This window comes from Lactuca serriola, chromosome 1 (assembly GCF_051521515.1).
Source record: "Lactuca serriola cultivar US96UC23 chromosome 1, Lser_US96UC23_V15, whole genome shotgun sequence".
Classification (NCBI taxonomy): Eukaryota; Viridiplantae; Streptophyta; class Magnoliopsida; order Asterales; family Asteraceae; genus Lactuca; species Lactuca serriola.
The window spans coordinates 21,436,860-21,508,948 of record NC_136408.1 but is presented as its reverse complement, the minus strand read 5'-3'; the positions used below and the strand labels follow the sequence as shown (position 1 = coordinate 21,508,948).

The window sequence follows — 72,089 nt, the reverse complement described above, 5'->3', positions numbered from 1 at the left end:
TTTGACAAGTTCGTTACCTAGCTGTGTGCAAAAAAAAAATAGTTACCCAATATGAACAAAACGAAAAGTAAGAGTAAATTACATAATGGTCCTTGTGGTTTGGAGGAATTTGTTTTATTGGTCTCTAACTTATTGTTTTAACTCGGATGGTCCCTACTATTTATTTTTGTTGCGCGTTTGGTCCATGTATTACCTAAAAAGACTATTGTGCCCTTATTATTTTATTTTTTAATTAATTTTCATATTTATGTATTTATTTTTTATATTTAAAAAAAATAATAGACCCTATATATCTGATCTCCTCGGATGATCTCTACTGTTTATTTTTTAATTAATTTATTTTTTTAACTCGGATGATTCCTACTATTTATTTTTATTATGCGTTTGGTCTCCGTCTTACCTAAAAAGACTATTGTGCCCTTATTAATTAATTTTTTTAATTAATTTTCTTATTTATTTATTTATTCTTCATATATTTAAAAAAAATTAATAGACCTTACATATCTATTTATTTTCCTTCTTTTTTCGATCCTTCAACTCCGTCGAATTAACACCACAACCCAATGAATCCACTAAAGATGAAGAGACCACGGTTATGGTGTTGGTTCGCCAGAGTTGAAGGACCAAAGAAAGAAGGATGGTGAAGATGTCGATGTCACTGAAGATGGAAAATAAATAGAAGTTGAGGAGGATGAGAGATACGATGGTGATCGGTGAGACCTAAATTAAATTTCTCAAATGTGGTTTCAAGTTTACGGTGAGGAGATACAAATATGTGGGGTCTATTAATTTTTTTTAAATATATAAAAAATAAATACATACATAAGAAAATTAATTAAAAAATAAATTAATAAGGGCACAATAGTCTTTTTAGTTAAGACAGGGACCAAACGTGCAACAAAAATAAACAGTAGGGACCATCCGAGTTAAAAAAATAAGTCAGGGACCAAAAACACAAATTCCCCCAAACCACAAGGACCATTTGTGTAATTTACTCTTACTTTTCGTCTTGTTCATATTTGGGTAACTACTTTTTTGTACACATCTAGGTAACGAACTTATTGAAAGTGTTCACATCTAGGATGTAACCTGCTACAGTAGGTCATAATGGTCATATGTGAATACTTCCAACAAGTTTGTTACCTAGATGTGTACAAAAAAAGATAGTTACCAAAATAAAACAATTATTAGAGTTAAAATCCCAAAATCACATATTACGGAAAACATGGGTGTATGTGCTGCGATCAAGCGGGGCCCTTCTCTTTTTGAACCAGAGATACCTGAAACCATAAACAAAATTGTAAGCACAAAGCTTAGCGAGTCCCCCAAATACCACATATCATACATTAAAATAATCATATAGTGGGCCACGCCGAGCTTCGGACCCTATCCGACATCGGACCCCACCCGGTTATCGGGCCTCGCCTGGTCAATAAGCTGAGCTTGGAAAGCATATAAATGCATACACATGCAATATACATACATAGCATACAGATAGTTATCAGGCCCTGCTCAACATCAGACTTTAGCCCGGAAATCATATAAACACATATGCATGGAAGAGTCACGAAGACAGCTAGCATACTAACATAGCATGGATATGGGCCGACATTGGTGCCTTCGACTCGCTAACCCAGTAAGGAAACTCACCTCGAATGCTGAAGCACACTGAAAGAAATCCCTAGCTACTGCCCTGACGACACCTCCGAACTGTCAGATCAAAACAACACCCAATTAACTATTGGGTTCCAATCCATAACCACAACTTCATAACTAGGGTAAAAAGACCACTTTACCCCTAACCTAGCCTTGTCCAAATCCATGACATAAACTACAATCTGAAAAGCCCAAAGGCCCACAAATCTACCAATGGCCCAATTTTCCAAATTGGGGCCAAACCGCATACATGGTCTTCCTTAATGTCCAACCATATTTTCTAGTCCAAACACTTTGTATCCCGATGGCCATTAATAAGTCAAGCCCAAAATACCAGAACCTACTAGATCCATAAAAGCCCACTAATGGCCCAATTTTCCAAATTGGTTCCAACCCCATATGGGCCTTATCCTAAGCCCATAATTCCCTTAACTATAATTCAGATTACCTCAAGTACCCTTTTCGGAAAAACTTGTTCAAAGACATAAATCGAAAGTCAAAGTCAACGGTCCAAGTTAACCCAACTCACCGAGTTGTCCTTCAACTCGTTGAGTTTCTCCATCAACCACACAGATCAGGAAAAACCAAGTCAGCTCGCCGAGTTGACCAACAAACTCGCTGAGTTCTCCCAAGAACCAACAACTTAATGCATTAAGCTACCTTCATTGAATCCAAGAGCTCCAAAGCTTAGATCTCGACCAAAATGAGATCAAGAAGGGTAAAACTTCCAACTTTATCCCTAGGAACCACCTAAATGGATCTAAACCCAAACCCTAGACTTAAAAGAGTGGGGGCTTAATCATTAAGCATTTAATCATCAAAGACAAAACCCCAAATTGCAGATCTAACCCCATAAGGCTAGATGACCACGTAAAGTTTCCAACTTTACGCTTAAGCATGACCAGGAGGAGCTCAAAAGCTCAAAAAGGGCTAAATGAAAGACTTAATGAATGCATGAAGCCCTTAAATCCATAAAGTTGGCACCTTTATGCCAAAAGAGTTCATATAGAACTTAGATTTGAAAGAATAATCATTTAGGACATCCTAATCCCCAACATCCACCCAACCATGGCCTAAAAAAATAAACTCTAACCTAAGAAGATATCTAAGCAACTAATAAGCAAGGTGAGAACTTGATACCTCAAAAACTTGGCAAATGAGATAGAGATTCTGGATCTAAGACTTCTTCTTCAAGCCAAGCAACTCCTAATTCCTTTGCTCCTTCAACAAGCACAAAAAATGAACTATCAAGGCTCTCCCCAAGCTCTCACACTCGACAATCGAAGATAAGGCTTGATTTTAGGGTTTTTGGAGAGAGGAGGCTGCTAAGGAGGCCAACCAAAGAACTTAAGGCCTTTAATTAGGGTGCAAAACCCTAAAAATTAGGGTTTCTCAATCAGTGTCCAACTCGCCGAGTTCCCTTCACCAACTCGCCGAGTTGGTTCATAAAAACGTGCGTCCCAAAAGCCTCTAACACGTCGAGTTTCCCACCATCAACTCACCATGTTGGTCCCTAAGAAAAGGAGTCTATTTCCACAATTAATCTTCTAGATTCTAGGTGTTACAACTCTCCCTCACTTAAATTTGATTTCGTCCTCGAAGTCATTCCCTACAATCTCGTCTACCGAACTGACAATCTTGACTGAACTTTCTGAACCCCAAAAGACTAGGGAAATCATCCCGCTTGGATAACCGCCCACCCATACCGATGACAAATCCAAAATAAAAGATACCCAATCGCTATACTTGAACCTGAAAAACCCTGCACATTGTCGGACTCCATGACATATAGCACCAAACAACACTGTCCCCATAAGGACTCATCTTCACAACCCGAGAATACTATCACATTCCCAAAGCAACTGAAACCAACCCTAGCAGAAAGAACCTTAAACCCTTGCAGAAAAACCACCTTTACCTTTCCTGATACCCGAAATCTCAAATTGATCTAACTTCCTGGATGATCACCCCCCCCCCCTTTTGAACCACTATCAAACCAATATCAAAACAAGACCGGACTAGACAAAATATTGTTGGATTAAGTGTCTAAGCCTATAAATATATTTGGTATGTACTTGATTTGATTTGTAGCATGGCCCTTTTGGGTTGCCTTCACTCATGCAACTTGATAGGATGACTAGTGAAGAGAGAGAGAGAGAGAGAGAGAGAGAGAGAGAGTATGATATAATATATGAATAATAAATTGGTACTCAGACTGATTTTATTAGTATATTATAATAGGGATGAAAGTGGGTCCAAACCTGGACCGGATGGATCCGTACCCGAAAAACTCGGAACCGGTTAACGGGATTTTATAGAACCGGAAACTAGACCAGTATGTAGGAACCGATTTCGGGTATGGTTCCGGGTAAAGTGGGTCTAGAACCGGAAAACCCGGAAAATTCAAAGTGGGTAGGTTTGAACCGGATAAAGTGGGTTTAGAACCGGAAAACCCGGAAAAACCGAAATTTTTTGGTAATTACTTACTACTTAGTGGGTTGAACTTTGAAAAATTTCATATTGATATCCCGAATTTTGGGGGACTGTAACTCATTGAATACGAAACCAAAATTAACAAAATTATAGTCTAAAATCATGTACAAACTCTAAAATACACTATAGAAAAACTCGCATGTCAATCCGACTTTAAATGAATAAGATATGTTTGTGTTAATATTTTCACATAATACAAAGTACAAAAACAAATAGCTGAAAAGTTGAAAATTTTCAGTTTTGATATTCTGACTTCGGAGGACTGTAAATCATTGAATGTTAAACCAAAAATGACAAAATTATAGTCTAAACTCATGTAAAAATTGTAAATTAGAAGTTGGAAAAAACCACATGTCAATCCGACTTCAAACGAATTAGATATGCATGTTTTAAAACTTTCACCGAATACAAAAAAACTGAAAAACTAAAAACTTCCAGCTTTGATATATCGACTTTGGAGGACTGTAAGTCAACGAATATATAACTACAAATGACAAATTTATATTCTAAAATCATGTACAAACTCTAAACTACATGTTGGAAAAAACCGTATGTCAATTGGAATTGAAACGAACCAGATATGCATCTTTTAATCGTTTCACAAAAACCGGTTCCGGCCCTAAAAGTGGTTCCAGTTCCAAAAACCGGTTCTGGTTTTTAGACCTGGTTTACCCGGACCCGATGGACCCAAAATCGGATTATCCGGAACCCGGATAAAGCCAATTTTTAAACCCGGAACCAGACCCGGTTCTACATATTCCGGTTCTAACGGTTTCGGTTCCGGTCCGATTCTGGTTCCGGTCCGGTTTTCCGATTCAAAATCTCATCCCTATATTATAAGATTGATATATTATTTGGAAATCATATTCTTAATTAGTAATTAATCTGAAATTAATTTGATATTAATTTTGGGGTTAAATGAACTGATTAATAATGGAGGAGCTATTTTGCAAATCATCGATAGTTGCAAAACTGGGTTGATGGACTCTAGAGAGTGGAGTGGACGAAATTTATGGGTAAGACCATAAGATTTCGTCCAAGGGCTCTAAACAGGAAGTTCATGGGCTGCTTAAGCCTTAAGCAGGAATTAGGGTGTAACACCCGTGTTTCTAGGCTAGGCATTAATATTGATGTAATAGTCTAGGTTAACCTTTGTAACTCATTTTGAAATAATAGAAATGTATTATTTGAGTATTATGTGTTTTATGCTTAGTTGTGTGGGTTAAATGAATTAAGAATAAAAATAAGCGTAATAATAAAATATTAGATAAGCCCAATATCTATGAAGGAAGTTGTAGTGGTCGTGACAAGGGTTCCAGATATATAAAGAATGCCGAAATCCAAGTTATAAAGAAGAAGTTATCACCTGTCGAAGTTTCATGACAGAACCGGTATGACACTACATGATATAAAAAGTGAGTTTACGATAGAGCGATATTTAGCCTTAGAGATCTAAATAAAGTCATAGAATACGTTAAACCGAGAGCGTGCATAAGAAGAACGTATAAATCTGACTTCGTATGAGGAAGTTATGATTTTTCGAAGTTTCGACTAAGCAGTATGCAACCCAAAGTTCGAATATGAGATCGACTGATTTCTAGCCGAAACAAGCTAAATGAGAATCGAAGATGTCGTCGATAGTAATGCAACAGTAAAAAGATAGACGAAAACGAACGTCAGATGAAGAAGTTATGATTTTCTAATGGAGTTTTCCTATCCTGGCCTACTAAAAATAATATAATAAAAGATAAGGTCAAAATTAGCCGACGGAGTCTAAACAAGAGTTGTAGAGCATAATCTCACCTACGCGTACATATAAAGAACGTCGAAAACGGAGCTCGTATGCGAATGATATGAATTTCTGAAGTTCGAGGCACGAACTTCCACCTGTGGCGGAGCTCACGACATGAGCAGGTGATGGAAACCTTCAAGGGCAGGTGGCCATGATGAACGCAGTGACCTATCGAGCTCACGACGTGAGCATTAGTGTCTCACGACGTGAGCATAGGATTTCAGCCCCCTTATAAATAGAAAGCGAGGACAACCGTTTAGGGTTGCCAATTTCTTTCCTCTCACTCCATATTACCTCGATTTACGTCCAAGTTATACCCCCGAAGCCCCAGTATCATCTCGACACCCAAACCAAGTCCTGAAGCTCCGAATATCCCGAGAAGAAAAGAGTTTCCGAGTCGAAGCTCTGCCTGCGAGAAGCCCGATGTGTGAAGATATCACAGTTTCACCAAAGAATACTACATTTATAGCCGTAGTGTTGTCTGAGCATCGTCTTATCAAGTGAGTGCATAGTCCCTTTCATATATACGATTTTAATACAAGTATTGTTGTATGTATTAAGTATATGTTTTGAGTGAGGGTACATATTCCTTTTTTTATAACACATAAATATGAATTATCTCATGTAGAATACGTACTATGTATATATATATGATATGTTTATCTGGAATGGGTATTGAATGTATATCTTATCAAGTTTATAAGTTGAATCTGAATGGTTATGCATGTTGCTATCTACAAAAAAATGTTGGGTAGAACTGGGTAGATAGTTGACGTCTGATAAACTGATGAGAGGCCTCGAGGTTATTGTGATCCAATCATCTAGCGGAGTTTAGATGACGACCACAGACTTTTCTAGACAGTCTAGTGGAACGCTGGCAGGCTCGCCACCTGTAGGTGTTAATGAACTTGGGTGTTCATTTGTTGTACTCCATCCCCTACATGGTTGCCTTATTTGATATATATTGCTGAGGAAACCCCGAAGCATGTGTTGTCACTCTGATGAAAATCCTTAGGCTAGGTCACTTGTGATAGTTGTTTTAGGGACGTAAAGTGAGGATAACGTGAATGGGTAATTGGGTTATTGTTGGTTGATGAAATTAATATAATTATTTATTGTGGTTTGAAAACCCTATATGCTCACCAGGCTCCCAAGCCTGACCCATTCAGTTTTCTTTGTATTACAGGAAGTGGTGCGAGAGCATAAGTTGGATGACTTGTCAAGATATTTTGATTACAGGCCTTTTGTGTATATAACTGTTGTAAAGCTTATAATGTGCCGTTTATGCTTTTGGTCTGTATCGGAACATGAAATCCCAAGTTTTGTTATATAATGAAAATACATTTCTTTAAGAAATGCTTTGGTAAATCTTATTTTATCATATTTCGTTTTGGGAACAAATTCCGCAACTCTTTTAATCAATGGATTACTCTGAAATTATTTTAAAAGCATAAATTAAGTCGGTCTTTTCAGGCCGTGAATTTGTGGATGTCACTGTTGGTATCTGGGCATTAGTTTAAGCGAACTAGGAATTTGTAGGATTTCTTGACTTAATTTTAGAATGCTAAGTGAAGATTTTGAGATAGTGTCTGTTATATTTTAGACACGATCACTAGTTTATTTTAAGAAAGATGCCTAGAATTCTTTTATGTGCTAAATGTTATATGTTCACCATATATGATATTATTTGTTCAGATCTATGGTTTGGTGCCAACCGGATATAGAAACCTTATGTGTTTAGGATTCTGAGTGTAAAATTACGGTACTAGAACTAGCATGTAAACGTTTCGAAGTCATAAGGATGATTTAATTATCCATCATTATTGAGGATCTAAATTCACCTTATTCGGTGTGTAGATCAAAAATGGTAAGAACCAAAAGTGAAGTTGGAAATGTGAACGAAGACAGAAATCAATCACCTGTGATTGAGCGAGTACCTGTTGTAGCAGCAACACCTGAGCCAATAACGATGGCTGGTGTACAATTGATGATTCAGATGATGTTGGATCGTCAAATGAATGAAACTAGACGTCTGCTTTAGCAGAATTGTGAAGAACTTTCAATGCCGAATGAACAGCCCGAGTTGAATGAAGGGCATTCGAAATGAGGTAACTTCAGTGGGATTGTTGTTCAAGCCAACCCATCGTTAGTTAGACAAAACAACCAAGAGGGAGGAATTGATGGACTTGGACGCAAGTACAAAGACTTTTTGACTTGCAAACCATCGACCTTCACTGGAAAAGAGGATCCGATCGGAGTTATGGATTGGATCTCATAAATGGAGCTAGCCTTCATGACGTGTGGTTGTAGAAGCAAGTTGCAGACCACGTTCGCAGTACATCAGTTTAGAAGTGGCGTTGTTCGTTGGTGGAACACTCTGGGGAAGAACCTAATCCCTAATGAGCCACTACAACTGACTTGGGCAGAGTTCTTGGTGCAATTCAAGCGCAAGTTCTGCTCGGCACAAAATCTACAAGAGTTGGAGAACAAGTTTCTAACATTGACTAAAGGCATCATGTCAGTCGATGATTACAACAATGCCTTTACAGAAAAAATGGAGTTTGGTTTGCGCATCGTCCCAGATGAGCTGACAAAAGTTAACCGGTACGCAAAAGGGCTCCCATGGGAGTACGCTGTGCCAGTACGTCAAACAGCTATTTGGGCTGCTAAGTCTGTTGAGGATATGATCAAGGGGAGAACCGCCAGCAAGGTTGAGGTTGGCGAAAAGAGAAAGTTTGAAAGAACTTCGGGTTCCAGCAAGAAAAACAAATTTTCGAAGTCTAATTCAAAGAAGTTTGGAGATGAAGTGAAATGGTGTGAAAAGTGTAAGAAAAAGCACTCTGGGAAGTGTAGTGAGGAGGTGACCTGCTAAAAATGTGGAAAAGTTGGGTATTATGCCAATGAGTTTCTGTCCAACAAGAGAATGTGCTTTGGATGTAACGAAGAGGGGCACATTTTGAAAGACTGTACTAAAAAGAAGGAGGAAGCAAAACCCAATATTCCACCAAATTCGAAGGCGAGAGCCTTTCAGATGACACTTAAGGCTGCGAAAGATGAAGCTGATGTCGCTTTAGGTCCCTTTCTTGTAAACAAATTGCCTGCCCAAAATTTATTTGATTCTAGATCCAACTACTCCTTTATTTCGCATGAATTTAGTAGAAAACTAGCTTTGCCTGTCGATAGACTAGATAATGCTTTATTAGTTGAGGTTGCTAGTGGCAAGTTTATACCTGTTAGCCATCGCATGAAAAACCATCTTCATTGATTTGAATGGGAATAAGTTCCACAAGGAATTATCGCCTATTGAAGTAAATGGTTTCGACATCGTGCTGGGAATGGATTGGCTTAGCGCCAATGATGCTGAGATATTACATAAGAAGAAGATAGTAAAAGTAAACTTGCCAGGGAAAGAGTCATTTATGGTGTATGGGGACAAACACAGAGTAAGTTCTGGGATTATTTCCGTAATGAAAGTTGGAAAGTGTTTGGCTAAAGGATGTACATCATATTTGGCATTCGTAATTGATGCAAAAAAGGAGAAAAAGGAGATGCAGAGCATTCCTGTGGTGTGTGATTATCCGGAAGTATTTCCCAAAGATCTTCCTAGATTACCACCTAATAGACAAGTGGAGTTCAGAATAGACTTGTTACCAGGAAGCATGCCGATAGAAACAACACCTTACAGACTAGCACCGACGGAGATGAAGGAGCTGATGATGCAACTTCAAGAGTTGTTGGACAACAGTTTCATTAGACCTAGTCATCACCCTGGGGAGCTCCGGTGTTATTCGTGAAGAAGAAAGATGGAAGTATGAGAATGTGCATCGATTACAAAAAGCTGAACAAGGAAACAATAAAGAATAGATATTTGTTGCCAAGGATTGATGACGTATTCGATCAAATACAAGGTTCAAGTTATTTTTCAAAGATCGACCTAAGGTCAGGATATCATCAACTGAAGGTGAGAGAGCAGGATATCAAAAAGACTGCATTCATAACACAATATGGACACTATGAGTTTTTGGTTATGTCGTTTGGACTAACCAATGCTCCAGAAGCATTCATGGATTTAGTTAACATGCTTTTTAAACCGTTTCTTGATAAATCTGTGATAGTGTTCATAGATAACATTCTGATTTACTCGAAAAGCCAAAAGGAGCATGGCAGGCACTTGCAAGAAGCTTTGGAAGTCTTGAGGAAGGAGAAGCTGTATGCAAAGTTCTCCAAATGTGATTTTTGGATTCGAGAAGTCCAATTCTTGGGTCACGTGGTCAACTAGGAAGGGATAATGGTTGATCCAACGAATATTGGATCTGTGATGAAGTGGGAACAACCGAAAAGTCCCACGGAGATCCGAAGTTTTCTGGGATTAGCCGGATATTACTGAAGGTTTATCCAAGGCTTTTCTTCGATCACTACTTAACTAACAGTTTTGACCCACAAAGGAGCTACTTATACTTGGAGTGATAAGCACAAAGAAGCATTCGAGTTGCTAAAGAGGAAGCTATGTGAGTCATCGATTCTTTCTCTACCCGATGGAGTTGAAGACTTCGCTGTTTATAGCGACGCGTATGGTGTTGGGTTGGGTTGTGTTTTGATCAAAAGAGAAAAGGTGATAGCATATGTGTCTCGACAGCTGAAAGAGCATGAAAAGAACTACTCCACTCATGATCTAGAGTTGGCAGCGGTAGTATTTTCTCTAAAGATATGGATGCATTACCTCTATGGCACGAAGTGAAAACTTTTCACTGATCATAAGAGTCTCCAATATCTCTTTAGTCAGAAAGAATTGAATATGAGGCAACGACGTTGGCTAGAGTTACTTAAGGACTACGATTGTGAGATACTTTACCACCCTGGTAAAGCAAATGTTGTCGTTGATGCTCTCTGTCAGAAAGTCAATCATTAGAGAAAAAGGTCAAGAGCGTTAAGAATAGAAGTTGTCTCGACAATTGTGTAGAGTATAAAGAAATCTGAAGAAGAAGCTTTAGAGAAGAATAACCGAAAGGAGGAATGTTTGGGTAAAACGTTAGTGTTCGGTATAAACGGTCACGGACCGAAGGTGTTCCAAGATCGGATTTGGGTACTTAAGTCAGGAGGAATAACAGATCTTCTGATGGAAGAAGCTTACAAAACCATGTACTCGATTCATCCCGGTAGAACTAAAATGTATAGGGACCTAAAACCCTATTATTGGTGGCCGACGATGAAGCTTGATGTAGCAAAGTATGTGGCCGAGTGTCTGACCTGTGCAAGAGTTAAGGCACACCATCAAAAACCATATGGGAGTTTAGAACCTTTGCCTGTACCTATGGGTAAATGGGAAAACATTGCTATGGATTTTGTCACTAAACTGCCCAGAACAAAGAATGGTCACGACATGATTTGGGTGGTCGTTGATCGCTTCACTAAGAGTGCGCATTTCAAAGCAGCCAATGAGAAATGGTCCATGGATAAGCTTGCGAATTCTTACGTGAAGGAAATTGTGAGGCTTCATGGTGTTCTGTTAACGATTGTATCAGATCGTGATAGTCGTTTCACCTCATGGTTTTGGAAAAGTTTACAAGAGGAATTGGGTACCAAGTTGTGTTTGAGTACAACTTACCATCCACATACTGATGGTCAGAGTGAGAGGACGATACAAACACTTGAAGATATGCTGAGAGCATGTACCCTGGAATTCCAAGGTACCTGGGATAAACATTTACCTTTGGTAGAATTCTCTTACAATATGTAAGTCCCCAAAAATGCATCTGTATCACTCAGATCCGTTTATTGGTGCGGAATCCCAATCAAACGGATGATGTCAGATAAAAATATAAGAGAAGGAGAAGAAGAATTAATATGAATCTTGTATGTATTGATATGAATTATGATCCGGATACAAGAGATTCACACACACATAAAAGCTCTTGTTTCTCTCTGGCCGTAAACTCTCTACTGTTCATCAATCTCTACTCCTCACCCTAACACCTTTATTTATACTTGAATATGGGCCGGAAACAAATGGGCCGTAAATGAGTTTACGGCCGTAAGGTGTTTACGGCCGTAAACTCAGCCGTAAACTAGGCCATAAAATCATAAAATATTACACAAAAATACAATAGCCCAGAAAAGTAAAGTATAAACCATATTTTGACCCAACAATCTCCCCCTTGGTGTATAGCTTTCTTTTCTTAATGACCCAACAAGCTCCCCCTAAAAAGTAGCTGGCTTTGCTTGTTAATCTTCATTGGGAACTTGGCTTCAGCATTAATCTTCAAATTCTTCTCAGCATCAGGATGAACATATGAATCTTCCATGAATGACTTCATCTTGAGCAGTTGGGCTTTTCTTTAGAGTTTGGCATTGATCGCACATTGGGTGAGGAGGCTTGATGTACTGATTCTTGAAAGATAGCACTTTCAGCTTGAGAATCTTCAGAGAAAACATTAGAGAGAACAAATCTTCTGGATCACTTCAGCAGGTACAAAGATAGCAGCAAACTGATTGAGGAGGCTTCAATGCAATCTGTCACATAATCTTCAATTGCAGCTTCACCTTGCTTCTGGGGTTGAAGGATTGAATGTTGAAAGAATAATCTTCATTTCTTGCTCCTTTGAATGCGAATTCTTCGATGCTCACGGATGAGGCTTTGGCTCAGAAATCTTCAACACAAACTCCATGAGTTTTATCTATACCTGAAATCACTTTTCAAGACAAAACAAAACTAAAAGAAAACTAGCACACAAATTAAAACAAAAACAAAAATATTTTGGCTTTTTGATTTTTCTGAACAAGAAATAAAAGTATTTTTAGATTTTTATTTTTTATTTTTCTTTGATTTTTTTGAATTTTTTTTTGTTTTTTTTCATTATTTTTAATTTTTAATTCTCCCCTAATATTTAAATTAGAAGAAACTATGACAAATTTAACAAAAATAAAATTGATATCTAACTTTAAGAGTGATTCGGGATCAAAGTTTTTAGACAACCTTTATCTAGTTGTCGGTACCTTTCATATTCACATCTTTGTCTGGTCGATCGTCAGTATTGTGGTCCACTTAAACACGAAAAATTTGTGACAGATTTAGGATATACTCTTTGTTACAAGACAAGGTGAACTTAAAAACCTAAAATTTATATCTGATTCTAATTTCTTAGATACTATATCTTAAGGTCCATTCATCTGACGACGACCAGGGATATTGTTGTCCACCTAAATCGAGCAGCGAGATCTATGACAATCTGTATGAGTTCAATTTTAAGTGTACTGGAACGTGTTTCCCGCTTCCTAATATGCCCCAGCCATCAAGAACTTCCAGAGTACTCCTTACACCGGGTGAGCAGACAATCATTTAGAGAGAGAGAGAGAAGAGATTCAGAATTCTATTGCTAACTACTTTAGAAGGGTTGAGAAGAAGAAGGTTGCATATGCTGTGTACCAGGTCGGATTAGAAGTCGCGCAAAGGAGACATCATATGGCTAACAGATAAGAAGTATTTCACATATATATAGCCTGCAGAGAAATAGAGTTGCATATGTTGTGTACCAGGTCGGATTGGAAGTCGCGCAAAGGAGACAACATATGAATAACAGACGGAAAGAAAGAAAATGATATTCTATAGACCTAATTTATCGGAATTTACCAGTCGCCCCATCCAACCGGAATTAAGGATAGAATCCGCACATCGAGGAAAAGTTAAACCACGGTTCCAAGTACGAGTTCATTTAATGTGACGAGTAGATTCCCATATATATCTCCCTGCTCAACCTAACCGAGCGTTGTATTGTCAGGCTGAATGGATCCAACTAGGTCAAAATTTGTCAAGTCTATAAATTTCCTAAGTTCAACTTTGCCTAGTCAAGTCCATTTAAATTTTTTCGTGCCTACCGACGCATCAAACCAAAGCATAGACCCTTCAACTTTGGGTACGTTACGCAGACTCAGGTTGCCTGTTATCACTAGATAATATCACTTCCCAAAATATCTCCCTAGAGCACATTTCATAACCAACACATTTTTTATTTTCTGATTTTCTGATGTTTTTGGATTTTTTAAAATTTTCTAATTTTTGTTTTGTTTTTATTTCTCCCCCTAAATTTGTGCATAGGAGAGAAACGAAAGTAAATGCGCAAATTTAAACTATCCTAAAACAAAAATTAGTCTTTAATGCGAATCAACTTAAGAAAAACTCAGGAGTATAGAGAAGAAAACGCAAACCGTAAGTCACCGATTGAATTTGCATCCAGAAGGTCTGAGAACAGCACACGTAATCTCAGAACAGATCCGAAAATTCTTCATATCATTAAGCACTAACCCTATTTGTGATCTCTTCCTTTCTTCCTTTCCCGCAAAGGACACATTCTCCCAAACAATGTTCTAAGTGTTGTACAATTGAGAGATGCCTCCTATCATGTGCCTGGAACAACTACTACCAACAAACCGAAGTCTGGTGATATGCCTCCATAGCTACTCTGACACAGAGCGGGATCAGTTGGTCTTTGGAACCCAGTCCATTTTGAAACTGGGTCGACCTTTGTCATCCTTGCACGTTACTCTCTCCCATGACATGTCCTGTTTATCACAAATATAAGATGTAGAAACGTTAGAAGCATTAGGAGATTTTGGAGTTTTCACCTTTGGTACCCATCTATATTTGGGTTTAACCCATCTCTTGTTCGATCCGATGGGTGCCTCGACACTTGCTTTGGAACTTGAAGCCGATTGCCGAGATGACTTTGACCTAGCCGGTCTTGGTTTTGTTGGGGCATCTCTTGGATTGGACTTCTTGGTCGGCATTCCCTCCTTGCCCTTGGGATTTTGATTCTTGGCCTTGGAAGATTGATTCTTGGCCTTCTGCGCGTTCCAATCAACATTGTCTGAACATGACCTTGAGGGGTTTCTTTTGGAGTATCTCTCTCTTGGCGCGTTCTGCCACCTTTGTGCATAGTAGGGAACGTATGCGCGATTAGGACAGTTTCTGGCAATGTGTCCAGGTGTTCCACAGTGAAAACAAGTCCTTTTCTTCAGTGGGAAATTATTTCTTCCTGCCCATGGTGGCGTATCCTTGCCTTGTCTCTTGTTGTTCCCATATGCACACTTACAACAGGCACTTTGTTGCGCTGGAATTGGAGGCCTATATTTCTCAACGGCAGGTTTGTTAGAAGCAGCCGAGTTCGAAGCAACATATTTAGAGTTCAAGGAGTCATTGGTTTGTTCAGAAGAACTCTCCTTGTTCTCATCCTCTGCTACTTTACCTGCACATGTAACAGAAACATCAATATTTTCAACATTAATAACTCCTCCTAACACAAATCCAGCTGGTTTTCCGTATTTAAGATGTGCCTCCCTGTCAATTTCTTCTTGTTTCATAGGGATGGAAGTGTAGTTATGATTGTAAGGAGGAGGTACACTATCATACCCTAGACCCTTGTTTTGATTCCTTTTAAACTGCATGCTTTGGTCTATCATATTTGCAACCACCTCACTTGAGAAATCATATTTTCTAACATCAAGTTTGGCGGTTTCAAACTTTCCTTTCAAAGATTCAACTTCAACCACTAGCTCAGCATTTTGTTTGACTACATAATCATAGTTTTCACATTTGTTACTGTAGTCTTCCTGAAGTTTCCTAAAGTCCTTGGTTTTTGCTTCCAACTCAGCCTTCAGGGGTTTCTGTCCTTTCCTGAGTTGATATCCTTCATATCTAAGGTCCTCAACTTCTCTTTTAAATAAATCAATTTGATCCCGAAGAAATTTAATCGTATCTTCACATGATTGAGAACATGAAACTTCACATGAATGAGAACATGACACTTCATTAACCGGAAGTTTTACAGAACTCTTTAAAGCGTCAAGCTCTTCAATTACTTCAACAATACTAAGACGATTGAGATCTTTTGTCTTCTTGATGACAACTACATTCATATCCCACGATTTTGGAAGTGAATTCAATAGCCTTTTGTTTATCTCAGATTTGGTCAAAAAGATGCCAACAATATTCATCTCAATAGTGAGTGTGGTAAATCGCTGCAACTGAGCTTCGAGGGTTTCTCCAGAGATATAATCGAACATGTTGAAATTTTGTCTTAAGATATCCTGACGACTCTCTTTCATGTTTTCAACTCCCTCGTAGACCTTAAAATCAATTAAAAAGCACAACTAGAAGCTAAGATAAAAATTAAACGTCAAATTTAAAATGCCTTTTTTTTTAATAAAAAAAATCAACCTTAAAAGTCAAATTTAAAAAAATTAAACTTAAAAGTCAATCCGAAAAATTAAATTTGAAATATTAAAAGTTAAACGAAAAAGTCAAAGTTTAAAATCAAAGGTCAAACCTGAAAGTTAAAATCAAAATTTAAGGTCAAAAGTTAAAAAATAAAATAAAAGACAAAAATCAAAATATAATTTTTTTTATTAAATTTTTTATTTTATTATAATGATTATTATTTTTTTTATTTATATATATATATATATATATATATATATATATATATATTTATTTATTTATTTTGGATGACAAGGAATTAAAAAAAAAAACTATAAGAAATTGAATTTTGGGTTAAAAGTGTCAAATCTTGAAAGTTTAAACCGAGAATAACGAGTGTTTAAGAATCAAAAGCGGGAGCAAAAGAACATCCAGCAGCTTGGATCAGATGGAAAAAGCGCTGAATTGATGAGCAGGAGGTCGTGGGTTTGAAACTCGGCACCTCCAAATGCGCTTCTGATTTTTTTTATATGAGCGAAGCGAGGCTGCGCTTGCGAGGCCGAGTAAGTTGATGCGAGGACGCTGACCGCAAACCGAGGTGCGAGGCCGAGTCCGACGCCGTAAACTCCAAGCCGTAAGCTCGGACCGTGAACCTCGGGCCGCAAGCTCGAACCGTGAACCTTCGGAACCCTAGCCGCCGGCCTCGCAAAAAACACCGATTTTTTGATTTTTTGCTCCAAAACTCGATCAAAAACCTTTTTTTATGAAAAATACGAAGAACAAACCCCCCTTATTTTTGCGAGATCTATCCAAAAACGCAAAAATATTTCGAAAATAAGATCTAATAATGCCCCAAATCTGACAAAATTGACTGATACAACTTGGCTCTGATACCAATTGTAAGTCCCCAAAAATGTATGTGTATCACTCAGATCCGTTTATTGGTGCGGAATCCCAATCAAACGGATGATGTCAGATAAAAATATAAGAGAAGGAGAAGAAGAATTAATATGAATCTTGTATGTATTGATATGAATTATGATTCGGATACAAGAGATTCACACACACATAAAAGCTCTTGTTTCTCTCTGGCCGTAAACTCTCTACTGTTCATCAATCTCTACTTCTCACCCTAACACCTTTATTTATACTTGAATATGGGCCGGAAACAAATGGGCCGTAAATGAGTTTACGGCCGTCAGGTGTTTACGGCCGTAAACTCAGCCGTAAACTAGGCCATAAAATCATAAAATATTACACAAAAATACAATAGCCCAGAAAAGTAAAGTATAAACCATATTTTGACCCAACACAATAATAGTTTCCACTTGAGCATAAAGATGACAACTTATCAAGCTATGAACGGACAAAAATGTTGTACGTCGTGTTGTTGGCTTGAGGCTGGGGAAAAGCAGTTTATGGGACCCGAGATAGTCCATCAAACTGCTAAAAAGTTGAAAATAATTAGGGAGAGAATGTTACCAGCTCAGGATCGTCAAAAGAGCTATGCTGACAAGAAAAGACGACTGATGACTTTTGAAGTTGGAGATTCGGTTTTGCTTAAAGTCTCGCCGTGGAAGGGACTTATAAGATTTGGTGAAAGGGGAAAGTTAAGTCCAAGATTTATAGGACCGTTTAAATTTCTTTAGAGGATTGGGAACCAAGCTTACAAGCTCGAATTACCCGAAGAACTGAATGGAATTCAAAACACTTTCCATGTGTGTTATGTGAGGAAGTTCACGGGAGAAGTTCCCGACATGATTCCACTTTCGGAATTAAGAATTGATGAAAATAAGAGGTTAATTGAAGAACCAGAGGCAATCATTGACCGTAAGACTAAGAAGTTGCGACACAAGATGGTCGAATTAGTGCTTGTCCGTTGGAAACATATGAATGGGCCAAATCTCACCTGGGAGACGGAGTGTGACATGATGAGTCGTTATCCGCATTTGTTTGTTGATGTGTGATTTCGGGGACGGAGTCATCTTAAGCGAGAGAGAATTGTAACGCCCGTGTTTCTTGGCTAGGCATTAATATTGATCTAATAGTCTAGGTTAAACTTTGTAACTCATTTTGAAATAATAGAAATCTATTATCTGAGTATTATGTGTTTTATGCTTAATTGTGTGGCTTAAATGAATTAAGAATAAAAATAAGTGTAATAATAAAATATTAGATAAGCCAAATATCTACAACGGAAGTTGTAGTGGTCGTGACAAGGGTTCTGGATATATAAAGAATGCCGAAATCCGAGTTATAACAAAAAAGTTATGACATGTCAAAGTTTCGCGACAGAACCAGTACGACACTGCATGACGTAAATAGTGAGTTTACGATAGAGCAATATTTAGCCTTAGTGATCTAAACGAAACTTGTACAATACGTTAAACATAGAACGTGCATAAGAAGAACGTCTAAATCTGACTTCGTATGAGGAAGTTATGATTTTTTGAAGTTTCGAATAAGCAGTATGCAGCCCAAAGTTCGAATATGAGATCGACTGGTTTCTAGACAAAACAAGCTAAATGAGAATCGAAGATGTCGTCGATAGTAATGCAATGGTAAAAAGACAGACGAAAACGAACGTCAGATGAAGAAGTTATGATTTTCTAACGGATTTTTCCTGTCCTGGCCTACTAAAAATAATATAATAAAAGATAAGGTCAAAATTAGCCGACGGAGTCTAAACAAGATTTGTAGAGCATAATCTCACCTACGCGTGCATATAAAGAACGTCGAAAACGGAGCTCGTATGCGAAAGATATGAATTTCTGAAGTTCGGGGCACGAACTTCCACCTGTGTCAGAGCTCACGACGTGAGCACAGTGTTCACGACGTGAGCAGGTGATGGACACCTTCCAGGAAAAGTGGCCATGACGAAGACAGTGACCTATCGAGCTCACGATGTAAGCATTAGTGGCTCACGACGTGAGCATAGGATTTCAGCCCCCCATAAATAGAAAGCGAGGCTAGCCGTTTAGGGTTGCCAATTTCTTTCCTCTCACTCCATATTACCTCGATTTACATGCAAGTTATACTCCCGAAGCCTCGGTATCATCCCGACACTCAAAGCAAGTCCCGAAGCTCCGCAGATCCCGAGAAGAAAAGAGATTCCGAGTTGAAGCTCTGTTAGTGAGAAGCCCAGTGTGTGAAGATATCATAGTTTCACCGAAGAATACTGCTTTTAGAGCCGTAGTGTTGTCCGTGTATCGTCTTATCAAGTGAGTGCATAGTCCATTTTATATACATGATTTTAATACAAGTATTATTGTATGTATTAAGTTTATGTTTTGAGTGAGGGTATATTCCTTTTTTTATAACACATAAATATGAAGTATCTCATATAGAATACGTGCTATATATATATATATATATATATATATATATATATATATATATATATATGATTTGTTTAAATGGAATGAGTATTGAATGTATATCTTATCATGTTTATAAGTTGAATCTGAATGATTATGCAGGTTGCTATCTACAAAAAATGTTGGGTAGAACTGGGTAGATAGTTGACGTCTGATAAACTGATGAGAGGCCTCGAGGTTATTGTGATCCAATCATCTAGCGGAGTTTAGATGACGACCACAAACTTTTCTAGACAATCTAGTGGAACGCTGGCAGGCTTGCCACCTGTAGGTGTTAATTAACTTGGGTGTTCATTTGCTGTACTCCATCCCCCACATGGTTGCCTTAATTGATATATATTGTTGAGGAAACCCGAAGCATGTGTTGTCACCCCGATGAAAATCCTTAGGCTAGGTCCCTTGTGATAGTTGTTTTAGGGACGTAAAGTGAGGATAACGTGAATGGGTAATTGAGTTATTGTTGGTTGATGAATTTAATATAACTATTTATTGTGGGTTGAAAACCCTATATGCTCACCAGGCTCCCAAGCCTGACCCATTCAGTTTTCTTTGTATTACAGGAAGTGACGCAAGAGCATAAGTTGGATGACTTGTCAAGATATTTTGATTATAGGCCTTTTGTGTATATAACTGTTATAAGGCTTATAATGTGCCGTTTATGCTTTTGGTATGTATCGGAACATGACATCCCGAGTTTTGTTATATAATGAAAATACATTTCTTTAAGAAATTCTTTGGTAAATCTTATTTTATCATATTTCGTTTTGGGAACAAATTCCACGACTCTTTTAATCAAAGGATTCCTCTGAAATTATTTTAAAGGCATAAATTAAGTCGGTCTTTTTTGACCATCAATTTGGGGATGTCACATAGGGTTTCCTCCAGAAAGCCTAGTAGCCCACCCAACTATATAAATCCCCTAGACCTCTTGGAATTTTGGCCTTAAGCTTGAGAAACCCTAGGATAGCCGATTTTCCACCTCTCTACAAGTCATTCTTTGTATTGGCTGTTTGTGAATCCATTAGAGGTGCAACACTTAGGGCACTAAGCTTTCAAAATTCAAGGTGGTTCTTGTTATTACTACATAACAAGTGAGGTAATGATCAAACCCTAATTTTACATATGAATTCCAAATTGTATATGCTAGATCTTGGGTTATTGCTTTGGTATACATATTGCATGTTCAATAGAGAAAAACTTAGATGCAAAGCAATTAGGGATGCATGATTACATAGGAATGTAGATATGCTCATAGTCCATCAGTGGTATCAGAGACTATGATGTTTTTAAAGGAATGCTCTTTGAATGTGAGACATTGGTTCTATGGAATTGTTCGCCAATGGAATGCTTTGTAATATCATTGGCCAAGTCTTTGTGACTTTGGAGCCTCTACATTACAAAAGGATGATTGCATGAAAGGTTGGACTCTAGCACATTCTATTAGTGGCAAGATTTTTGTATTCTTAAACTAATAATGAGGATTAGGGAATTGTGAAATGAGCATCATTGGAAATGTGTTCAATTGATCTATTTCAAAAAGGAAGGACCATAGATAAACATAGTGTGCATGCTTGGAGTATGGAATGACTATTGTTTTAATTCAAGTATTGAGTTGATTAGTCAAAATACTAAAAAATGAATAAGGTCTAATTAATATTGTAATTAAATAATAAGTGTATTATTCTATTAAAAAGTTATGAGACCATATTGGATTAAGTTAATCTTGTGTTTCACTCCGCATGTTTTACTTCCCGAATAATAAGATTATTCAAGCATCCACAGTTGATCATACTTTGGAAGTAATTAATGTGGTAAGATTGTCATGAATCCGACTATAGATTCTTTAAGTGCTTAGACATAGCAAATGTTTGTTGCAGTGTTAATGAGTACTCCTGAAAAAGGAATTTGAGTATTGGATTAAACCCACGCTCATTTGAATCACTTCATGGATTTTATCATGAGTGATCTTGAAACGATAATATCTTATATTCTTGAAACGAAGACATATAGTTGTTATTTACAAGTCAGTTATGCATTGATAGTGCGTAAAAGCATCAGTAACTTCATGTTATAAAACATATTGTTGTGTGTGATTTGATGAGTAAATTTTACAAGCATATGACTCAAAGTTTATCCGTTCCTTTTACCCTTAATGGAATAAAAACGATATATGTGGGCCCCTCAATGATTTAGTGATGACACCCTAAGCGCTTGGCCAAGTCAGGACTGATTTGATTTGTTCAATTAGTCAGTCGTCATACATCGGAAATCGGGAAACAAACCTTGGACAAAGAGAATGATTATAATCCATGTCTCATGTCCATACAATATCTTGTAGAACATAGGAATATTTGACTCATTATCTAAAGGACACGTTATTGATAAGATCAGAGTTCGACAGCGGCTTTTGAAAGCTACAATTGCTAGTCAAAATTTTAAGTCGTACTTGCAATAATAGTTATTAGACTTATCCAAGTAGGAGACTGTTGGATTATGTGTCTAAGTCCATAACTATATTTAGTATGTACTTCATTTGATTTGTAGCGTGGTCTGGTTGGGTTGCCTTCACTCATGCAACTTGACAAGATGAGTAATTGAGAGAGAGTAAGATTTATTATATGAATAATAAATTGGTACCCAGAATGATTTGATTAATATATCATTTGGAAATCATATTATTAATTAGTAATTAATCAGAAATTAATTTGATATTAATTTTAGGATTAAATGAACTGATTAATAATGAAGGGCCTGTTTTTCAAATCATTGATAGTTTCAAAACTGGGCTGATGGACTCCATAGAGTGGAGCGGATGAAATTTATGAGTAAGACCCTAAGATTTCATCTAAGGGCTCTATAGAGGAGGTCCATGGGTTGCTTAAGCCTTAAACATGAATTAGGGTTTCCTACAGAAACTCTAGCAACCCACCCAGCTATATAAATCCCCTACACCTCTTGGAATTTCGAACCTAAGCTTGATAAAACCTAGGATAGTCGATTTTCCACTTCTCTGCAAGTCATTCTTTGTATTGGGTGTTTGTGACTCCATTAGAGGTGCAACACTTGGGGCTCTGAGCTTTCAAGAGTCTAGGTGGTTCTTGTTATTACTACATAACAAGTGAGGTAATGATCAAACCCTAATTTTATATATGAATTTCAAATTGTATATGCTAGATCTGGATTTATTGCTTTTGTGTTCATATTTGCATGTTTAATAGAGAAAAACTTAGATCCAAAGCAATTAGGGCTGCATGATCATATAAGAATGTAGATATGCTCATAACCCATCAGTGTATCTGAGACTATGATGTTTTTTAATTGAATTGGTGCAAGAGTGAACTGTCCAAAGCAGAAAAAATTTGAAATTTGCTGTCTGGAGGTTGGACTCAATGAGTTCATTAATAAACTCGTCGATTTGGGTGAACTTGACGAGTTCCTTGCCCAACTCGACGAGTTGACTCGTCAGTTTCCAGATTTTTCGAATTTCTGATCAGATTTTGAATATGATAATTAGCATAACTCGTTTTTATTGCCTAAAGTCGATTTTTCTGATTGTTAACTTGATATCCTTATCAAAATTAAAGATTTGGTTAAATTTGGATAATATAAGATTATTTTATTTGAACTTTCACCTAGAAATTTTGAATAGTTTCAAATTGCACCCTTTTGGTTTCAGAATTTAAGATTGAATTAATAGTTTAATTTTGAAATATAAAATTCTAAAACCCTAGTATTTTGAAAAGTTTTTAAAATACACCCTTTTGGTTTTGTGATTTAAATTTGAAATTACAAGTTTTAATTTTGGAAATTTAAATGAAAAAACCTAGAAGATATCATTATGGTTTTATTAATAATTTAACTAAAAGATTAATTAAAAGACAATTAATAATTCCATGATATGTTTGAAATTTAATTAAATTGAAAACTTAATTTATTTAAAGATTAAACCTTAATATTTAAAAGTTTAAAATACATCTTTATACTATATAAAATTAAAAGTCTAATATATTATATATGTATAAGAAAAAGCAGTCTTACCGTTAGTAGGTCTTATTCACGAAGCTGGTCTATTACGGGTGTTTAAGGAAGCAGCCTGTAAAATGACCGTCATTCGGTATCCACTCTTACCCACCACACTCTTGACTAGTGGATGGTCGTTAGCCGAACGGGTATGATAGGACTCTAAATCCTCAATAAAAGTATAATGAATTAAAAAGTAACTGAACGCTCTTATAAATTCCTAATATTAGTTACTTTAGGAAAATTGTGAATTTGATGCTAACCCACAAAATTGCACATTGCACCTTATTGGTCATTTGTAGAGCGTGTTTGGTTAATCGGCACACTAATGTGTGACTAATGAAAGATGGCAATGGGTAGCTCATAAATTATCATTGATCACTGGAGCGTGTGTGGTTAATCGACACATTGATTAGATGATAAATGACATCGATAATACCAAGCTAATTTGCATGGTTATTCACACCTTGTTTTTGATCCTCGGTATACCAGTCACAAACTTGAAGGACATAATCGAGATTAAACATGCCATTGAAAAGTTCAATGAATCTTAAAAGATCTAGGACTTTCATCTAAAACCTAATTCATTAAATTTTGTTTTCGTGGTGGAATTGGTAAATTGTCATTTTGTAACAACGTAAATTTTCAAAACAAATTTTCATTTTTAAAACATACATTTACTCATAAAATATTGTCAAAATATATTGTATCAGATGTTATCATCACAAAACATCTCCCCAGAATCTCAAACATAAACTCCATAAGTGTGTGTACGAATCATGACGGCGCCTTCCCGTGCTCATCACTGGTACCTGAAACACATATCACAACAACTGTAAGCATAAATGCTTAGTGAGTTCCCTATAATACCACATACAACAAACACGCCACTCGAGACTATAATACGACCTTCCGGTCGATGTGTCTCAGCGGGACCCTCCAGTCCCGTAGCTCGTTGGACCCTCTGGTCCGGTCATAGCTCGTTGGGCCCTCCGGCCCGGTCTGTATCGTTGGAACCTTCGGTCCGGTCTATAACATCATACAACATACATATAACACATAGCACATAATCTCATACATAACACATAAGACCCTCTGGTCTACATAATATACCACTCTAGGTAACGTATAGTGAGAAGACTCACCTCGGTGTCTCGGTAAGTGTCTGACTCGGTAGAAATGTGATCTAGCCTCCGCCTAATCACATAAAGTAAATACTCCCATAAATACAACTGTACTCAACCCTTAAAGTCAACAAGGTCAACGGTCAAACTTTGACCCGACTCGTCGAGTGCACTAGGGCGACTCGACAAGTCTACACGTGTCCACTGACTCTCTTAGTCCCTCTCTTGGCACGTCGAGTACTTCCCCTGACTCGACGAGTTCCACCTGGCATGAATCGCGGGGCCACCCCGACTCAACTCACCGAGTCTCAAGAATAACTCGGCGAGTTCCGTCTTGAACTCTAGCCCCCCTGACTCACCCTGACTCACCGAGTTATTCCCCAACTCGACAGGTCCACTCACTGAGTGATTTACGGGAAACCTTCATACTACACGCCGAGTCTGTTCTTCGGACTCGGCGAGTTCATGCCATGCACAAACTCCATACAACTTCTAAGGTCAGATCTGTTCCATATATTCATAGATCTGGCCTCCCCAAGCATGATAATCACGTAAAGTTCAGACCTTGGCACTCATATAACATCTAAATGGTCCAAAATGGTGATTTAGCCCCAAAAATGACATCCCATGCTCATGGCTCCCAAAATGACTCATAAAGCTCCAAAGGTTAAGGCCTCTGGACCTCTTTGGGTCCAGATCCAGAACACAAACTCGAGAAGGGACCAAATGCTCCACTTAATCAACCTCTAAAAGGGTTAGAAAACCCTAACACTAAGAATCAACACCAAAATTGAAGAAGGTCCGAGAAAAATACCTCAATACAAACTCTATGAACTCAAAAACCACCAAAATCGCACCTCCTTCAGCCTCCTCTTGCCTTGGTCACTTCCTTCTTGCAAAAACACTCACAAAAGGATCAAGAATGGCCTCTCCTTCCTCACAAACGATCTAGATCTCTTAGGGTTTCTCTCTGGGGGTTGGTGGCCGCAAATGACGGCCCTAAGATCCTTTAAATAGGTCTCCAACCCTGGAAATTAGGGTTTCATTAAATAGCGTGGACTCGCCGAGTCCACTCATGAACTCGCCGAGTCCAGCTGTGAACTCACATATGAATCTGCGACCATACTCGGCGAGTTTAGATGCCAACATGCCGAGTCTCCCCACAACACCCAAAAATAAAAGAACAAATTATAATACCTGGGAACCCGGATGTTACACATCTACCTCCCTTCAAATAATTTACAATTGGACTATGGCATCCCTCTCCCGAATTGTGATCTATTGTGTTGGGTCATAGCCTTGATATTTCATTTGGGTGTTATATTAAGGATTAAATCAACTAACTTGAATTTCTCCCTTTTATATATGTCTAGTTTTGACAACTATGGTCTTCCTCATCCTTTTGGAAAAAGGCTTTTCGTCTGAAGATGATCTTCCATGTGTCGATCAAGGTGAAAGATAATTCCCTTCTTCATGCATTAGTGGAACTGGAAATCATTCTTCTCTTCCTCCACCTCCTCCAGTGATTCTCCCTGACCCATGTTTTCGTCAACTTGAAAAGTTCAAGATCACTCAAGTCCTATTAGCATGCAAGCATCGAGATGGAAGTCTTGTGTGTGTGTGTATGTTCTGAAGATGCAGTTGCACATTGGCAGACTGGAAATGTTGGGTGTTGTTTTCCCGAGGAAGCTGGCTGTTGACTTGGTTCTTCAATCACTTCCTGAGTCATATGGTTAGTTCTTTAAGGACTACTATATGACAAACCACGACGTGACCCTTATCGATCTGATGTATTTGCTAATTGCTGCTGAATCAACAATGATTTGGCGCATTAGTAAAGCAAAATTGATTGGAAGATCTACTTCCCAAATTTCCATGGACATAGGTAATTACAACTTTGGTAGTCCATAAATGATTTCTTCTCCTAAGGAGAGAAATTAGCCAAGGCCGAAAAGTTTGACCGTAAGAGAAAGGATGACTCTGAGATAGTTCCATGTGTCACTCCTAAAGAGTACATTTGTTTCTACTACCAATTGAAGGGGCATTTGAAGCAAAGCTGACCTGACTACCTGAGAGATCTAAGAGAAAAGTCAAATTGTATGGCTCCACTTCAGGTACATTCACCATCTAACTCTATTAAGTTTCTATTTATAGATTTTTATTACATGATGTAAAGTTACATTTTGATGTTTTGCATAATCAAAAAAAAAGGAAGCTTAAAAGGAAAGAGTAAGCTGAGTCTCATCATGAAGAACTGGATTTCGGTCGCATGGTTCAATGATTATATTTTTGAGCTGTTGCTTAGGAGTTATTATAGATTGCTTACGAATATTTAGAAACAAAGTTTTCATATGTATTTGTGTTGTAAGGACAATTTTCCGCACATTATTAATAAAATTGGTTTTATTTACTTTATGTTTCCTTGTAATGACATTTATGGAAAATCGGTGTTTATATATTTCTATTATTAGCAATGTTGAAAATGGATTTGATTCTTCGTTATATCGTTTGTGGTGGTGTCAGAATTTACCAAATGAGGAAGGATTCTCGTCACCCAAGTTTCAATTGGACAGGAACTTGGAATCATATGATTTAATTGTTTGATGTATGAGAATCTTCATCCTTAGGAAATTGCGACTAATTCCTTGTTAACATATGTATGTGAGTCAAGTGAAGGACTAAAGGATCTAGTACACATTGATGTGGACTAGTTAGATCCACCACAAAGGACAATAAGTCTATTTGTCATGATTTACTGATAGTTCAAAACGAATATGGTTATGCTTACAAGTTTATGTATAATTCTGATACATTAAAAGGTTTCAATGTATAGCAGAACGAATAAGAAGAACCAAATTGGGCAGAAAGATAAAAGTTTCTCCAATCTGAAAGGAAAGGACATTACTTTAGTATCGTGTTTTTTGATCACCCTAATCATTATGGAACCATGTCACAATTTATCATCTAAGTACACCTTATTACATTTACATGACTAAGACGAGGTATCGAGAATTGTTGAAATGGTTAAATCAAAAGGATAAATCTTACTCCGTTCAAGAATCAAGTTGTACCTTGAGTAACATGTTCTATGTAGGTTTATTACACCTCATGAAATATGAAGTAGAAACGTTTTTTTATTCTTGCACGTTTGAAATTGGTAGTTGTGATGTTTTGGCTAAAACAAAGAGCAACTAAAACCAAATATATGAAGTGTTTCTTGATAAGAACCCGCACTAACTCTTGAATATTTGTTTGTCAAGGAATGTTCCTTGAGAGATAATCTTATATGTCAAGAGGTCAGTAGGAGTCTTAAGTTGTCTTGAATAATTTCAAGACCTAAAAAAGAATAAACCTTTTAGTAATCACTAGCACACGACCTGAGGTTAACAACCTATCGTGTTGACATATTCTCATTTATGTGCCTATTCCAGTTAAGTTGACTATGCATGTGAGTTCTATGAGTTCTCATTTGATTGCATAAAGACAAAGCTCCTTGATCAGTGAAAGTACATTGATTTGTATGAGTGAGCTGCTCAATAACCTGGAAGCACTAGTAGGCCCTTGTGCTGTCGGATGGCAAGAAAAAAAGATTTAGCAAGTTCAGTCGATATGCGTTTGAATTTTTTATAAAGCTTGTCTTATGATAGTGGTTCGAAATGACAAGTTCACATGGATAGGAACACAGACACCATAAAATCTAAGTGGCAATAGGTTTCTCTCTACTTCATGAAAATGATTGTGAGGAAACGCTTTCACTAGTAGATTTTAAAGGATTAAAGTAAGTAGTTGTGATAATTGCGTTCTCAAATTCGAATATGATTACGGCATCCCTTTTCATGGTTCGAATTGTGATGAACGACAACTAGTTTGAACATTCGGGACTTATTGATATAAGTTCTGAAAAAGGTTTAGACACACACATAAGTTGTCTAATGAAAGGTATATAAGCTTGAGAAGTCTAGATGGAGACATATCGAAGCACCACATATCAAATATCTGAACTTTGGTAAGAAAGTTACTAAATATTGATTTCTAGAAGTCCAGCTGATTTTTGAGTACATGTCAAAGCTAGTGGGAGCATAATTGTTATGCTGGTAAGAACATAATTGTTATGCTAGTGGGAGCGTGATTATTATGTTAAGTGTTGCAAGTTAGCAATGCTATGTATAGGAAACAAAGTTCTAGATTTGCAAAGTTGCAGAATTTGGAAATTGTTTCGCTATAGTAAGGCTTAAGGGAAAGGGCATTTATACTTCATGTCGAATCTAAAAGTTTAGATTAAAATTAGTCATTGACATATATGAGTATCATGTTGAAATATTTCAACATAGGTAATTGTATATATGGAAATATTATAGCAAAATGACTGATCAAGTATCATGTTTTTATGTAAGACATTATGTATCGAATCCCATATGCTTCGGATATAGCCTTGATCACATATGTTATAATATTCACTCGTTCTGATTTTCCGAATCCCTATGGCATTAAGAGGGAAAAAGGGACCAGAACCGGATATAACTGAAGCTGATAAACAAATGTCAAGGACAATATGAGGTTTACCGAAGATTGGTTGCTTGTGGACAGTTGGAAGTATAGTAATGGATGAACGATATTGATATAATTTTGAATAGATAGGATTCTATTAAAAATGGATTGTCATATGGAAATTGAGGAAATGTCTCCATAATGGGAGTTGGATATTATGAATTTATGTGTAAGTCAGTAACTTTAATGCAAGAAGGATGCTCAAGGAATGCTCTTTGAATGTGAGACTTTGGTTCTATGGAATTGTTCTCCAATGGAATGCTTTGTAATATCATTGGCCAAGTCTTTGTGACTTTGGAGCCTCTACACTATAAAAAGACGGTTTCATGAAAGGTTGGACTCTAACACATTCTATTAGTGGCAAGAATTTTGTATTCTTAAACTCATAATAAGGATTACGGAATTGTGAAATGAGCATCATTGGAAATGTGTTCGATTGATCTATTTAAAAAAGGAAGGACCATAGATAAACATAGTGTGCACGCTTGGAGTATGGGATGACTATTGTTTTAATTCAAGTATTGAGTTGATTAGTCAAAACAGTAAACAATGAATAAGATCTAATTAATACAGTGATTAAATAGTAAGTGTATTATTTCTATTCAAAAGTTATGAGACCATATTGGATTAGGTTAATCTTGTATTTCACTTCACATGTTTTACTTACCATATAATAAGATTATTCAAGCATCCACAATTGATCATACTTTAGAAATAAGTAATGAGGTAAGACTGTCATGAATCCGAGTTTAGATTCTCTAAGTGCTTAGACATAGCAATTGTTTGTTGCATTGTTCATGAGTACTCCTGAAATAGGAATTTGAGTAATGGATTAAACCCATGCTCATTTGAATCACTTCATGGATTTTATCACAAGTGATTTTGAAACGATAATATCTTATATTCTTGAAACGAAGACATATAGTTGTTATTTACAAGTCATTTATGCATTGATAGTGCGTAAAAGCATCAGTAACTTGATGTTATAAAACGTATTGTTGTGTGTGATTTGATGAGTAAATTGTACAAGCATATGAGTCAAAGTTTATCCGTTCCTTTTACCCTTAATAGAATAAAAGTGGTATCTGTGGGTCCCTCGATGATTTAGTGATGACACCCTAAGCGTTTGGCCAAGTCTGGACTGATTTGATTTGTTCAATTAGTCAGTCGTCATAAATCAGAAATCGGGAAACAAACCTTGGACAAAGAGAATGATTATAATCCATGTCTCATGTCCATACGATATCTTGTATAATGGAGGAATATTTGATCCCTTATCTAAAGGACACGTTACTGAAAAGATCAGAGTTCGACATCGGCTTTTGAAAGCTACGATTGCTAGTTAAATTCTAAAGTCATACTTACAATAACAGTTATTAGACTTATCCAAGTGGGAGACTGTTGGATTAGGTGTCTAAGCCCATAACTATATTTGGTATATACTTGATTTGATTTGTAGCATGGTCTGTTTGGGTTGCGTTCACTCATGTAACTTGACATGATGACTAGTGGAGAGAGTAGGATTTATTATATGAATAATAAATTGGTACTCGGAATGATTTTTTTTATATATTATAGGATTGATATATTATTTGGAAATCATATTATTAATTAGTAATTAATCATAAATTAATTTGATATTAATTTTGGGATTAAATGAACTGATTAATAATTGAGGGGCTGTTTTGCATATCATTGATAGTTGCAAAACTGGGATGATGGACTCCATAGAGTGGAGCGGACGAAATTTATGGGTAAGACCATAAGATTTTGTCCAAGGGCTCTAAAGAGGAGGTCCATGGGCTGCTTAAGCCTTAAATAGGAATTAGGGTTTCCTCAAGAAACCCTAGCAGCCCACTTAGCTATATAAATCTCCTACACCTCTTGGAATTTCGGCCCTAAGCTTGAGAAAACCTAGGATAGCTGATTTTCCATCTTTCTCTAAGTCATTATTTGTATTGGGTGTTTGTGACTCCATTAGAGGTGCAACACTTGGGGCACTAAGCTTTCAAGAGTCAAGGTGGTTCGTGTTATTACTACATAACAAGTGAGGTAATGATCAAACCCTAATTTTATATATGAATTTCAAATTGTATATGCTAGATCTAGGTTTTTTGCTTTAGTGTTCATATTTGCATGTTCAATAGAGAAAAACTTAGATCCAAAGCAATTAGGGTTGCATGATCACATAGGAATGTAGATATGCTCATAACCTATCGAATACTCCCAACCCAGATTATCTTGATGCTTTTAAAGGAACCCAATCACCGATCATATACATCTACATAACACTTATACTCGACAGAAGGCTCAGATAATCCTTTGAGTAAAAGATTCATCCCTGAAATGGCTAGACTCGGACGAGAACTGCGCAACAGAGTCAAATCAACCACTCTGAGATTATTTAATACACTACAAGTGACTTATCATATTCCCCGAAAATACATGATGTGTCCCTCCCACATCCTTGCGAACTGACGCACCCTGGCCAAAACCATCCGAAGAAATCCGTGAGCATATCACAAATTTGCCACACTCTCACCGCTGCACAGGAACCGATGAATGCTACGGCCACCCCGCAATTTTACAACACTTCCCACACTATCTAATCTCTATAGAATGATACATGACACCCCTTGGTCTTACAACAATTCTATATTAACTGCTAACTAGTGAATGTTGTGGGCCACGCCATAGTTTTACATCAATTCCACCTTTCCACAATCACCGCCTAGAACCTTACTGCTAATCTAACAATTCGAACACACCCAGAGTCGAGCACACACTCGACCGAACACTCAAGTTGAACTCGAGTCATGATTGGAACCGTAACCTGGTTTCCCCAAAGTCTGTTATCAAGAACCAAGAGAATGCGAGCTCGATGGTTGTAAGTTTGCTGAACTTCCAACTCACAAAATCCTCAATCCAAATAGCCACTTAGGCCGCCTTCCTCCCCGACGGGGATGCATAAATCATCCTAGTTTCAAAACTTCTCCTGCTACTAAATTCCTGGACGATTCTCCCCCACTTTGATTAGAATAAATTCTCATAGCACACAAGAATTGAAGAATTCCCAATCCTTCTTATTTTTCACTGATCGATCCGCTGACAACCAGCGCTTACCAAGGCTAGTGATCCATTACTAGCCAACTCAAAAGACCACACAACCACTGAAGACCAGCTGGAAACTTCCCAAATCCCTACAACACTGATAATCCCAAATTCTTAAAACGATATCCCACTCAAATCTTGAAGTCTAAAGGACAGATGCCGTAACCAAGACCTTAGCAACAAACCACTTCCCTTGGCACTTCCAAAAGCCAATCCAAGCACAATTGCTAAAACCACTGAATCCTGACGATATTGGACAACTAATCTGTTAAATCCTAACCATAAACCTTCCACACAATGACCCTAAACCGATCCCGACTATAACCAAGATAACACAGAACACTCCAAACCCACTATAAGAGAAACAACCCTTCACTAAACCACTAATGATTCAAGGCATGAAAATGACATATAACATTTCTTAAATATATAAACCAATCATAAGTAGAGAAATAAACCAAAGATAACGTTTACCCAAAACAATACGGAATCCAAAGTATGAAAAGCACGAATAACAACCAAAGAAGGCAAAATATAACATACCAACAATATTGACTGAAGAAACCCCGAATCCCTCTTTTTTTCCGAAGTACCTACGATGAAACCTGAGCTTCCCCAACCACTAAACGGGGGCAATTCGCCCTGATATGACCAGGCTGATGACAACGATGGCATAACTCCACTTCCAATGTGCATTTTTGGCGGCTGTGGCCCTTCCATCCCTACCTGCCGCACTTAGACATGTTGCGCACATCCTCATGTATCGCTTCATCTCTAGTGCTACCATATCGACCCCTCGGCTCTCTGGCACAAGCTATGGTAACGTCCAACTGCTTAGATCGTTGACCCAGAGCAAAAGTCCACTTCCTCCTCCCTAGATGCCTATCTAAACCAATCTACTGCTCTCGGGTTACTCGACCACTCCCATCAACCGCCTGAAACATTGATACCCGATCTTCAAACCTGGAGACCGCTCTATCAGTGACACGCCCAATGATGTCGGGTAACTCCTCGCGAAAGGCTCACGAAACCTCTGTAGTAATCCAACCATGTGGCTGACTTTCTTGAAGACATGGTGCACAACTCACCTCCGATCCTACATGACAAAATATAACAGTAGAATCCTCCTTCTTGAAGGATTCTAGGGATCCACAAACCTTGGGCTCCAGATGAGCCCCCAACTTCCCTGCTATAAACTCGGCCCAAAAGGATCCTAGACGACTATCCAATAGCTCCAAAATCCCATCCTTGACTGAACCAACGATCACAGGAGTCTGCTCCAAAATATTGCAAGTAATCTCCGACGAGATGAACTCCCACATCTGCTCGCTAATCGGCTTAGCACCTACGCCTGAGCTGGAACCTGAACCAGAGCTAGAACCTGAATCACTTCCCTGAGTGCTCATCACCCAAACTGAAATACGACATGTCGAAGATCATAATATGTCCAAAAATACTCCTCCCATAAGCTTCTTAGATTCTCCAAGACTCTCCTTGATTCAAGTATGGATCATGTGCTTTCAGTAGTACAGACCCAATACTACCTTGCACACCTATGCATACTTTCCTCAGGAATCATCCCGAATTCTCTAAGTCGCCCTCTCCAACCGATGCACCAAAAACTCACTAACCGCACTACCAAACCCACTGAAGCATATCCTAGGCTCTCCTAGGTTACCGACCTCTCCCAACCCTCAGTTGATGAAGGATTCCCACCAATGTCAACTAGCTTCCTCATGAATATAGCCACATGAAACATGGATCAGATAATCCTTCGATTAAAAGACTCAACCCTAGAACGGTTGGACTCAGACAAGAGCTGCGCAATAGAGCCAAATCCATCACTCTGAGATTATTTAACCTATGCGACATTTAGATTAACATATTCACTTAACAGCTGATTCACATCACTAAGGGTCCCACAAAGCACAAAGCAAGCAACATTCAGGCAACGGAAAATCTAACCAAAATACTCTAATCAAGCCATTCAATCCACTTATCCGATCTACAGACTAGCATGCAATACTAAATCTCATACAATCAGGCATATTAAAGGCATCTCTCCTATCATGAAATACCGAGCAGATCCTTAGCCCTAATTTAGCATGCAACTCTCATAATCATAGCATATATCATAATAAACATGTATTGGTATTCTGGGAACCACTTACTTGAGCACGAGTGATTGCACGCATCACACCCCTTTCTTTGATTAGAAATTCCTTTTTAATTAAATGTTTATTTTAAAAAAAATTCACCAAACCCTCAGTTTGAGTTCAGACACACCCGAGAGTATGCCTGAATCCCTCAAACCAAGGCTCTAATACCAACTTGTAACATCCCGAAAATCAGGGGTACAAATTTCATTTTTATTATGCCCAAAAAATTCATTGACCTTTAATCCAACATCTAGAAGAGTTTCAAAATAAAACAATTATCAGAGTTAAAATCCCAAAATCATATATTGTGGAAAACACGAGTGTATGCGTTGCGATCAAGCCGGACCCTTCCCCTATGAACCGGAGATACCTGAAACCATAAACAAAACTATAAGCACAAAGCTTAGTGAGTTCCTCAAATACCACATACCATACATAAAAATAATCATATAGTGGGCCCTGCCTGGCTTTGAACCCCGCCCAGTCATCGAGTTGAGCTCGGAAAGCATATAAATGCGTACACATGCAATATACATACATAGCATACGGATAGTCATTGTGCCCTGCCCGACATTGAACCTTAGCCCGGAAAGCATATAAACACATACACATGCAAGAGTCATGAAGATAGCTAGCATACTAACATAGCATAGACATGATCCGACATTAGTGCCTTCGACCCGCTAACCCAGTAACGAAACTCACCTCGAATGCTGAAACACACTAAAAGAAATCCCTAGCCCCTGCCCTGACGACACCTCCGAAGTGTCAGATCAAAACAACACCCAATTAACAATTGTGTTCCAATTCATAACCACAACTTCATACCTGGGGTAAAAACACCGTTTTACCCCTGACCTAGCATTGTCCAAATCCATGATCCAAACTAAAATCTAAAAGGCCCAAAGGCCAACTAATCAACCAATGGCCCAATTTTCCAAATTGGGCCCAAACCCCATACATGGCCTTGCCTTAAGGTCCAACTATTCTTTCTTGTCCAGACACTTTGTATCCCGATGGCCCATTAGTAACTCAAGCCCAAAATACCAGAAACTACTAGATTCATAAAAGCCCACTAATGGCCCAATTTTCCAAATTGGGGTTATCCCTATATGCGCCTTATCCTAAGCCCATAATTACCTTAACTACAATTCAGATTACCTCAAGTACCCCTTGGGACAAACTTGTTCAAAGACATAAATTGAAAGTCAAAGTCAACGGTCCAAGTTAACCCAACTCGACGAGTCGTCCTTCTACTCGTCGAGTTTCTACATCAACTTCACAGATCAGGATAAACTAAGTCAACTCGCCGAATTCTCCCAAGAACCAATAGCTTAATGCATTAAGCTGCCTTCATCGAATGCAAGAACTCCAAAGCTCAAATCTCGACCAAAATGAGATCAAGAAGGGTAAAGTTTCCAACTTTACCTCTAGGAGCCACTTAAATGGGTCCAAACCCAAACCCTAGACTTAAAAGGGTGAGGGCTTAATCTTTAAGAGGAGCTCAAAAGCTCAAAAAGGGATAAATGAAAGACTTAATGAATGCATGAAACCCTTAAATCCATAAAGTTGGCACCTTTATGCCAAAAGAGCTCATGTAGAACTTAGATCTGAATGAAAAATCATTTGGAGCATCCTAATCCCCAACATCCACCCAACCATGGCTAAAAAAACATAAACTCTAACCCAAGAAGAGATCTAAGCAACTAATAGGCAATGTGAGAACTTGATACTGTTTGGTTTTGAGCAAAACATCATTCCTATGGTGTACATGCAAACCCTAATAGCTTTTGGATCTAGTTTGTCTAATGAACATGCAATTGAATATCCAAAGACATAAACCCTAGTTCTAGCATACAAGTAATTATATTAACATAAGAATGGGGTTTAGATCTTACCTTGATTGTTATGTAGCAATAACAATATCAAATCATCCTTTGTAATGGGTTTAGAAAGCTTAGAGTCACAAGTGCCACTCCTCTAATGGCTCACAAACACCAAGAGCAAGAGGATGAAGAATGATAAGAGAAGAGGCACCCAAAAACGTGTAGAAACCCTAAGGAAACTCTTGGCCACGTTTTTGGTGCCCTAGGGATCCTTAAATAGTGAGGCTATTACGGTTATCTAACAAGGAAACCCTAATTTGACTGCTTAGGCCCTAAGCAACCCATGGACTCCCTCCTTAGAGGCCCTGGACGATTTCTAATGGGTTTCCCCATAGAATTCATCCACCCCTCTAATATGGAGTCCATTTAGCCCAATATTCAACTATCATACAATTGACAGTTCTAGTCCCTTAAGTTTAATTAATGTCTTTTAGCCACAAAATTAATTCTTAATTAATTATTGACTAATATTAATTAAACAATATGATTTCTCCTTTAATATATTATTCTCATAATATATTAATAAATCATAATTAATCCTCTCTCTCTCTCTCTCTCCATAATTCATCCTATCAAGTTGCTTTGGTGAAGGCAACCCAAAAGGACCATGCACAATCGGGTCAAGTACATACCAAAATAGTTATGGACTTAGACACTAATCCAACAGATACTTCAAAAACATGGCAAATGAGACAGATATTCTGTTTCCAAGACTTCTTCTTCAAGCCAAGAAACTCCTAATTCTTTAGCTCTTTCAATAAGCACCAAAAATGAACTCTCAAGGCTCTCCCCAAGCTCTCACACTCATTAGTAGAATATAAGGCTAGATTGTAGGGTTTTTGGGCAGTGGAGGCTGGTAAAGAGGCCAGCCAAAGAACTCAAGGCCTTTGAATATGGTGCAACACCCAAAAATCAGGGTTTCTCAATCAATGTACAGCTCTCTGAGTTCCCTTCACCAACTCGCCAAGTTGATTCATAAAAACGTGCGTCCCAAAAGCCTCCAACACATTGAGTTTCCCACCATCAACTCGTTATGTTGGTTCCTAGGAAAGGGAATTTATTTCCACAATTAATCTTCTAGATTCCGGGTGTTACATATAATTTATAACTTAAAAAATGAAAATAATCCACCCAATCCCAAGCCAATCCTACTAATACCACCCACCAGTTATATATCATCTCTCTCTCTCTCTCTCTCTCTCTCTCCCTCTCTCTCTCTTGTAAAACTACAAATATGGAGCCCTAAATCAGAAAAACGATGGAGCTTTCAGGATGCTCGACTGGTGACGACTTTTCTAAAAGAGTCCTCTGTCGCCGTTGTTCAACATAGTCACCGCTGTTCAACCTCGTTGTCATTTGGATCCCATGCCAGTTTCACATCCTCAATATTTCCAAGTTGGTTGTTCGGGAAGCTTCTTTGAAGGTTTAATTTTGTCTTCATTTATCCTCCTTAGGTTCGTCTTTAATCTATTCCATTAGTTACGAAAGAAATTAGTTGGTGATTAATTATTCACTATGTTTTTGAAGAACATGAAACACCATTTCAAGGGTTGTCCATTCAAGATGACAAAAGGGCATGTCCACTTCATTCTTTGGATCGAAGGACAAGACCATCGTGTCTGTAAAATTTGTACTGATATTAAAGCCAAAAAAACAAAGGTTCTTCAAAAGAGATCGAAGTTGAAGTCGACAAGCCTTTAGGCCTTACTTTAGATCCTAAAACTGGTAGTCATGCCGACTTTGTTATCACCATACGTCGATTTCATTTCCAACTCTCTCCATATCTCTCTAATCATAAATGATTTCATTTACCTTTTTTTCGCCTATAAGGGATTGTATTTGGGTTTTTTGAATCTCATATTGTAGCTAGATTTTTGCCAAAAGTGATTTAATTCCAAGAAGCATAGGCCTGTATTTTGATTTTTGTTCATCTGATTTAATTTTCATTGATGAACGAATTTAATTTCTATATTTTTTTCAAGGCATGATTTATGAGTTTTATTTTTAGACAAGATGATGATGAGTGTTCTATCGACCTTGGAAGCTAAAGTGCTCAAAAATGCTTATACGAGTGGTTACTGAAGATTTTGTAAAGCTGTCAGATTTGGGAGAGATGTTGAGGGATGGAAGGGAAGTAGGGGTGAGTGGGGCTGATTTATAGCAAATGAAGAAAAGAGGCTAATATATATTTAATTAATATTTATTTCCATTTTAGTTAATATTTTTTAATTAACTGATAATTTAAAAAGGGTAAAAATATCAGTAAGGGTAAATCAGTCTTTTTAGAGCGGATATGGACCAAACGTGTAACAAAAATATAACGTAGGGACGATCCGAGTTAAAAACAAAATTTGTTAGGAATCAAGCACGCAGATTACCTAAACCACGTGGACCATATGTGTAATTTACCCTAGTTTTAAATAAATAGTAAATAAGTCAACGTGTCCCAATGCCAATGTTGAAGATCAATCGCACAACACAAACAATATTTTTGAATATGTCTGGATATAAATCTTAGACCTCTTATGTAGAATTTCATTAGTCAACCACTCAGCACCCATCATGAGAGCGCTTTAAAACCACTATTGATAGTATCATTGGCTATCACATGAGGGAACCATATGATACATACGATGAGTCGAAGACGTGCCCCATTATTTGACTATCTCTTGAAGTACGAATCCTTGAACCTGTGTCGCAAAGGAATCCTTGAACCTGTGTCGCAAAGATTTCAATGATGAATGTCACTTTAGCATGCCACGACTATTAAAGGTGAAATATTCATATTTGTATAGGTCATGTAGTTAAGATAATAATCCAGTTAAAAAAAGGTTTAGGACGATCCTATACATGAGGAATGATCGATCCTAATTTTAATGGTAACGCAAATATGTTATTCTTTCACTGAATCACAATAATGGATTAGCCCATTTGTGAAACGTTTTATGGGCGATTTAATGGGATTATGTCTTGAGGCTTGGCCCATTTGAAATAAAGCACATTTAATTAGTACTTTCACCAACCACTATATTTTCATTTGTATATGTATATGTTCTATTAATCTATTCCACTTCAGAGAAAATTTTAGTTTGATAATATTATTTGCCTATTACAATTATAGTATAATATAGTTCCATGGGTTATTTTGATAACAGATTTGCCCTTCCATTTCTTGTTCTTTCCAAAAATAAATAAATTTTAACTAGGAACGAGGTGTAGGCAAAACAAACCAAGCTGCCTTTACTTAGGTGTTTGGGATTATTAAAACAACTTATGTTTTTATATAGAAGTCTTTATTAGCTTATGGGTATCAAAATAAATTTTAATAACAAAATATTTAGAATAATTTATGTGGTACCTGTTAAGTGTATTTTATGCATCTTTTTAGCATACTTGGTACATAGTTTTGCATTGTATTTTAGTAATTAACCATGCATTTTATTTGTTCTCGGGCGCATTTCATTTTCACATTTTTGATGTCATTTCAGGTAGTTCCGAAGGTTGGAGATGATTGAGGGTAGTGAAAAAGGGCCACGAGCAAGTTTGCAGAATTTTTGGAGCCAAATTGAAGAAAACAAGATTTCATCACAGAACATTTGACACGGGTTGTGTCACCTCTGACATGGGTCGTGCCATTTCAGTGCAACTCGACACGGGGTCATGTCCAATGAAGATTTGGGCAATTTTCAACAACTTACTTTAAGGACTGGTCAAAAGAACGCAACATACTTTTAATCACATGAGGTCGTATCAAAGAAGACATAACTGACATGGGGCCATGTCAATCGTGTAACTGCATTTTGGTTGTTTTCTTTTATGACCTATTTCGGTACTTTTCGACACTATGCACATTATCTCTCATTCCAGGAGGCAAAAGGGTGATTTATACCGAAGGATTTTGTGTCAAATCATTTGGAAACATTATGCTTTTAATAGTAAGTTGAATTAATCTTGTAAATTCCATTTTTATACTTTGAAATTCATGCTTTAGCCATAACCGACTAATGCCCTTTCATTTCTTGTTTTGTGGACTACTTGATGTTATGTTTTTTATTCAATGAGTTGATTTTTTTGTTTCGCTATCTATCTAGCAATTGTAGTTTTGTTTTAACAAAGAGTTTGATTGTGATTTTGGTTCATGGTTGCCACTTAGATTAGAATTAGGTTATTATTGTCATTTAATCATATAAAATGCATAATTATTTTGTGAAATTAATATTAAGTGACAACATTAAATTAGTTTTATGATGAGATTAACTTTGGTGTAAATTATAATTGCATGTTTTTATGCTTCTAAGATTGTGAGAAGTATTGGACATTATCTATGCAATGTCCAAACTGGGTGGACAATCAACCAATACTCATCACAATCTTTAATCTATCACTCCCTCCCAAGAGTGTGACTGACTTTGGAGGTGTGAATATTATTGTTTTAATATTCTAGAAGTAAGTTCAAAACATGCAAAAGTAATGAATAACACAACTTTGATAGCAATATAAGCTCTTTATTAAGTCACTAGGAACTAAACATCAAAATGGTTACAATTCATAGAGTTATATGTTTCAAAATAAATCAAACTAATCTACTTAAACTATTACATCATATTATTCTCAAGTCTCATTCCAATGGTCCTAACATGGTCGTCATGTTTGTCTCTTGATAATGACTCTGTGAACAGATTAGTAAGATTCACTATTCATGATACCTTATTCATGAAGATGTATGTGTCTTCTACACTATGTCTGAGTATGTGTCTAGAATTACAATGGTCCTTGGGTTCCTTAGTCAAAGCAACTCCACCCTTGTTATCACGAAAGATATACCAAGGCTCTTTGATGCTTTATAAAACTCCAAGATTAGTAATGAAGTTCTTTAACCTTGTAGCCTCCTTTGTAGCTTTGTTAGCTACAATATACTCTGACTCGCATGTCGAGTCTACCACTATCTTTTGCTATGAACATTTCCTTATAACGGCTCCTCCATTTAGCAAGAGCACTAATCCTGATTGTAAACATGAGTTGTCTCTACCAATATGGAAACTCGCATCAGCATAACATGTAAGTCGCAACTCTTCTCTACCTCTATAGACTAAAAGAATATTATTAGTTCTTCTTAGGTACTTGAGGATATTCTTTACGGTTGTCCAATGACTGTCTCTAGGGTTCTCCTGATATCGAACTCACCATGTGTCACACCCCCGACCGGCGGTGGAAACGTCAGGCTGTTTGACATCATCATGGATCACAATCATTTGCATACATAGAAAAATACAGCAACATAACATAATGTATAAGCTTTTATTATTGAAAATCGGAAATTACAAAATCCATTGTCTATGAGTACATGATAGTTTAAAAATGCTAAGTGCTCCTTAATATATTTGTGTTTGATTTCGATTTATGTTTGTAAGTTTTTTGATTATCTATTTTGTTGCACATCCGGTTTATCTACAAACCGTAGATCTGGGTTTGTGTATTTTCGATTTATGCTTTATTCTTGAGAAGCGTTTTTTCTTTATATGTTACTTCATCTATTAAAATCATTATTAATATAGTAAGAAAGTCTTTTTCTAATCAGATCTGATTTTTTTCGTATTTAGATTCGCTTCGATCTTAATTGCTGATGGTTTGTAGTTGTGTCTATGTAAAGGTTTACATGAGAAAAGATTAGATGCTCAGTTGAGTAAGTAATGGTTGTTTCATGAAGCTCCGACAGCAAGATTTCAACATTTGAACCTAAAATTATCGATTTTGATCGAAAGGGTTGCTGGATCCAGATGAAATTGGTTCCAAATCAAGATAAAGAAAGGTTTGGGAAAGGCTTATTTGCATCTATTTTTTTTCTTGTCCGTATAATCTAATTGTTTCTTTGTTTGAGTATATATGTTTAAGGATATATGTTCCAGATCAAACAAATTCATTGCAAAAAGGATTCAAACATCTTTCGTTACTAAGGTGATGTTTGTTTCTTTGAAGCCAAAATGTATGCAGTCTGCGGACCACATTTGCAAGCCTCTGCGGCAGAAGAGGTGGACCAAATGTTTGTAGTCTGCAATAAGAAGATTGTTTGTTTTTAACGTCTGCGGATGTTGAAATAAATTGATTTTTCAAACTTAATTTCATATCATAAACATTAAAAATGTACTTTCAGCAAAAAAAAAAAAAAAAACACGGTGGCCCATGGTTTTTTTTTTTTTTTAGGTTAAAATGGGTCTAAAGACATTGATCCATGTCTGCGCCAAGAAGACATCACACAGATGTTTTTTGAGCTACACATTTCTAAAAAACAAATACTCTGTGAAGGCATATGTCTGCGCGTTGTCTGTGCGGCGTAGACAGAAATGCTTGCGCAGATCTTCAAAAAAAACAAACAGACCAACGTTTAAATATATTTGTTTTTTTATTTACTTTTGTTAGTTGAGTTATAATTTATTATTTAATGTTAAAGTTTTAATTTATGTTTTATATGTTGTAAAAGTGTTCTGGATATATAGTGTTTTAGATTTGGAAGTGAAATAAATATTTTATGATTTATATAGTTTGATGAATTTTGGTAAGATACAGATAAAGTTTTATAAATTATATATATATATATATATATATATATATATATATATATATATATATATATTAAAATTCTCTATCATTAGCTACAGCAAACCTGCTAAGGATTTGACATAAATGGTCCGATTATGGATGATGTTACAATTCTGTCTTTTAACTTCCCGATCCTTCCACCTCACTCTCTGCTCTTAGGCAGATCCACTCATACTCGCTTCTTAATCCCTCCATCGATATTTTTTCTCTCTTCCACCGCCATCGGTATACTTCACCGTTTCTCTCTTCTCGCTGATGCACACTGCTTTGGAAATACCCTCATCCATCTTCTATTTCTCTTCTACATCCACCGAAAAGGCCGCCGACCAACCCACTTACGTTGTTCGTCTTCAGCTGCTAGAGCTGATTACCAGCAAAATCCCTAACCTCAAGAGGGGTAGTTGAGATAAACCTTAACCCGCCGCCCTAAACATCGTCGACAACTTGATCGAGACCGCGTTTAATCGTCTTCAGCAGTCACCAGAAGCCGCCAACCAACTGGGATCCCATCCGTTAATATCTCAAAGAAGACGCCACTATCCATCATCACCTCCATATCACCTTTTCAGAATCCTCAATTTCTTTTCTGCAGGTAAGTAACCTCTTCCAATTTCAATTCTTGCCTTTAGATGCGTAAAAACAGCTAATCGAAGATTAATTGTGCTTAAATGGTAATCTTTACACATTTTTATTTTTTTTACTTTTCAGTAACTTCTATTTAGGAAATAATACATCATTTTCATGCTCTCAGAGTGTTGAATTGGAATCTCGATGTATCTCATCTCTTAATTCTTTATAAAATGATTATTCAGCATTTGGTTAACATTTTTATCATCTTTTTTTCTATCACTGAAAATCGAATTATGAATTTCAGACCCTTGACTGATATGTGAGTTTAATTCAGATTTTGTGGAAGATATGTGATGTGCTCCCGCATCACTACAGACGAAGATATGGATAACTTGAAGCTATTGGAATTTCAAGACATTGCAAGAGACGGACTTGAATGCGGTCGAAGAAGGTGAGTTTAACTTAATACATCTTATGGTTAGTTATGTAAAACATCTAATATTTTGGAAAATTTTCTGTTTCAACTTTAACTTTTAAATTTGAATCGATTGTTATGTAATTATGTAAAGCATATGACAGAAATTTCAATAACAATACATGCTTGGTTGATGTAAATGCAAATGAGAGCATGTTATTCTCCAATTTAGCAATTAGCACCATCATATATTATAATCCACATATAAAAAAGATCTATATAATTTTAACCCAATTTATATTAATAGCTTTTGAGGATGAGGTATTTACATTATCTGGTGAAACACAATTCATCAGCTATAAATCTATTTCCAAATATGTGTGTGTTGAATTCTCTCTCTAACTATATGTGTTGATATTGCAGGTATATTTGGTTGGTTATAGGTCGACCCTGAATTACGGTATCTCACTTATCGTTTGACTTCTAAAAACTCTCCAATTAATGTCCTTTTTAATTTATATTTGGAAACACATGTGTAGGGGAAAAAGATTACTGGTAGCATTTTTCCTGCAATCGGAAGGAAGCCTCTTATTGGGGTGACTAACAATTTATTTCTTATATTTCACAAGTTGATTGATATTTAAAGAAATAGCTTTTGATCTAATATTCAATCTCATTTTGTAAAAAATAGTTTTACCTTCTATTAAATATATTATGGTGAAATCATACACTTTATTGATATTTAAAGAAATAGCATTTTCACCCTAAACGTACCCAACTCTATATGTTTGGCCAGAGCAAGAACACGAGATACTAAGGTACATTCAAAATAATTTAAGTACAAAAAGTAACTAACTAGCTTTCTTTCAAAAAAAAGTAACTAAATAATCAAAATCAAATATTTTACTAACTTTTTCTTAATTTTTTGCAGCTTGAGAAAGGTTTATCACAAAATTTTAAAGCCCGATACCTTTTTCATTATGTGACGATAAGTCGATAACATTAGCAATTACTTTGATCTTTAAATGTTGGATTTTTTTTTTTGGCCCAAGAAGGTGTGGTTTTTTTTATTAAAGGCGTTAAAATCATTAAAAACTTGCAAGATCTTTGATACCTCATATTTGGTTTTTTGTTAAAATAAAAACTTTATGACAGGCGCATGTTGTTCAGCTTCATACCTTAGCATTTTTCATCAAGAAACTGAATGTGGACACTCCTAGACTTAAACTCCAGGTTTTTGGTAGTTGTAGAAACGATGGTGATGAAACAAGATTGCAGGATTTGAAAGATTTAGCTATTAAAAGAAACTGAATAGTTAAGCCTTCTCAATTTCTTCAGCAAGATAAGTTTTGGTGGGTTCACCAACTCTATTAAAAAATATTAGCTCTTTAAAACTTTGGATACACCAAGAAACCCCATATTTTGTGATGCCATGGACTCATTGGCAGAGCATTATTCATAGCTACAGAAATCTTCTTTTCCAGTACCTACAATTCAATAAAAGGGACAAAAGGGCAAAATTGTCATTTTAATCATAATTGCACCAATTGCTACCATCATTTTCTAGTTTATATATCCATGTTATCTAAAATAGATTTAATGAGTATTGGTTCTTTAATACCTAATATTGTTGACGAGTTAATAGAAAAAACTTCATAATATTTAACAAACATAGCATTTAATTTTTTATTAGTCACTATTTTTAATAAATTACTTGCAAATCTAGAGTGGTCAAGAGGAGGAACTTTTAATCATTTTAGACAATCTCCAATTCATTTCTATTTTTTCTCTCATAAATGGAGTAAAAAAAAGTAAATAGTGTTTCATCTCCAACCCTACTCCATTGTCTATCCCATTTTTTACCCTAAAAAGTATATTCCTTGAATATTCTATTTTTATAACTTATATACATTATCAAATACACCCCTCTACTAATTAAACTCTATGATTATGATTAATTAATATAAATTAGTATATAACATGATATTATAAATATTAAATATTGCATTTAAATTATAATTAGTAGATAAAATAAACTAGAAATGTATAAAATAAAAATGAGAGAGACTAAAATTGACAACCAAACTTCACCTCCATTTTTGGAGATATGAATAGTATTCCCCCATCATATCTCCAAAAATAGAGGTGAAAATGGGGTAGAATTAGAGAAGAATGAGGGAATAAATGGAGTTTGGGGATGGGTTGGAGATGCCCTTATAAGGATATTTATATTGAGAAACCAAAATATAATTTAATTTTTCTCACAACATTATTGGATTTTAAGTATATATCTAAATTATTGACTTATATTATGGATATGAAGGGGAGTTTTAATCCTTAAATCAGTTGTTCTGTTAGATAAAAGAAAAAAGAAAGTGATTTTTGATTTTTATTTACTATATCATTAAGTTGGGTATTCGTTTTGATAAAAAAGATTTTATATTTTTACTTACTATATATGTAATATGTTAAATGACTAGAAATACATGAATAATATCAATTAAATTTATATTAGAAAATATTTGTTTTAGAAAAATAACAGTTCACAAAGTGAGATAAATACAAACAAAAATAATTTTAATTTAAATAAGATAATAAAAATAAAATAAAAATATATAAAAAAGGATGATTAGATGGAGATCATATGAAAAGACATTCACATAGGGTAGATAAAAAAAATATATCAAATTTTTTCAAGACAAGTTATATTTCTCATACATTTTTTCTGCAAAGGTCTTCTATTTTTTAACAGTTTTTAACATGTCATTATTTTCATAGGTTACTGTTTTTTCTATTTGATAGACAGGTTAAATAATTTGTAAATACACAGAATTGTTATAATGTTATTTCGTATATATAAAGAGGTTGTTAAACAACAAAACTTCCAATAAATATTTTATGTAATCGGTATGATTATTTTTTGTATTCTTATTATCTCTTTATCATCAAATTACTTTTTTATATTAATTTTACTTATACGTTTTATCATCAAAATAATTTTTCTACTACTTTATTAATAGAAGTTAAAATATTAAACAACGATTAGTATTCTAACTCTTTATATTATTGTTACATATACTCAACTCTATTAATACGTATTAACAAAAAAAATGTACATATATACGTATAACATGTAAAGGTAAAATTTAATATTGTCTATCGCCATTTATTAAAAATAAAAGGTTTATTTTGAAAACTATATGTCATAAATGCACAATATTATGTTTTAATATATAAAATAAAAGAAACTATTTTTTGGAAACCAGCAAACGAGTTCAAAATGAATCCAATAAAATGTCATCAAAAAGTTATTTTCATTAATATAAAAACATAACAACATAACAACTAAAATCATCAATAAATCACATTTCATACAAATCATATTAATAAAGGGGAATAAGCGGTTACCATATTACTAGGTGAATGTGGTTAACCAGTTAAGTATTTCAGTTAATGTTTTGGTTGAAAGTATTTTTATTTCATCTTTTAATGTAGTAGAGTCTATAAATTGCAATGTTTTTGTAGCTTATTTTGGTGAGTCAACCCATCACCACCACCTGTGATTATGTGTATTTAATCACATATGATTTATATGGATAATATTCTTTTTTGTCCATATTAATCATGTGATTAGATACATATAATCACACATGATTAGATATATTTTATCAAATGTGATTAGATATATTTAATCATATATGTCATTATTGCGTTCTCGATTCAATAATTATTTTTTGTCAACTTTAATCATATATGATTAGATATGTATAATCACATGTGATTATATGTATCCAATCACATATGATTTACATGAACAATATTCATTTTTGATTTTTCGTTTCAATATTTTTTCTCATATATTTAATCACATGTGATTATAAGTATTTATCAATTATGATTAATGTGGACATAAATTTGTTTTAATTTTTTTGATTCAATAGTTGTTCTCGTGTATATAATTAAATGTGATTATATATATTTCATCACATATGATTTATTGAATCAAGGACGTGAAAACAAATTTTTTTCACATAAATCGTATGTGATTAAATACACGAGACCAACTATTGATTTAAAAACGCAAAAATGAATATTGTCCACAAAAATCATATGTATTGAATACATATAATCACATGTGATTATATGTACCTAATTACATATGATTTTTGTAGACAAGATTCATTATTTCTTTCTCAATTCAATAGTTCTACTCATATACTTAATCACATGTGATTATATGTATCAAATCACATATGATTTATATTGATAATATTCGTTTTCACATTTTTGATTCAATATTTTCTCTTATGTATTTAATTGTATGTGATTATATGTATTTAATCACATTTGATTAATGTGAAAAAAGAAAAACTATTGAATAAAAAACACGAAAATAAATCTTGTGTACAGAAATCATATGTGACTAAATGTACAAGAACAACTATTAAACGAGAATACAAAAATGAATATTGTCCATATAAATCATATCTTATTAGATACATATAATCTCATGTAATTAAATACACAAAAACAAAAACTGAATCGAGAACGCGAAAATTAATATTTTCCACATAAATTGATTATTAATTAGTAATCACCAATAACTTTTTATTTTTCTTTCTTTTATAAAGTTGTAAAGTTTTGCTCATTAAAAACATTAATATATTTGAAGAGATTTGTGATTTAAATATAAAAAGTTAATATAAATGTTATAATAAATGTTTTAGTGTTTTTATGTTATTAAAAGTTAGTTGTAGTGTTTATTCATCAATTTTTTTATTATTCGTTGTATATATATATATTTTTTAATACAAATGTTATAGTAGATGTTTTTATATTTTTATGTTACTAAAAATTATAGTTCATATTTTTGTTCATACATTTTGTTACCCGTTATATATAGATTATCATACGTTTGATATACAATTTACACAATTTTAAACGGTTTATAAAATTACCAATTAATTGTATATATCACAATGACTTAAAAATTAAAACTATAATCATCATATCATATCATATCATATCATATCATATCATACTATATTATAAAGGAAGCATTTTTTCTTTCACCACATTCATTTGAAACTCCAAACTTTTCATATTTCCATACAATATACTTAATTTATTAACTAAAATATGCTTTTAGTTGTAAACATTATCATAAATGGAAGAATTTGTGACTTATCAATATGATATACTTAATTTGTTAACTTTAATATATAGTTAAATAAATAACCTACATTAATATATCAAATAAGCTTAAAAATTTAGTGTGAAATTTAAAACCTAAAGTAAAATATCAAATAATATTGTAAAAAATTCAATATATATCTTTTTAACATAGTTAAAAGGAAAACATTAAATATAATAATAATAATAATAATAATAATAATAACAACAACTAGATGCGTCTCCCCGCGTTGCGGGGGTTGGAAGCTGTTGCTTTTGTGTGCAACTATAGTTCATTGGCTTAATTGGTAGTAACAGTAAAGTATGTTGGTATTATCTGCAATTCGCCAATTTATGTAAGGATGTAATAAAATAGAAAAAAACTTTTCGAAATATGTCCGTGATTGACAATATATAAATACGTGAAAAAGATTTTGATATCATGTATGAATCCCAGAAGTGCTACATTGGAGAAATAGAATGCATTGATAAAAAAAATTAAGGAAATTAGGATTGTCTGACCCATTGATTTTTTAACTAATTCAGAATCCTCAATAGTTGTCATTTTCAACTTCATCCATTTTTGCTTTTGTTCATCTACATGCTGCAATGGCTCTTCGTTTTGTTGTTCTTCAAGGTAAGATTTAAGAAGTGCTTCCAACTTTTCATTTGATGGTCCTTCTGATAAATGATTCAAATGAATCATACCTTCATGTAAGACCATAAACATAAAAGAGTTGTTGGGACTCTTCACGATAGGGAGTTGCCATTCAGATTCCTATTAGTTAAACATCCAAGGATTTTAGGAAAGGATCCATTTATATCTGATAAAGGTTTATGGCCCTTTCTTCCAAAAAAAAGTGTTCGTTAAAAATATAAAATTCAATTACAAAGATAGTACACTATATGCTAATCTTACCTGTCTACATGACGCCATTCCGCTTTTACAATCTTTTCTTGCGACAATGGAGAAGCACCAAATGACAATTCTGCCCCTATACAACTTAAATCATATTTGTTTCATGGTAGTTTGGCTGCAGAAACAACACCTCTAGCTGAAGATAAATCTTATCTTTCTGAACAGATGCTCAATAATCTCTATGAAATTGTATTGTTTTTGCAGCCAAACTACAAAAAGAAGCATACTTCGTTTGAGATTCATTGGAAAACCTTGTAGTGACCGACAATGACCACAACAATCTCCCTATACAGAGATTTAATGAGCAGATTCACATTATTAGAATTATAACAAATTTTCTTACCTTGAAAAGCTTAGTAGCATAATATTTAGATCGGTTATATTCTTCACTTCTCGGAAGATTGCACTTATGTTAGTTGTACTCACACTAAATAAAAAAAGAAACGTAGCTACCTGCCCACCCTCAAAATGGCCAAGGCTTTATAATCACGTATAACTCGGAGGCCGGATTGTGCTGGATTCCTGCATATATAAGCTGACCATACCATTATAAATTAATGCCACAACTATTAAATAATGAAATGACGTATACTAAGGCATTAAGGGCCATAAAAAGTTGGAAAATATTACCTCATTGCGTTTAATCCGGACAACATAAACTCTGCTACCTGAACTGCACAGAAATTACATGAAAACATTAGAAAACAAAAACCCATGATAAAATCTGAGCATACACATTCATATCAGATGACACACACATACAAAGTGGATCAGACATACACACATCCAAAATTTATTATGCATCAATAAGTACTTTTCAACATCAAAATTCAAATAAATTTTGAAAAAAAAAGAATCATAAATCATCTCTAAAAACACATATGCTTGTCAAAATAGAAAAAAATGGACGTGCCGCCTGAAATATATAAACGAAAAGGGAAAATGAATGTTTATATAAGATTAGAATTCAATTTAATAAAAAATAAAAAGTAATATAACAAATCTATCTTTGCGGCCTTGACATCATCCGAAGGATTGTCCCCATCCATGCAAGCGTTGCCAATATTTATTGCGATATCACATGGGCGGATACGACTTTTCAGCATTCCCATCTAAACAACAAAGATAAAAATCATGATTTAATAGTTTACAAACGAAATGCAATCGATTTCCGTTAGAAAACAAATTACAATAGACAAGTTACAAACTTTCATAACAGGGACATACTTGTCGTTTAACCTTCGGATGTTCCCCACAAACTTAGAACAACTCAGGTGGCTCAACCTTAAAGTTTCCAACAGGGACAGAGTTGTCATTTTACATTCGTGATTCTTGGTTAAATGTTCAAATACCTTTGTGAAAGCTACCACCGAATTCAGCGTCTCTTCTTCCTAAAAGAATTTGTGAATCAGTTTTAAGTAAACGAAAATCGAAAATGGGCCATATAGTAACATACAAAATTTTAGTGGTATTTAACATTTTTTAAAACCTGTAAAGTTATTTCATATCGTTATTAATTTATTATGCTTTTACCATTTTATATGACAAAAAATGAAAAAAAAAATCAACTTTAGACTAAATCATAAGGCATAGACCAGTTTCGTAATTTACTTTTCTTGTTCCCAAAGTGGACATAACTAATACATACAATCTGTATACTTTTATAGAAAAATCATATCTAAATTAAAAGATGGTTCATATACTTTTGTTATTAATGCCAAGGCGAAAACAGCTTCGTATAAAATATATGCGAACCAGTTGGAATTTGAATTCACATAGAAGTGATAAATAACTCAGAAAAATATAAGACACATTAAAAGTTAACCCATTTTTTTCAGTGAAGGTATAAATAAATTCATTGATGTTTAATTTCTCTACTTACTACTTAGGACTATGGGTATGAGGGTAGCAACTTAATATGAAAGTATTCGGAGGTGACATAGGATGAATTATGTAAAGTTTTAGCTAGCATTTTCGATTGATCTTGAAAAGAAGGATTCACTAACCTTCCCAGAAGCTGTGAGGACCATCAAAAAGTTATCCATGAGCTCTCTTAACTTCTTCCTCAACTTAAAAAAAAATAATTAACAAATCATTAATTATTAAATGAAAATTGACATACATTGATATGTCACCTGTGCAACCAAACCAGCAAACTAAGGACGCAATAAGATACGAAACTGCAAAACTGAACGCATATAAAGAATAAGAAACTAAACTGAATCGTAAAAAGACAAAAATACCCTTGCTAGTACTATGGTATACCAAATTACCAATAGTACCAGGTCACAAAATGGAATACAAAAATACAGAGTCATAAGAAGGGAAAGACTATGGTTAAGGAATGGGCTGTAGAAGCACCAACAAAAGATGGAGACATCACTTCTAAAGCCACATATGACAAGTGAAGTAAAGGTAGGCGGTGGAAAATAGCAGGTGGAGCGGATGTGAGTGGGAGGAAAGAAAGAAAATGGGAAGAAAGATCATACCTGGTTGCTTAACGCTGGTAAAATGATTTACAGATAGAGACTGGAGATGGAATCGTAGACGACATAAATGGGGTTTAGATAACATCATGAGATCAGCTTCCTCGTTCGACTGATTTCATCGGTTTGGTATTGAAGTGACAGAAGGCTGACATGGATGTTAAATACGAACAATCGATTGGGTCATCCTACAAAAGTGGAGTGTAATCGGGTGAGAGGAGCGGAGATATATGGGTGAAACGTAAAGCAGGAAGAGAATCGGTGATGATGAGAAACAGTGGTATGTATTGTGGGTATTGAACTGAAGCGAAGAGGGCTAGTGGTGATCGATGGAGCTAACCACGGTTGAGGAATCCAAAATAATCCACTGAAGCCTAATCGAATAGAAAAACCCCTTTAGGTCGATCTATGCCCTCTGTGAAAGGAAGAAAGAGAATGAATGGTGGAAGGAAGAAAGTGGAAGGTCGTAAGAATTAAAGCTAAAGCAGTGGTGTATTCAGACTATGAGAGACTATGAGGCAGACACGTGTAAGGAAAAGAGTAAGAAAATTAAATGTTGATCACACATGGTGTACACATCGACCCAACAACTGACCACCCAAATGAGGCAAATTCAGGTCCATAAAGAATTGAGAAAATGATATAAAATGCCCCCACAAAAAAGCAAGCCGAAATTGCAACAAAAAACATAATCAAAGGACCATTTCTGCCAATCCCTTAGCCACTTTACTGTAGCTAAGGGTGTTAGCTAAGGGTAGAGAATTTTAATATATAGTATAATAATAATAATAATAATAATAATAATAATAATAATAATAATAATAATAATAAAATAACCTAAATTGATGAATCGAATTAACTAAAAGGTGTCTGGAAACTATATTTTAACTATATATGTTTAACCTGCGCCGCGCAACGCGCGAGAATTCGTGTAGTACACTTATAAATGAAGCATTTTTCTTTTCACCACATTCATTTGAAGCTCATGCATTTTTTTTTCTTTCACCACATTCATTTCAAACTCCCATGACCTTTCAATTTCTTTCTAATAATAATTACAAGTTGGTTAATAAGGTTAAATAAATATCAAACCTAAAGTGTAATCATATATAACTAAATTTCAATATTAAAATAATATATTTATTCTACTTATAAAGTTATGTTTTTTAACTTTTAACATATTATATTTAATTTATTAGTTTTAATATATTGTTGGATGTAATCCATTATCATTTTAAAGATATAATTTTGGGACAATTAGTATAAAATACTTAAATTATTAATTAAAATATAACATTACAGGGTCAACATAAATATAAATTTTAGTTTAACTTAAACAAATCAAAAAAGACTTTGTAAATAGTTAAAAGTGATAAATGGTACTGTCTTTCCAATAATGATTATAAGTTGGTTATTAAGGTTAAATAAATTTTAAATCTAAAGTATAATCATAAATATACTAAATTTCAATTTTAAAATAATATTTTTACTTCTACTTATGAAGTTATGTCTTTAACTTTGAACATATTATACTTAATTTATTAGATTAAAATATTGTGTATTTAACCATTATCAGTTTAATGCTACAACTTTTGAACAGTTTGAAGAAAAGACTTAAATTGTTAATTTAAATATAACATTGTAGTGTCAACTTAAATATAAATTTCAGTTCCACTTTATAAATCAAAGATCATTTTGTAAATATTTAAAAGTGATAGATTGTAGTAATAAATGCAAAAACTAAATTGTAATATTAATTTATCTAAAATATTTCCTAAAGATATTTTTATAACCGTTGAAAGTTTTAAAATAAGTACCTTAAAATAACTTACAATAACAATAGTTAAAAATAATTTTATATAAATGATTATACTGTTACCTTTAAAATAATAAAAAAAAACAATGTTTGTGGTTTTAAATAATTATAATGATTGAAATTTAAACATTAAGCAAATAAATTTTTAAAAATTAATTAAGAATAACAACAAGTATAAATAACATTAAATCGTAAATTATATCTAATTTTATTCATGTGTAACTCACGGGTAGAAGTCATTTATTTTCTTTCTAATAATGATTATAAGTTGGTTACCAAGATTAAATAAATATCAAACCTAAATTGTAATCATATATAAACTATATTTCAATATTAAAATAATATCTTTACTTCTACTTATAAAGTTATATTTTTTAACTTTTAACATTTATACTTAATTTATTAGTTTAATGTATTGTTGGATGTAAACCAAAATCATTTTAAAGCTACAACTTTTGAATAATTTGTATAAAATACTTAAATTATAAATTTAAATATAAAATTATAGGATCAACTTATATATAAATTTTAGTTTAACTTAAACAACCCAAAAAATATTTTGTAAATAGTTAAAAGTGATAAATTATAATGTCTTTCCAATAATGATTATAAGTTGTTTTATAAGATTAAATAAATATCAAACATAAAGTGTAATCATATATAAATTAAATTTCAATATTAAAATAATATATTCACTTCTACTTATAAATTTATGTCTCTAACTTTTAACATACTATACTTAATTTATTATATTTAATATGTTGTTGTATGTAAACCATTATCACTTTAAAACTACAACTTTTGAACAGTTTGGACAAAATACTTAAATTGTTAATTTAAATATAACATTATAGTTTCAACAAAAATATAAATTTTAGTTCTACTTAAAAAACTCACTGAATATTTTGTAAATAGTTAAAAGTGAAAAATTGTAGTGTCAAATGCAAAATCTAAATTATAATTTCAATTTCACCAACATATTTTCTAAAGATATTTTTATAATCGTTAAAAGTTTTCAAATAAATAACTTAAAATAACATACAATAACAATAGTTAAAAATAACTCTATATAAATGAATATATTTATATCTTTAAAATCAAAAAAAGAATGTTTGATGTTTTACTTAATTATAATGATAGAAATTAAAACATTAAGGAAACAAATTTAAAAAAATTAATTAACAATAACAACAACTATAAATAACATTAAATCATATATTATATTTAATTTTATTCATGAGTAACTCGCAGGTAGGAGTCATTCAAATGATTGAGATTATGCAGTTATAATAGATGTATATATTATCATATAATTTAAAATAATCAATATATTATATAAATTTAGTATACAAAGTATTATATCAAATTTAACTACAATGCTATTGTTAAATTTAAAAAAACATATATTTTTAAAATTTTCAACTAAATAGGTGTTTCCGCGTAACGTGCAGGCATTCGCCTAGTATCATATCATATCATATCATACTATCATATCATATTATATTATAAAGGAAGCATTTTTCCTTTCACCACATTCATTTGAAACTCCCATGTATTTTTCCTTTCACTACATTCATTTGAAACTCCCATGACTTTTCAATTTCTTTCTAATATTAATTATAAGTTGGTTAATACGGTTAAATAAATATCAAACCTAAAGTGTAATCATATATAAACTAAATTTCAATATTAAAATAATATCTTTACTTCTACTTATAAAGTTATGTTTTGTTAACTTTTAACATATTATACTTAATTTATTAATTTTAATATGTTGTGGGATGTAAACCATTATCATTTTAAAGACACAGTTTTGGAACAATTTGTATAAAATATTTAAATTATTAATTTGAATATAACATTACAGGGTCAACTTAAATATAAATTTTAGTTTAACTTAAACAACCTAAAGAATATTTTGTAAATAGTTAAAACGGATTAACTGTAGTGTCTTTCTAATAATGATTATAAGTTGGTTAATAAGGTTAAATAAATATCAAACCTAAAGTGTAATCATAAATATACTAAATTTTAACACAAAACATTTTTCTTTTCACCACATTCATTTGAAACTTACATTCATTTTTTCTTTCTCCACATTTATTTGAAACTCTCATGACTTTTCAGTTTCTTTCTAATAATGATTATAAGTTGGTTAATAAGGTTAAATAAATATAAAACCTAAAGTGTAAACTATATAAACTAAATTTCAATATTAAATGAATATACTTTCTTCTATTTATAAAGTTATGTTTTTAACTTTTAACATATTATATTTAATTTGTTAGGTCTAATATGTTGTAGTATGTAAACCATTATCATTTTAAAGCTACAACTTTTGAACAATTTGTATAAAATACTTAAATTGGTAATTTAAATATAACCTTACATGATCAACTTAAATATAAATTTTAGTTCACCTTAAACAACCTAAATAATATTTTGTAAATAGTTAAACATGATAAATTGTAGTGTCTTTCTAATAATGATTATAAGTTGGTTAATAAAGTTAAATAAGTATCAAACCTAAAGTGTAATCATAAATAAACTAAATTTCAATATTAAAATAATATTTTTACTTCTACTTATAAATTTATTTCTTTAATTTTTAACATATTATATTTAATTTATTAGTTTTAATATATTGTTGTATGTAAACCATTGTCAGTTAAAAGCTACAATTTTTAAACAGTTTGAAAAAAATACTTAAATTGTTAATTTAAATATAACATTACATGGTCAATTTCAATATAAATTTCAATTCAATCTAAAAAACCCTAAGAATATTTTGTGAATAGTTAAAAGTGATAAATTATAGTGTTAAATGTAAAAACTAAATTATAATATCAATTTAACTAAAATATTTGTTAAATATATTTTTATAATCGTTAAAAGTTTTAAAATAAGTAGCCTAAAATGACTTACAATAATAATAGTTAAAAATAACTCTATATAAATGATTATATTTTTAACTTTAAAATAAAAAAAAATTGTTTGATGTTTTAAATAATTACAATGATAGAAATTAAAACGTCAAGCAAATAAATTTTAAAAAATTAATTAACAATAACAACAAATATAAATAACATTAAACCATATATTATATTTAAGTTTATTCATGATTAACCCACGGGTAGAGGTCATTCAAAAGATTAATATTATTCAGTTTTAATAGATATATATATTATCATAGAATTCAAAATAATCAATATATTATATCAACTTAGTATACGAATTATTATATGAAATTTAACAATATTATTTTTATATTAAAAAAACATATATTTATAAAGATTTCAGCTATATAGATGTTTCTGTGCAACCTACGTACATTCGCCTAGTGTTTCTAATAAAACCCGTTGTAACTTTTGAATCTATATTAATAGTATTTGTATTTATTGATGGAGATAGTATGACTGAATAATTTGATTTTATTGAATATTGCTACAAAACATATTGCAATAAACTTTTATACGAAAACCATTGTTACATAATTTGCTAGATAATTTATTGCTATGGAATTTTCTATGAACTCGTTGTTATGGAACCCATTCCTATGAAATAGTTATGGAAAATTTGTTACGAAATTTGCTAAAGAAATGCAATGAAACTTGAATTGCGCACAATGAAATAAACATCATATATTAAAGTTGATACAGAACTATAATCATGTAAAAGTATATTCTGCTACAAGAAATATAGCTATGGAATTTCATTGATAAATTTCTTAGTAGATTCCATATTATTTAGGTTTAGCTATAGAATTTTAGTTTTTTAGTATGAAATTTTTCTATAGCCAAATTGAATTTTTTGTTGTAGTGAATATGAACAAATACATAAACAACATTTAACACGAGAACAATAGATGATGTGAAGGACTGAGACTGAATGATCCATCTACGTCTTGCAAACTTTATTTTACAATTCTTCATACATTTTCTTATTCCTATTAAGTTAATTTTGAAAACATGATATTCGAAACTGTTGTCACATTGTGGTCCCGAGTCTATCATAAAGTAATGAAGAAGACTTTTTGATAAATTATGAATTATGATGTTGTTGTATTATTTAATTTAATTATTGGTGGTTTGTAAATTTATTTCTTGTTGTTAAAGAAAAATAAGTTCCTTTAATTCCAAGACAAACAGAGGACACAATTGTGATCAACCTTTTTTTATGAAAGAAATAACCAAATTAGTATACTTGAATCTTCTTTCCGAACGGCAATCATCGATGATTGTAGCATATCTTCGAAATAGATCATCCATCATGTCAGTCCCAAGATGGAAATGACTTTCCAACATTGGCTCCACCACTGCTCGAATAGTCTTAGCCACACGATGGCCAGTTGACTCCTTAAGGGTTCTCGAGTCACTAACATCCCATTCAATCTCAAACGCTTTAACACCACACACTACAAATGATCCTTCTTTGTCGACCTCACGTTCCACTTCTTTCGCGCTAGGTGCATAGTAAGGAGCATTGAAGGAATCTATCATCTCCTTTTCAACAAGTCCCTACAACAATATATACACATACCAACTTTTTAGTATAACATAAAAACCGAAGATCCTGGTGTGCATCACTACTAGAATTCTTGGCATTAGATACAGACTGAAATAGGAATTAGGGACTGAATGATAGAAAATTAACAACGTATCTAATTCCGTTGCAATTCTTTCAATAAAATCATGTCTTAATCTGTTTCTAATCGTCCAATTTTGCTACAATTGAACATGTGGTTGATGCATCAATTTCTAGTAGCGTGATTAAGAGAGAGAAATGTACATACATCGGAGGCTAAGCTCATTAAAGCACGGGCTAGAAGTTCCCATTGGTAGCAAGCCTCCTCTGCAAAAGGGTCAGGAGACATCCGACCCATGAACGACAAAACCATTCGTCCCTTGATATTCATTTCTTTGGCACGCGATCTCAAGAACAACGAGAAATCTTCGTGAAACTGTTGTTGGTATGCTTCTATGACACTCGCGGAGCTACTCTTGGATATGTATATCTTCTCTTTATTCAAATGGGTTCCAGAACTAGCTCCTAAACTTGCTGGTACCTAATCAAATTAATTTCGGAGTCTTTACATATATTACGAATCTAATTAATGGACAAAATCAAGAACATCACTGTTTCGTCGGTTTCTCTATTTTACTAAGGAATTTTTTTTTTCATTCATGTTAATGTAATAAAGTAATTCTAATTACTTTTAAAGAAACTGTTATTTTTCTCTATTATCCGATAATTTAAACATATAAAAAACAAACATTTATCATCTATCGCTTTACCCAATAACTTTTTCTTAAGAAAAACTAAAAAACGATGATATTAATAATCATAATAATACTTATAGTTATCATAGTAGTAACAAATAAGAAATCATAACAGTTATTATATCCATAACTATAACAACACTAACAATAATGATGAGAGTTGTAGCTAGTATAATTATCGTTTTGTTCAAGTATAATGATTAATTTTACTAATAGAGTTAAGTAATTAAATTGATAAAGTTGTAATTAGCATATGATTTTGTTTTCCCGTATTTTACCGATATTAGTAGCCCGAAGGAAATAGTATTTTCGAATGATAAAATTAATTTAATAGTTTAATCAAGTTGAAATACTTAATAATTAAATAATAATTAAACAGATAGTGCGAACATTCCTACATCTTGATTTGTATTAATCGTACGTTATGTATTATGAGTGTATATAGTACTATGTGGTTCCCATGCAAAGTAGTTGTGGATGAGTGGTCCAATAATAAATGTCCCCTAAATCCTAATCATACGATTTCTGAGTACTACTGTTTTGTCTCTCGACATCGTATACTTCTGTTTGGTCTCTCATCGTATACTTCTGTTTGGTCTATTAGAATATGTACGTTTCTATACCATGACCTAGCTACTTAGTAATATATTCTTTCTATGTAACAAACCTTACTCGATGATCAAAGTTTGCATTGTTAAATTAAGACCAAACCTGAGAGAGCCAGTGGAGGCTCGACGAAGAATGGACAAAGTGAAGACTCCGGACAGGAAACAACCTGCCGTAAAACGAACCAGGCACACCCCAAACGTAACAGCCTTCATGAATACCATAATCATCCTTCAGTTTCTTGTAAAGCTCTGGCAATAACTCAAACACATGGTTGAAGTCATTGCCAGGGAGATCGTTCAGCAACACCTTTAGTTCAGGTAAAGATCGACCCATCTGATGGCAAGTAGCATCCACCGCATGGATCATCTGAGAGACCACGGTCAAGGAGTTGGGTCCAGATGAGCACCCTAGGTCCGCAAACCCCATGCTCTCCGGCTGTATCTCCCTCAAGATATTAACAATGGCGGCTTCCACCATTAAATTAGCAACTGATATTATCTTCTTCTGCGATCATTTCTTCATGTAAATTGTAGGTACAGCATAAATTCATGAAAAGATTTTGATTACTAATTATGTAGGGTTAGCTACTTACCTGAACCACCGAGTTATTGGCGTAACTGGTCTCTCCTTCTCCTTTGTTCATGTGAAGAATTTGCATGATTTGTTTGTTATTATTTTGAATGGGAGCAGAAAGAATAAAGCTAAAGTTGATGAAGCACCTGCCGGAATGTTGGGTATATATAGACGAAGATGCCAAGGAACTTGTGGTGCTCCGTGTTGTTTTAAATTTGTGACCATACAACACTCCTAAACTTGAGACCGACTTTATGCATGTTACAAATTAATTAAGTCGTGACAAATGCATGTGACATCAATAGCAACATTACGATTTTGTTTTCCCACTACAAGAATAATCTGTAATAGCAGCGACGCCTTTAGCAAACGGCGACGGGGACTTTTAGCGGCGACAAAAACAAATGTGTTTTTTGTCGCCGTTAAAAGACCCAGTCGCCGCTAAAGACGTCGCTGCTAAAGGCTTGTTTTGACGATCCGCATCATTTCAATCTCATCCGTCGATTTAAGAAATGATCCTACGACTAGGATGACATAAGAAATCCCGCGTTGTTTCCCTTCGGTGTGTCGCTGCTAAAGAGTGTGTGTCGCCGCTAAAGGCTTGTTTTGGCGACCTGCGTCATTTCAGTTTCATCCGTCGATTTAAGAGATGATCCAATGACATAGAAAACCCCATGTTGTTTTCCCTCCCATGTGTTGCCGCCAATGAGTATGTGTCGTCGCTAAAGGGCGTCGACAATAAAACCTCTCTCTGCTCTATTTTTCCGTGTTCTCCCTTCTTGCTCACCATTGTTGCCGACCTCATCGGAATTTCACAAAGAACTTCGCAATTCCACCCATTTTTGCTCCATTTTCTCCTTATCCTTTTCCTTTTCACTTCTCCTTACTAATTTCTAGCATTGATGTGTATTTATATGTGTATTTTGTGTTTGTAGATATGGATGTGTATTTGTATGTATATGCGTATTTTGAATGTATTTTATGTATGTATATGTTTTTTTTGTATGTACAATCCTATGTATATATGTATTTTTATGTATATATATGTGTATTATGTATGTGTATGTATTTTCGTATGTATATGTGTATTATGTATGTGTATGTATTTTCATATGTATATGTGAATTTTGTATGTGTATTATGTATGTATATGTGTATTTTGTATGAATAGAAATACATATTAATAGCAGCGACGAATTTAGTGGCAACGGAGAGCATTAGCGGTGACGCAACTTTAGCGGCAACAAATGGAGCATCAGTGGCGATCAATGGAGTATCAGCGACCACCCTTTAGTGGCGACATGTTGGAACTTTAGCGGCGACGCCTGTCACTGGTAATACTCTTATTTCTTGTAGTGTCCTACACTAAAACAAATATATAGCTCATTATTTTGGTTTCCAGCTAAGCATGATCCATGATGTATACGAAAGGACTTCTAGCCCAAGGCACAAATAATGGAAAATGACTGTCGATGATAACTAACTGTTGCGTTTGTTCTTATTTGGTCATTTTTCTTTTTTTGGTACTTAATATATCATCGAACTTGTTGTTTGTGTTCACCATAACTCTTTTATGACCTGTGATAGTCAGTCAAAGGGTTTTGGTGAACACAAACAACAAGTTCGATGGTATATTGAATACAAAAAAAAAAGGAAATTAAAGTGACCAAATGAGAACAAATGCAACAATTGGTTACCCTCCTGATTCATTTTTCCTTTTACTTATTTACAGCAAATCTCACGTCATCTCCTGCTAATATTAATGATTTTATGAGATTCATTATTGCTTCTCTTCAAAACATAACCTACAAAAGAATATTATTCATACATGTACAACTTTGTAATGCACTTGAATATTTATTAGGGGAATCTTGACTAAGAAGGTACATTTCATGACTACATTTACATTTCCAATAAAATGATTTATCGTATCATGGATTCTAGACAAGTCTACAAACTAGTCGAATCACAAGTGCTGTGATTTTTTACTTTACTTAACTTTAAGATCGAATTTGTGGGACAAAATACAACATTAATATTTACAATATCATGCAACTTTTGCAGACACATCACCATAACATACCTTAAAGTAAACATTTATGCTGATAAATATACCTCTCATACACAGTCATATCATTTTGCAGAGAGGTGTTGACAGCTAACCACATTAAACATAGCATAAACCATGTTTTAACGAAGTTACCCTTCCGAAACGCTCTTCATATACATTATGGCCAAAGAAGGTTGTTGTCTTTGATAATTTTGTAACTTTAATTTCATTTAACTTTTCGGTGAAAATGACTCAGGAGGATAACCAACTGTTGAGTTTGTTCTCATTTGGTCCATTTCCTTTTTTTGTACTCAATATACCATCGAACTTGTTTTTTGTGTTCACCATAACCCTTTAACCGGCTATCACAGGTCAAAAGTCGGTCAAAAGGGTTATGGTGAACACAAAAAAAAAAGTTCGATGGTATATTGAGTACAAAAAAAGGACCAAATGAAAACAAACACAATAGTTAGTTACCCTCAAAAGTCATTTTCCCCAGAAACAACCCTTAGCCATATATAGTATGAGATACCAGTAATATATATATATATATATATATATATATATATATATATATATATATATATATATATATATATATATATATATATAGCAATATGTTGCTGTTACTGACGCTGCTGCTGCTGCAGCCACCGCATCCGTAGCTGCTACTAGGCCACAAGGAGGTGACTCGTTGTTTTTTCAGGAGTTCAGCAACACGAAGCCACCAGAGTTTGATGGGAAACAGGATCCGATTGCTGCTATGAGATGGATCTCCGACATTGAGGGGTGTTTTTACAGGTGTTCATCCCCCGAGCACCTGAGAGATCGGTTTGCACTGAACCAGCTTCGCTTGGGAGCGAACGACTGGTGGAAGTTTGTCACAGCCAGCTTTACTCCTGCAGATCATGCTGCAATGACATGGGAGAGATTTACACAATTGTTCCGAGACGAGTATGTACCCCCGGTGGAGAGGGAACGGTTAGCCCAGGAGTTTTTGTCTCTCAAGCAGAAGACAGAAACGGTGACGTAGATCACGAGGATGTTCCATAAAGAGGGTGTTGTTTTTCCTAAGCACGTATCTACTGAGCAGGCACGAGTGAGCCGATATCTGAGTATACTGAGGAGGGATATACAGGACTTCGTGGCGAACTCATCATACCGGACATTGGCTGAGCTTTAGACCAATGCCAGCAGAGGGATATTGAGCTAGAGTTGAAGACCGAAGAGGAGAAGGAGTCTCGGGGTAGAGACAGGAGACCGATACAATCGCAGCCGACGACGAAGCGGGCAAAGCCCACTAATATGAAAGTTGGGGGCCAGAATGGTGGTACTTGTGGCAAGTGCGACAAGAGTCACGAGGGATCATCTCGGGCAGGGATTTGCTACAAATGTAGCAAAGAGGGGAACAAGGCGAAGGATTGCCCCAATGGGTTTGCAGTTTACTTTCACTGCAACCAGACCGGCCATCGGAAGGCTGAGTGCCCCCAACACATTCAGGGATCAGCCCAGGGTTCTGCACCTGCTACTTTACGTGCTACTGATAGTCGACCAATGAAGGTCGAGACGCCGAGGGCTCATGCGAGAGCTTTTCAGCTGACAGCGGAGGAGGTCCGCGCAACACCTGATGTCGTGGCTGGTACGTATTTCCTTATTTATATTATTTTGAGATTTATTATACTTATATTGTGCTGTATATAGGTACTTTTCTTGTGAGTTCTGAACCTGCTTTGGTGTTATTTGACTCGGGTGCGAGTCGATCCTTCATGTCTTTAGCTTTTAGTCGTCACATCAGTATCAGACGTGAGGCGTTGAGTCGACCTCTGAGGGTTTCTATAGACGACGAGCATGCGGTTTTTGCCACTGATGTATTCTAGGGATGTGTACTAGAGATTTTTGGTGTTGAGTTAGCAGATGAGATTGGACCTATATAGACTAGGGGAAAGACAGTCTTGGGGGTCCCCAAAACAGAGTGAGAACTAGCCCTTTGAGGAGCTCTCTAAGCTGTCTAACTCGATAGACCCGGTGTCGATAGCAATGGGTGATGTATGTGCCATAGTGGGCATCGATTGGTTTAATCGGTTTGGAGTTGTGATCGACTGTGAGCGTCAGATGGTGACCATACGAGACCCTAGTGGGGGAGTCCTTACGGTGTATGGCGAGGGTACCAGATCTGGATCAGCTTTCTACTCTGCTGCCAGGGCAAGATAGACTCTACAATAGGGTTGTATAGGCTTTTTGGTATACGTGATGGATATGCGGGTTGCTACACAGAGGCCAAGTTCTATCTCTAATGTTCTGATAGTGTGCGAGTTCCCTGATGTTTTCCCTGAGGAGTTGACAGGTGTGCCTCCCGAGAGGCAGGTAGAGTTCCGGATTGATTTGGTTCCGGGTGCGGTGCCTATTGCCAAGGCACCTTATCGCCTTGCGCCTCCTGAGATGCAGGAGTTATCCTCACAGCCCCAGGACTTGTTGGGGAAGGGTTTTATCAGACCAAGTAGCTCACCGTGGGGAGCACCGATCCTTTTTGTCAAGAGAAGGATGGTTCACACCGGATGTGCATCGATTACCGGGAGTTGAACAAGCTGAAGGTCAAGAACCGTTATCCACTACCGAGGATCAACGATTTATTCGATCAGTTGTTGGGGCATCTTGGTTTTCCAAGATTGATTTGAGATCTAGATATAATCAGATGAGAGTTTGTGAGGAGGATATCCAGTCGATGTCCTTTAGGACTCGTCATGGGCACTATAAGTTTGTGGTTATGCCTTTCGGACTCATCAACACACCAACAGTGTTCATGGATCTCATGAACCGAGTGTGCAGGCCCATGTTGGATTGGTCGGTGATCGTGTTCATCGATGATATTCTGGTATACTCGAGGACCAGATAGCAGCACGAGGAGCATCTTCGGGAGATTCTTGGAGTACTGAGGATGGATAGGCTTTACGCCATATTCTCAAAGTGTGTTTTCTGGTTATGAGAGGTCCAGTTCCTGGGGCACCTCGTTAATCAGAATGGGATTTTGGTCAAACCAGCCAAGATTGAGGAAATTATTTTTGGATTAGGTGTCTAAGCCCATAACTATAGTTTGTATGTACTTGACCCGAGACTAGTATGGTCCATTTGGGTTGCCTTCACCAGAACAATCTGATAGGATGGATATTTGAGAAAGATGCAATTTATGATTTATTACTATATTACAAGTATAATATATTAATTGTAAAATCATATTAATTAAATAGTATTGATCAAGAATTAATTTGGAATTAAATTTGTGATCAAAAGAGACTAATTAAAGTAACGGGGACTGATTATGTAAATAAGTGACATATATATTGTTTGGGCTATTGATCCATGATAGGGTAAGCTTATGTAAGTATCCATGAAGAGTTAGCCACATGAGATATGGATCATAACCCAAGTGTATGGATTAGGGTTTACCCATGACTCTTGGAATCCTACAATATATATATATATATATATATATATATATATGTGTGTGTGTGTGTGTGTGTGTGTGTGTGTGTGTGTTATCCCTTAGCCAAAATCGACACTTATGCATTCTAGGAGAATCATAAATGATATGAGTGTGTCTAGCCTCTCTCTCAAAGTCTTCCTTTGTTCATGGTGTTTGTGAACAATTTTAGGCATCACACTTGAGGTGTTAAGCTCTTGAACGGCCAAAACTACAAGCTACAATAAAGAGGTATTATTCTAACTAGTTTTATGATTCATGTACCAAAATTGTATGCTAGTTGTAGGCTTCATGCTTTGGAAATTTTATTGCATGTATAACTAAAGAAAACTTAGACCCAAATCTATTAGGGTTGTATGTGCACCATAGGAGTGTTATAGTACACAAAACCCAACAGTTATGCGATGGGAGGTGCCGAGATCCCCGCCCGAGATCAAGAGTTTTCTAGGTTTGGCCTGCTACTACCAGAGATTTATCAGAGATTTCTCCAAGATTGTTGTTCCTCTTACCAGACTGACCTGGAAGGGTGTTACTTTTGCCTGGGGGCTCGAGCAGCAGGCTTCATTCGAGACTCTTCGCCAGAGATTATGCAAAGCTCCAGTGTTAGCCCTTCCCGAGGGAGTGGAGGATTTTGTAGTTTACTGTGATGCATCTATATCGGGGATGGGTGCAGTGTTGATGCAGATGAGGCATGTGATAGCATATGCATAAAGGGTAGTTGAAGCCTCATTAGACGAGGTATCCCAACCACGATTTGGAGCTAGGGGTGGTGGTGTTCGCCCTCAAGATCTGGCGCCACTATTTGTATGGAGTCTGATGCACCATATACACGGACCATAAGAGTCTGAAGTACCTCATGGATCAGCCCAACCTGAATATGAGATAGAGGAGGTGGTTAGATGTAGTGAAAGACTACGACTGCGAGATTTTATCACCCAGGCAAGGCTAATGTGGTAACCGATGCCTTGAGCCGTAGAGTAAAGAGTGCTCCGATTCGAGACGTATGTATGAGGATGATGGTGATGACTCTAGTCCTAGATACCATCCGAGAGGCTTAGGTGGAGGTTGTGAGGCCAGAGAACTAGAAGAGGGAGCGGGTGATCGGACAGGTTCCTGAGTTTGAGACGAATAGTCGGGAGCTTATGACCTTCCATGGGCGGATTTGAGTGTTGTATACAGGCAGGGCTCGACGTATATTGACGGAGGAGGCACATAGATCAAGATTCTCGATCCATCCAGGGGCCACTAAGATGTATTTGGATTTGAAGATGGATTATTGGTGGCCCTATATAAAAAGAGATGTGGCATGGGTAGTTGAGAGGTGTTTGGCCTGTCGTCAGGTTAAGGCGGGGCACCAGCGTCCACATGGCCTGTTGCAGCCTCTAGAGATTCCCCAGTGGAAGTGGGAGCATATTTCCATGGATTTTATCACCAAATTACTGAGAATAGAGCAAGGTGTCGACGCGATATGGGTGATTGTGGACCGGTTGACGAAGAGTGCTCACTTTTTGGCTAGCATTGAGAACTCTTATGTAGAGAAATCGATTGAGATTTCTATGAGAGAGGGGTAGCACGACATGGAGTGCCGAAAACTGTAGTGTCAGATCGAGATGTGCGCTTTACTTCCAAGTTCTGGAAGAAGTTTCATGAGGAGTTGGGTACCCGGTTGCACTTCAGTACCGCATACCACCCACAGACAGACAGGCAGAGTGAGCGGACGATTCAGACGCTTAAGGACATGTTGCGTGCATGTGTTATGGACGTCGGTGGAAGTTGGGACACTTATTTTCCCTTGGCTGAGTTTTCGTACAACAACAACCATCATTCCAGTATAGGTATACCTCCCTTTGAGCTCTTATATGGGAGGAGGTGTCGGACTCCCATCTTTTGGGGAGAGGTGGGGCAGAGAGTGATGGGTGGCACTGAGATAGTGATTAAGATGACTGAGCAGATTTAGCAGGTCAAACAGAGGTTGCTGATGACCCAGAGTCGCCAGAAGAGTTACGCAGATCGGAGACGATCCGAGCTAGAGTTCCAGGTCGGAGATTTTGTCCTCCTTAAGGTATCCCCATGGAAAGGGGTGATCTGATTCAGGAAACGGGGCAAGCTGGGCCCTAGATACATTGATCCTTTCATAGTGATCGCCCGAGTGGGTAAGGTAGTTTACCGGTTGGAGCTACCTACAGAGTTGAGCCAGATTCATAACACCTTCCACGTGTCTCAGCTAAGGAAGTGTGTAGCCGATGAGACGGCAGTGGTACCTTTAGAGGACATTCAGGTTGATGCAAGCCTGAACTATATTAAGAGATCGGGACCCTGAGGATCAAGGAGGTGTAACTAGTTAAGGTGCAGTGGGAGCACCATAGAGGATCGGAGTAGGCTTGGGAGCCGGAGTCCGAGATGCGGGAGCAGTACCCAGAGTTGTTTCCGAAGCATCACTTCGAGGGCGAAGTCTGATTATAGTAGGGGAGAATTGTAATATCCTAACTCCCAGTGCACTTTTGGAAGAGAAGAGAAGAGTATTAAGGCTTCGAACTAGAAGAGACTGTTGGATCCAGTGTTTATCCATCCTTAGCTTCTGTTTGAAGGTAAAAGTCACCACCTTGCTCATTATTTTGATTAGATCTCGTGTTTAGGAAGTTATAGGGATTTTTCCATCTTTCCTTGAGACTTTGAGTATTTTGATCTTGCTGAGAGATTGAGACTACAGATCTGGACCTGATGAGGTCCCTTAAGCCCAAAACTCCAAGCTTTATCAAGCTAGAGGAGAGCTTTTATGATTAGGACTCTAAATGGAACTTGTTTTGGCATTTCAAGCCCTAAGTGCCATGCATGGAAGTAAAGCTTGCAGCTTTACGTGGTATCTCATCCTTGGGAGGCTAGATCTAGAGTTTGGGGTTGTAACTCTACCTTAAAACGTCTGAATAAGAAAATAGACTTAAGGGACTCGACGAGTTGATGAGCCAACTCGACGAGTCGGCTAGGGTTTTCCCCCGACGAGTCTGGACATTTGTAACATGGCGAGTTGATGAGACAACTCGACGAGTTAAGTTGGATTTTCGTGACATGACTGAAGAAACGAGGGAACTCGTCGAGTCACATAGATGCACTCAACATGTTGGGTCAACATGGACTGTTGACTCGAGTGTTGACTTTTGTTGACTTTTAGGGTTGGTCAATACAGGGATTATGGAGACCATGGAGGGGTAAAATGGTCTTTTACCCATCCCAGGAGTTAGAGAGAGAGGATAGCTTGGTTTATTTAGAGTTTTGATTTTAAATGCTAATTAGAGATACTTATGACATGTTGGCGGGGATTAGACCGTTCGAAGGGTACACGATTTTGTTTGCTTACACACGAGGTGAGTTTTCTCACTATATTTACCTTGTGTGGTAATTTTGTGTGACCAGAGGGTCTTGTATGTTTTATTGAGTATTGTGATATCCTACATTATGTCTTTGTGATTTATGTTTTGTTTTATTCTGAGCTTACTGAGTTAGGACCGGAGGGTCCACCCAAGTTGTGGGAGTAGAGGCATCCACTGAGACACATTGACCGGAGGATCTTATTCGAGATATAGCCATGAGAGGCTAATAAGCTGTGTGTGGTATTTTGGGGAACTCACTAAGCTTCGTGCTTACCGTGTTATGTGTTATGTGTTATTTGTTTCAGGTACTTCTCAGGATCACGGGAAGGCGCCGACTTGATTGTACACACGAGACGGAGTTATGATTTAAGGATCCTGGATTTTATTCAAACAATTACGAATATGTGTTTTTGATAATTTCACATTTTGGGGATTTTGTGAAATGTGTTGATGAGATTTATGTGATTTTAAAATGAAAAAAAATGTTTGAAAATTTAGGGTGTTACACAACTCAAAAGGACCATTCTACTATTGGGTCAAGTACATACCAATTATAGTTATGGTCTTAGACACCTAATCCAATAGTCTCCCACTTGGATAAGTCGAATAACTATTATTGAAAAATACTACTTTAGAATCTGATTAGCAATTGTAGCTCTCAAAAGCCGCTTGTTGAATTCTGATCAATAAACGTCCTTTAGATAAGGGATCATATATTCCTCCATTCTACAAGATATCGTATGGACTGAGACATGGGTTATAATCATTCTCTCTGTCCATGTGTTTTTCCCGACTTCCGATTTATGATGAATGACAATAGACTACATTGAACACATCAACTTAGTCCAGGCTTGGCCAAGCGCTTAGGGTGTCATCACTAAATCATCGAGGGGCCCACAGATATCGCTTTTATCCCTCTTAGGGTAAAAGGAACGGATAAACTTTGACTCATATGCTTGCTCAATTTACTTATCAAATCACACACAACAATACGTTTTATAACAACAAGTTACTGTGTGTTTACGTATCATCAATGTGCAACTGACTTGGAAACTACAACTCTTATGTCTCTGTTTCAAGAATATAAGATATTATCGTCTCATAATCACTCGTGATAAAATCCATGAACTGATTCAAATGACTGTGGGTTTAATCCAATACTCAAGGCTTATTTCAGGAGCACTCATGAACACTACAGCAAACTTGTGCTATGTCTAAACACTTTAGACAGTCTACTTTTGGATTCATGACAGTCTTACCTCATTACTTCCAAGGTATGATTGACTGTGGCTGTTTGCATAATCTTATTATTCGGGAAGTAAAACATACGAAGTGAAATACAAGAATAATCCAATCCAATATCGACTCTACCATATTGATTACACATTATTCATTGTATAATTGTAACATACACGTTCAGTTATCATGTTATGTAATTTTAAAAGTGAATACTATTAAGAAATATTATATGATTTTGAGCATTGAGTTCTAACACATAGTTTTTACGAGAATTGAAGTAAAACTATGTTTAGAATCACTCGGAAAATATTGGAAGTCGTATGAGATTCCAATCAAAAGTCAAATATTGAAAATTAACGAAAATATAAATTTGAAAATAAGTAAAATTATATTATTGAAAGTTGTAAAGAATCTCGTTAGAAACGTTTAGGCGAAAACCTTATCAAAATCCAAGTTATAACGAAAAAGTTATGACTTATTGAAATTCCACGACAGAACCGGCACGACGTCGTATGACATAAAAAGTGAGTGTTCAATAAACTACTTTTTAGCCTTTATGATCTAAATGAAAGTTGCAGTATTCGTTAAACCGAGAACTTTCATAAAAAGAACATCAAAATCTAACTTCGTATGAGGAAGTTATGATTTTTCTAAGTTTCGGAATAACAGTAGACAACTAAAAACTCGAAATAAAGATCGAGTGATTTTTAGCCGACGCAACCTAAACAAGAATCAAAGGTCTCGTCAATAGTAATACAATGGTAAAAGACAGAAGAAAACGAACGTCGGATGAAAAAGTTATAAATTTTTAACGGACTTTTCCTATCCCGACCCGTTAAAAATATAATATTAAAAAAGAAGTCAAAGTTAGTTGGCGGAGTCTAAACAAAAGTTGTAGAGTATAATCTCACCTACACTTTGATATAAAGAAAGTCAAAAACGGAGCTCGTATGCAAAAGATATGAATTTTTGAAGTTTTTAAATAAAAATAAATCAAAAATTCGAGACTTATCCGAAGGTGTACGCCCAACGTACTCATTGCAGGGCCTCGGATCAGCCACTTTGCCGGTCTTTGCTCGGATGTCACGTATCTCGTACATTTGACACATCCGAAGACACTAAGCCTCTACGCCCCGCGTACGAGGGGTACGCTCAGTGTAGTG

At 35.4% G+C, this 72,089-nt stretch overlaps 1 protein-coding gene and 1 long non-coding RNA gene across 3 annotated transcripts; both read right to left on the bottom strand.

Annotated features, from left to right (window-relative positions):
• Nucleotides 1-49,539: 49,539 nt before the first annotated feature.
• On the bottom strand, nt 49,540-52,950 carry LOC145067733 (uncharacterized). Its single transcript, XR_013688875.1, has 6 exons — nt 52,518-52,950; nt 52,035-52,097; nt 51,256-51,419; nt 50,659-51,140; nt 50,029-50,563; nt 49,540-49,887 (listed from the first exon to the last, which is right to left on the bottom strand). It is a non-coding gene; the product is annotated as an uncharacterized LOC145067733 (long non-coding RNA).
• Nucleotides 52,951-58,209: 5,259 nt separating this feature from the next.
• JMT (jasmonic acid carboxyl methyltransferase) lies at nt 58,210-60,970 on the bottom strand. Of its 2 annotated transcripts, none has more exons than XM_079015986.1 (4): nt 60,811-60,970; nt 60,321-60,722; nt 59,123-59,395; nt 58,210-58,847 (listed from the first exon to the last, which is right to left on the bottom strand). In XM_079015986.1, the coding sequence occupies exons 1-4, from the start codon at nt 60,874-60,876 to the stop codon at nt 58,494-58,496; spliced, it is 1,095 nt and encodes a 364-aa protein (XP_078872112.1). In that variant the 5' UTR covers nt 60,877-60,970; the 3' UTR covers nt 58,210-58,493. The 2 variants fall into 2 exon arrangements, with proteins under 2 accessions (XP_078872112.1, XP_078872049.1); XM_079015923.1 differs by having other exon boundaries at nt 60,321-60,734; nt 60,811-60,907.
• Nucleotides 60,971-72,089: the final 11,119 nt, after the last annotated feature.

Excerpts from the sequence above, each read along its gene's own strand:
- JMT (XM_079015986.1), bottom strand. The coding sequence starts at position 60,876 with ATGCAAATTCTTCACATGAACAAAGGAGAAGGAGAGACCAGTTACGCC. Across the intron at positions 60,723-60,810 it reads CCAATAACTCGGTGGTTCAG|AAGAAGATAATATCAGTTGC; the intron begins GTAAGTAGCTAA and ends AAATGATCGCAG. Across the intron at positions 59,396-60,320 it reads GCCTCCACTGGCTCTCTCAG|GTACCAGCAAGTTTAGGAGC; the intron begins GTTTGGTCTTAA and ends TAATTTGATTAG.